This window comes from Arachis stenosperma, chromosome 4, assembly GCF_014773155.1.
Source record: "Arachis stenosperma cultivar V10309 chromosome 4, arast.V10309.gnm1.PFL2, whole genome shotgun sequence".
NCBI lineage: Eukaryota > Viridiplantae > Streptophyta > Magnoliopsida > Fabales > Fabaceae > Arachis > Arachis stenosperma.
The window spans coordinates 38,452,441-38,524,529 of NC_080380.1; the positions used below are offsets into that span (position 1 = coordinate 38,452,441).

Here is a 72,089-nt window from a genome sequence, read left to right on the forward strand (position 1 = left end):
TCATATGGATAAAACAATCCCATATCAACCGTCCCATGAAGATATCGAAAGATTTGCTTGATTCCACTGCATTGTCTTCTGGTTGGAGAGGAACTATACCTTGCTAGTAAATTCACTGCGAATGATATATCAGGTCGCGTATTATTAGTAAGATACATTAGCGCTCCAATGACACTAAGATATGGTACTTTAGGACCAAGGATATCTTCATTCTCTTCTTTAGGATGGAATTGATCCTTTTCCGCATCCAAAGATCTTACGATCATTGGGGTACTCAAGGGATGTGACTTATCCATATAAAATCTTTTCAAGATCTTCTCTGTGTATGTTGTTTAATGAATAAAGATCTCATTTTTTGTGTGCTCGAACTACAGGCCGAGACAAAATTTAGTCTTTCCAAGATCTTTCATCTTAAACTCTTCTTTTAGAGTTTTTATAATTGTTGGAATCTCTTCAGGAGTCCCAATGATATTTAAATTATCAACGTATACAGCAATTATAACGAATCCAGATGCTGATTTCTTTATGAAAACACATGGACAAATATCATCATTCCTGAATCCATTTTTGGCCAGATACTCAGTAAGACGATTATACCACATTCGTCCAGATTGTTTCAGACCATATAAAGATCTTTGCAATTTGACTGAGTATAACCCTTGCGAATATTCATTGCATGGTTTAGATATCTTTAGTCCTTCAGAAACTTTCACATAGATATCATGATCTAATGAGCCATATAAATAGGATGTTACCACATCCATTAAATGCATATGAAATTTATGATATGCAGATAAATTGACCAAATAACGCAATGTTATCGCATCCACTACAGCGGAATACATTTCTTCATAATCTATATCGAGCCTCTCTGAAAAACCTTGTACCACAAGTCGAGCTTTGTAGCGCACAACTTTGTTTTTCTCATTTTATTTTCTCACAAATACACATCGGTATCCAACAGGTTTTACATCTTCTGGTGTACGGACTACAGGTCCAAAGACTTCACATTTTGCAAGTGAGTATAATTCAACCTTCAAGACTTCTCCCTATTTTGGCCAATTATTTCTTTATCGACATTCTTCGACTGATCTTGGCTCAAGATCCTTACTTTCATGCATGATATTTAATGCCACATTATATGCAAATATTTCATTAACAATTGTCTTATTTCGGTCCCATTTCCCTCCTGTAAAGACATAATTTATCGAGATCTTGTCATTTTCACAATTTTCAGGTACCTAAACGTCTTTTGGCGTTAAAACTATATCAGAATTTGGATAACTGCAGGTGTCTTTACTATGTCTTTTTCAACAGGAATAGTATTTACCTCTTTTCTTTTTCGAGGATTTTTTGTCTTTAGAACCGACAGGCCTGCCACGCTTCTGGCGTGTATTTGCTTCGGTGGCAATTTGTCCAACTAGGACATCAATTCGAATTGGGGCATTTTCTGCTGGTATATAAGATTTAGTTATCCTCTTTGTATCTGAAAATGCATCAGGCAATTCATTTGCTATTCTTTGCAAATATATAATCTTTTGAACTTCTAGTTCACATTGCCCTGATCGCGGATCTAAATGCATCAAGGATGATGCATTCCAATTAAGTTCCTTTTCAGGAAGTTTATTCTCTCCCCCTAATGTTAGAAATTTTGATTCATCAAAATGATAATCCGCAAACGGGGCTTTAAATACATCTCCGGTTTGTATCTCAAGATACCTTACTATAAAAGGAGAATCATATCCAACATATATCCCCAATTTTCTTTGGGGTCCCATTGTGGTGCGATTAGGTGGTGCAATAGGAACATATATCGCACACCCAAATATTCTTAAATCGGGAACATTTGGCTGTTGGCCAAAAGCTAATTGTATAGGAGAGAACTGATGGTAAATCGCTGGCCTCAAACGAATAAGTGCTGCGGCATGTAAAACAGCATTCCCCCAAACCGAGGTTGGGAGATTTGTTCTCATAAGTAAGTGTCTAGCAATTAATTGGAGGCGTTTAATAAGTGATTCTGCTAACCCATTTTGTGTGTGAACATAAGCTACTGGATGTTCAACACTTATTCCATTAGCCATACAATAAGCATCAAAAGCTTAGGAAGTAAATTCACCAGCATTATCAAGACAAATTGTTTTGATTGGATTTTCTGGAAATTGTGCTTTTAATCGAATAATTTGAGGCAGTAATCTAGCAAACGCCAGATTGCGAGAAGATAATAAGCACACATGTGACCATCTCGAAGATGCATCTATTAGGACCATAAAATATCTAAAAGGTCCACATGGTGGATAAATAGGTCCACATATATCACCTTGAGTCCTTTCTAGGAATTCAGGGGACTCAAATCCAATCTTTACTGGTGATTGCCTTAAAATTAACTTCCCTTGAGAACATGCAGCACAACAAAATTCACTAGATTTAAGAATCTTCTGGTTCTTTAGTGAATGTCCATGAGAGTTTTTAATAATTCTCCTCATCATGGTTGTTTCTGGATGACCCAATCTATCATGCCAAGTTATGAATTCATTTAGGCTAGTAAACTTCTGGTTTACAATGGCCTGTGATTCAATTGCACTAATCTTGGTATAATACAATCTAGCTGAAAGTGAGGGTAACTTTTCTAATATAACCTTTTTATTTAAATCATGAGTTGTGATACATAAATACTTATGATTTCCCTCATTCATTGTTTCAATATGATATTCATTTCGTCGAATATCTTTGAAACTCAACAAGTTCCTCAAAGACTTGGTAGCTAATAGTACATTATTTATTATAAATTTTGTTCCTCCGGGAAACAAAATTATAGCTCTTCCGGAGCCTTCTATCACATTGCCTGAGTCAATAATAGTATTAACATATTCTTCTTTTGGCACAAGATGGGTAAAATATATAGTACTTTTTAAGAATAGTGTGCGAACTTGCACTATCCGCAAGGCAAATATCTTCAGAATATGTCCTTGCCATTTTTCTTCAAAAAAATGATAATAATAATAAAATGAGTAGAAGTACATGCACAGTAAAATTATTCACATGAATACTTAAAAAACACATACACATATCAAACTATTCCATCATTGATCAAATAGCCAATATTTCCTTAAGAATCCTTGAAGAAATTAGATACATTATAATAAGTGGTGAAATTTTCATCATTTGAAACAAAATTTGGTTCCTTTCCTTTGTCATCCTTTTTCAAGGATGCTTGATAAAGATTAACTATGTGTCTTGGGGTACGACAGGTACGTGACCAATGGCCCTTTCCACCACAATGGAAGCATTTATCCTCAATTGCTATACTTTGCCCATTGTTTCTTTCTTTATCCCACTTCTGGTGAGATCCTTTCTTATGAAAATAATTTCTTTTCCTTTCATAATTTTCTTGTTATCAAAATCTTGCCATTTATCTCTTCTGCGTTATAATTTGCCACATTTGCTTCAGGAAATAGGGCGGCGCTAGCTGGGCGCGCTTCATGATTATTTAAAAGCAAATCATTGTTGCGTTCAACAACAAGAAGGTAAGAAATTAACTCAGAATATTTTTAAATTCTTTTTCTCGATTGCTACTACAGGAGCACATTCGAGGTATGGAAGGTCGAAAAAGTTTTCTCTAACATATCGGACTTGAGGAGTAGGTATCATCATTTTTTTATGATTGTACCTTTCTTCAAGGTCTTTCCACAGATCTGAAGGATTTTTTAATGTGGGCGATATTCATTTTTCAATCATACGTCAATATGATGACGAAGGAAAATTATGGCTTTGGCTTTATCCTTCTGGGAGGTATTATTTTCAACCTTAATGGTATCTCCAAGATCCATTAAATCAAGATGGATTTTAGCATCTAGTATCCATGATAAATAATTGTTTCCAAATATATCAAAAGCATTATATTCAAGATGAAAGAGATTCGACATAATAAAAATTTGTTACCTGGAGTCTTCCTAAAATTTCGTTAGAGCTTCGTGCTGATAACGTGTTATAAATAACTAAATAAATAAATAAGGAAGAGGTAACATAAAATATTAATCTTATATATTAATACGTATATCTTATCCATTAATATTATATATTAATACTTATATACTAACACCCAGAGAGAGAAGAAAATAGAATTTATAATATTATAGCACATGAAAGAAGAGATAGGTAATAATGTTTTGTTATTGCTTGTGTGTATTCCCTTTGCCTCAGTACATGTATTTATAGGCACATAAAGTTTACGTTTCAAAATTCTTCATTCTAAGAATTTATTTTCTTCAACATAGGGAAAATGTGCCACACATAAATGGGCATCCATTATCCTTATCTATCCATGTCACAACACTCCCCCTTGGATGACCATTTAGGATTGTTGCCTCATTAAAACCTTACTAAAGGAAAACCCAGTGGGAAAAACCTTAGTAAAGGAAAAAGAGTACAATATCCTTTGTGATAGGAACTGCCTCATTAAAAACCTTATCAAGAAAAATCCAATGGGAAAAAAACTTACCAAGGAAAAAGAGTACAGTCTCCCCCTCTTGCCGACATCATTTAATATCCCAAAATCGGTGCATCCCAATCTCATTTACCAATCTTTCAAATGAGGATTTTGGAAGTGACTTTGTAAATAAATCTGCCAGATTATCACTTGAGCAGATCTGTTGCACATCAATTGTCCCCTTATTTTGAATATCATGAGTGAAGAAGAATTTGAGAGAAATATGCTTTGTTCTATCACCTTTGATGTATCTGCCTTTAAGTTGAGCAATACATGCTGTATTAACTTTAAACAGGACAGTTGGAGCTATCTTATAGTCAATCAGTCCACATGATGACAGAATATATTGGATCAAACTCCTGAGCCAAAAACACTTGCGACTAGCTTCATGAATCGCCAGTATTTCAGCATAATTAGAGGAGGTTGCTACTATCGTTTGTTTTGTGGACCTCCATGATATAGCTGTACCACCATATGTGAACAGGTATCCTGTTTGAGATCTCTCTTTGTGCGGATCAGACAAGTATCCAGCATCAGTATAGCCAACTAACTGTGACTTGGATTCATATGGATAAAATAATCCCATATCAATCATTCCATGAAGATATCGAAAGATTTGTTTGATTCCACTCCAATGTCTTCTGGTTGGAGAGGAACTATACCTTGCTAGTAAATTCACCGCGAATGAAATGTCAGGTCGCGTATTATTAGCAAGATACATTAGCGCTCCAATGGCACTAAGATATGGTACTTCTGGACCAAGGATATCTTCATTTTCTTCTTTAGGACGGAATTGATCCTTCTCCACATCCAATGATCTTATGATCATTGGGGTACTCAAGGGATGTGACTAATCCATATAAAATCTTTTCAAGATATTTTCTGTGTATGTTGTTTGATGAATAAAGATCCCATTTTTTAAATGCTCGATCTGCAGGCCGAGACAAAATTTAGTCTTTCCAAGATCTTTCATCTCAAATTCTTCTTTTAGAGTTTTTATAATTGTTAGAATCTCTTCAGAAGTCCCAATGATATTTAAATCATCAACGTACACAGCAATTATAATGAATCCAGATGCAGTTTTCTTTATGAAAACACATGGACAGATATCATCATTCTTGAATCTGTTTTTGGCCAGATACTCAGTAAGACGATTATACCACATTCGTCCAGATTGTTTCAGACCATATAAAGATCTTTGCAATTTGACTGAGTATAACCCTTGCGAATATTCATTGGATGGTTTAGATATCTTTAGCCCTTCAGGGACTTTCATATAGATATCCTGATCTAATGAGCCGTATAAAGAGGCTGTTACCACATCTATTAAATGCATATACAGTTTATGATATGCAGATAAACTGACCAAATAACGCAATGTTATCGCATCCACTACAGGGGAATACGTTTCTTCATAATCTATACCGGGCCTTTGTGAAAAACCTTGTGCCACAAGTCGGGCTTTATAGCGCACAACTTTATTTTTCTCATTTCGGTTTCTCACAAATACCCACCAGTATTCAACAGGTTTTACATCTTCTGGTGTACGGACTACAGGTCCAAAGACTTCACGTTTTGCAAGTGAGTCTAATTCAGCCTTCATGGCTTCTTTCCATTTTGGCGAATCATTTCTTTGTCGACATTCTTCGACTGATCTTGGCTCAAGATCCTTACTTTCATGCATGATATTTAATGCCACGTTATATGCAAATATTTCATTGACAATTGTCTTATTTCGGTCCCATTTCTCTCCTGTAAAGACATAACTTATCGAGATCTCGTCATTTTCACAATTTTCAGGTACCTGAACATCTTCTGGCGTTAAAACTATATCATAATTTTGGACAACTACAGATCTCTTTACTATGTCTTTTTCAACAGGAATAGAATTTATCTCTTTTCTCTTTCGAGGATTTTTGTCTTTGGAACCGACAGGCCTGCCACGCTTCTAGCTTGTATTTGCTTCAGTGGCAATTTGTCCAACTGGGACATCAATTCGAATTGGGGCATTTTCCGTCCTGCCACACTTCTTGCTTGAATTTGCTTCAGTGGCTACTTGTCCTACCGGGACATCAATTCGAATTGGGGCATTTTCTGCTGGTATATAAGATTTGGTTATCCTCTTTGTATCAAAAAATGCATCAAGCAATTCATTTGCTATTCTTTGCAAATGTATAATCTTTTGAACTTCTAGATCACATTACCCTGATCGAGGATCTAAATGCATCAACGATGATGCATTCCATTTAAGTTCCTTTTCAGGAAGCTTATTCTCTCCCCCTAATGTTGAAAATTTTGATTCATCAAAATGACAATCCGCAAACCGGGCTTTAAATACATCTCCAGTTTGTATTTAAAGATACCTCATTATAGAGGAAAAATCATATCCAATATACATCCCCAATTTTCTTTAGGGTCCCATTTTGGTGCGATTAGGTGGTGCAATGGGAACATATATCGCACACCCAAATATTCTTAAATGGGAAATATTTGGCTGCTGGCCAAAAGCTAATTGCATAGGAGAGAACTGATGGTAACTCGTTGGCCTCAAACGAATAAATACTGCGGCATGTAAAATAGTATGCCCCTAAACCAAGGTTAGGAGATTTGTTCTCATAAGTAAGGGTCTAGCAATTAATTGGAGGCGTTTAATAAGTGATTCTCCTAATCCATTTTGTGTGTGAACATAAGCTAATTAGATGTTCAACACTTATTCCATTAGCCATACAATAAGCATCAAAAGCTTGGGAAGTAAATTCACCACCATTATCAAGACGAATTATTTTGATTGAATTTTCTGGAAATTGTGCTTTTAATCGAATAATTTGAGCTAGTAATCTAGCAAACGCCAGGTTGCGAGAAGATAATAAGCACACATGTGACCATTTCGAAGATGCGTCTATTAGAACCATAAAATATCTAAAAGGTCCACATGGTTGATGAATAGGTCCACATATATCACCTTGAATCCTTTCTAGGAATTCAGGGGACTCAAATCTAATCTTTATTGGTGATGGCCTTAAAATTAACTTCTCTTGAGAACATGCAGCACAACAAAATTCACTAGATTTAAGAATCTTCTGGTTCTTTAGTGAATGTCCATGAGAGTTTTCAATAATTCTCCTCATCATAGTTGTTCCCGGATGACCCAATCTTGGGCCGATCCAGCCCGAAAACCCGGACCGGGCCCGGCGACTTCGGGGCTAATTTGGCCCGGCTTCGTTATGGCCCGGTCAGACCCGAGATTTCAATAGATAGCCCCAGTTATTTATTAAATCGGGTTCGGGCCAAGGTTCGGGTCATCCGGCCCCGGCCTGTTGGACCCGTGTAGGTGTTAGTTAAAAAAAATATGCATTCTGTTTGGCTTTCAGGCTTTGTATTCAATACTTCAATGTTCACTCCACACTTCATAGTCACAATGCTCAGGTGCTAGGGTACACAACCCAGTAACCCACACTCTCTCTCACTCAAACTCTTTTACTTGAGGCGCAGCGACGCAACCCCAACGGTCAGTGGAGAGCTCCTCCTTCACACTTCCATGCTATTTCTGCTTCTTAATCTTACCTCACTCTCTCCTTCTCACCACCAATCGTCTCCTACACCACCAATCGTCTTTAATTTTTCGCTGTCCCTTTTTTCACCTTCTTCCTCTTTCTGCACCACGTTAGATCAACCACCATAGCAACTCACCGTCAACCACTGCGCGTGTCAGCAACTCGCCGTCAACCTCCTCTCAGAGTTCTCACCGACGCAGTGTTCATCACAAGACACAGAACAGGTAATTTTTTTGTTAAAAATCATTGATTTTCATTTTTTTCCTATAACTACTGGCCTACTGGTGCACGAAATTATGATCATCAATGGCGCCATCAACATGGTACGCTCAATTGAAATCTCAACTCTTTATCACAACTTCGCACAACTAACCAGCAAGTGCACTGGGTCGTCCAAGTAATAAACCTTACGCGAGTAAGGATCGATCCCACGGAGATTGTTGGTATGAAGCAAGCTATGGTCACCTTGTAAATCTTAGTTAAGCAGATTCAAATGGTTATAGATGATATATGAATAAAGCATAAAGATAGAGATACTTATGTAATTCATTGGTGAGAATTTCAGATAAGCGTATGGAGATGCTTAGTCCCTTCCGTCTCTCTGCTTTCCTACTGTCTTCATCCAATCCTTCTTACTCCTTTTCATGGCAAGCTGTATGTTGGGCATCACCGTTGTCAGTGGCTACAATCCCGTCCTCTCAGTGAAAATGTTCAACGCACCCTGTCACGGCACGGCTAATCATCTGTCGGTTCTCAATCAGGTTGGAATAGAATCCATTGATTCTTTTGCGTCTGTCACTAACGCCCAGCCTTCGGGAGTTTGAAGCTTGTCACAGTCATTCAATCATTGAATCCTACTCAGAATACCACAGACAAGGTTTAGACCTTCCGGATCCTCTTGAATTCCGCCATCAATTCTAGCTTATACCACAAAGATTCCGATTAAGGGATCCAAGAGATATCCACTCAATCTAAGGTAGAACGGAGGTGGTTGTCAGGCACACGTTCATAGGTGAGAATGATGATGAGTGTCACGGATCATCACATTCATCAGGTTGAGGAACAAGTGATATCTTAGAACAAGAACAAGCTGAATTGAATAGAAGAACAATAGTAATTGCATTAATACTCGAGGTACAGCAGAGCTCCACACCTTAATCTATGGTGTGTAGAAACTCCACCGTTGAAAATACATAAGAACAAGGTCTAGGCATGGCCGAATGGCCAGCCACCCATAATCTAAGAACTAGACGTCCAAAGATGATCTAGAGATCTAAAGTGATCAAAAGATCCAAAGATCCAAAGATCCAAAGATCCAAAGATCCAAAAATGAAAATACAATAGCAAAAGGTCCTATATGTAGAGAACTAGTAGCCTAGGGTTTACAAAGATGAGTAAATGACATAAAAATCCACTTCCGGGCCCACTTGGTGTGTGCTTGGGCTGAGCATTGAAGCTTTCATGTGTAGAGACTTTTCTTGGAGTTAAACGCCAGCTTTTAGGCCAGTTTGGGCGTTTAACTCCCATTCTTGTGCCAGTTCCGGCGTTTAACGCCGGGCATTCTTGAGCTGATTTGAAACGCCAGTTTGGGCCATCAAATCTCGAGCAAAGTATGGACTATTATACATTGCTGGAAAGCCCAGGATGTCTACTTTCCAACGTCGTTAAGAGCGCGCCAATTGGGCTTCTGTAGCTCCAGAAAATCCACTTCGAGTGCAGAGAGGTCAGAATCCAACAGCATCTGCAGTCCTTTTCAGTCTCTGAATCAGATTTTTGCTCAGGTCCCTCAATTTCAACCAGAAAATACCTGAAATCACAGAAAAACACACAAACTCATAGTAAAGTCCAAAAAAGTGAATTTTAACTAAAAACTAATAAAAATATACTAAAAACTAACTAAAACATACTGAAAACATACTAAAAATAATGCCAAAAAGCGTATAAATTATCCGCTCATCACAACACCAAACTTAAATTGTTGCTTGTCCCCAAGCAACTAAAAATCAAATAAGATAAAAAGAAGAGAATATGCAATGAATTCCAAAAATATCTATGAAGATCAGTATTAATTAGATGACCGGGGCTTTTAGCTTTTTGCCTCTGAATAGTTTTGGCATCTCACTTTATCCTTTGAAATTCAGAATGATTGACTTCTATAGGAACTCAGAATCCAGATAGTGTTATTGATTCTCCTAGTTAAGTATGATGATTCTTGAACACAGCTACTTTATGAGTCTTGGCCGTGGCCCAAAGCACTCTGTCTTCCAGTATTACCACCGGATACATACATGCCACAGACACATAATTGGGTGAACCTTTTCAGATTGTGACTTAGCTTTGCTAGAGTCCCCAATTAGAGGTGTCCAAGGTTCTTAAGCACACTCTTTTTGCCTTGGATCACAACTTTATTTCTTTCTTTTTCTTTTTCTCTTTTTTTTTTTTGAATAATCACTGCTTTTTCTTGCTTCAAGAATCATTTTTATGATTTTTCAGATCCTCAGTAACGTGTCTCTTTTTTCATCATTCTTTCAAGAGTCAATCATTCATGAACAACAAATTCAAAAGATATATGCATTGTTTAAGCATACATTCAGAAAACAAAAGTATTGCCACCACATCAAAATAATTAATCTGTTATAAAATTCAAAATTCATGCAATTCTTCTCTTTTTCAATTAAGAACATTTTTCATTTAAGAAAGGTGATGGATTTATAGGACATTCATAACTTTAAGGTATAGACACTAAGACACTAATGATCATAAGACACAAACATAGATAAACATAAGCATAAATTTTCGAAAAACAGGAAAATAAAGAACAAGAAAATTAAAGAACGGGTCCACCTTAGTGATGGCGGCTTCTTCTTCCTCTTGAAGATTGATGCCAAGGCATCTTAGGCTAGTTTCACTAGCCTTTTTCTTTTATTTTTAGTTGTTTTATGCATTTTCTTGAGCATTAAGTAATCATTTGGACCAAATAGTCATGCTTGTCTTAAATCATTCAAACATGAAGATTTTGATGCAAATTCCATGAGTTTTTAGTTATATTCCTTGAATGCTATGAATGGAAGAATTCTCATGAATTTTAGCAAGACTTTGATGCAGTTGTTTGGATGATTTCAGGGAAGAAGAGGCTAGGCAAGGAAGCTACAAAATCAATAAAGGAAGCTTAAATATCACATGTGGAGTTTAAGCTTAAACTGGAGCTTAAACGCCAAAATCATGAAAGCTGAGGAAAGGGCTGAAAGTGGCATTTAACCTCCAGTTTAACCTTAAACTGGAAGTTAAACGCCAGAAATAAAATGCATCAGGGAGCCCTTCCACGTTTAAGCTCCAGTTTAACCTTAAACTGGAGCTTAAACGTGTTCGACATTCCACACTCCAGGGTTGCCTTCTTCCAATTCCACGTTTAAGCTTCAGTTTAACCTTAAACTGGAGCTTAAACGTGCTCGAGCTTGTGCCTCCAGGGAGTGCCAGCGTTTAAGCTCCAGTTTAAGCTTAAACTGGAGCTTAAACGTGTTATATGGAACAGCTTGACCATGCCTTCTTCAAACATTAATAACTTGAGCTACAAAACTCCAAATGAGGTGATTCAAAATGCATTGGAAAGAAGACATCTAGAGCTTTCCAAGCATATATGGCATGCATGGTGGATACTAAAAATTGAGGGATAAAACAGCCCCGTAATGTGCATAGAAGAGCATAGTACCAACATGCAATCAGGCCAGCTGACCTCTTCACCTTCCATGGAGTATAACTCGAGTTGTAGAACTCCAAATGATGCGCTTCCAGTTGCATTGGAAAGTAGACATCCAGAGCTTTCCAACGATGTATAGAAGTATGGGGTGGACAATGCAACTGAGCTCCCAAAATTGGCATTTTCGAGCACGTTTAAGTGACTTAAACGTTGGCTTAAACGCTGTCAAACCAACCAGCAACCTTGTCACCTTCAATCAAGCATAACTTGAGCTATAGAGATCCAATTGAGGTGCTTCTAGTTGCGTTAGAAAGCTGACATCCATAGCTTTCCAACGAGGTATAATAGTCTATATTTGGCATCAAATTGGCAAGGTTGACAAGAGAACAAAGTGACGACTCAAGAAAGGGGGGTGCAACGTTTGAGTGTAGTTTAATGGATCATTATCCTTTTTGGATCAATTATGTCACTCTACCCTTCAAGCAAGCAAGGCCCATCAACAACACCAAATCAAGGCCACAAGAATCATCTAGAATAGTTTATTTTCATTTGATTGTAATTTGCTTTTAATTTCATTTTCATTTTGTAATTTAGGGAGCCTATTTAAAGGCCTTAGTTTCTGCATTTGAAACAGACTGGATTGAAGGGGAATCCAGCCCCTGGGGGGGAACTTTTTGATCATTTTGCTACTTTTCATATTTTGTAATTGAATTCAGAGCTATGACTCACTAAACCCCTTTCATTGGGTTAGGGAGCTCTATTGTAATTCAATGAATCAATAATAGTTTTATCTTCTTCTTCAATCTTTTCTCTTGAATTTTGTTAGAAAGCTTCTCGATCTAATTCCATTGGGTAGTTGTCTTGGGAAAGAAACTACCCATAATTGGAATCCTTCGGAACCTTGGGAAAGGAATGGAGGATTCATGCTAGAGAAGCTTTCTCACAGTGAATTGGATTGGGGTTTGGATGGATATTGTGACATGTAATCCTACCAAATTGTGGTTCATGAAACTGTGTGGTATAATCAGTGATCGAGCATCATCTCTTCTTATGAACATTTAAACCAAGGGATTGGAAATTTGTTTGTTTTTAGAGAGAATTGGTGAGCCAAGGGATTGGGATCCAATCATATAAGATTGCCAAGCAAAATTCAATGAATGCATTGGTTGAGGAAGGGATAAAAGTTGTTTTGATTCGGAGATCTCAATATCTCCTAACACCCAATGAACTCCCCATTTCTGATCTACCACTTTCTCTTTACATTCTGCAATTAAATTCATGCAATCACCCCCATCCCTTTTAATTTCAGCAATTTAGCTTCTCGCTCTTTAATTCATGCAATTTTACATTCCGCAATTCTCATCTAAATCTTGATTCCGCTCAACTAGAACATACTTCTAATCCGAATTGCTCACTCAACCAATCCTTGTGGGATTCGACCTCACTCTATTGTGAGTTTTTACTTGACGATAACCGGTGCACTTGCCAGAAGGAATTTTGCCGATCGTGCAATTTCCTAAATCGTAGCATATCAAGTTTATGCACATCAAAGATCTTATGGAGTGCTTGAGCTCCTCAATTTCTCTTCCTTGATTTTGTTGCTCCTCTCTCATGATTCTTTGATCTTCTCTAATTTCATGGAGGAGAATGGAATGTTCTTGGTGCTCCACCCTTAGTTGTCCCATGTTGGAACTCAATTCTCCTAGGGAGGTGTTGATTTGCTCCCAATAGTTTTGTGGAGGAAAGTGCATCCCTTGAGGTATCTCAGGGATTTCATGATAAGTGGGATCTATTATTTGCTCCATCCTTTTCTTAGTGATGGGCTTGTCCTCATCAATAGGGATGTCTCCCTCTATGTCAATTCCAACTGAATAACAGAGGTGACAAATGAGATGAGGAAAGGCTAACCTTGCCAAGGTAGAGGACTTGTCCGCCACCTTATAAAGTTCTTGGGCTATAACCTCATGAACTTCTACTTCTTCTCCAATCATGATGCTATGAATCATGATGGCCCGGTCTATAGTAACTTCGGACCGGTTGCTAGTGGGAATGATTGAGCGTTGGATAAACTCCAACCATCCCCTAGCCACGGGTTTGAGGTCATGCCTTCTCAGTTGAACCGGCTTCCCTCTTGAATCTCTCTTCCATTGAGCGCCCTCTTCACAGATGTCTGTGAGAACTTGGTCCAACCTTTGATCAAAGTTGACCCTTCTAGTGTAAGGGTGTTCATCTCCTTGCATCATGGGCAAGTTGAATGCCAACCTTACATTTTCCGGACTAAAATCCAAGCATTTCCCCTGAACCATTGTAAGCCAATTCTTTGGGTTCGGGTTCACACTTTGATCATGGCTCTTGGTGATCCATGCATTGGCATAGAACTCTTGAACCATTAAGATTCCGACTTGTTGAATGGGGTTGGTAAGAACTTTCCAACCTCTTTTTCGAATCTCATGTCGGATCTCCGGATATTCACTCTTTTTGAGTTTGAAAGGGACCTCGGGGATCACCTTCTTCAAGGCCACAACTTCATAGAAGTGGTCTTGATGCACCCTTGAGATGAATCTCTCAATCTCCTATGACTCGGAAATGGAAGCTTTTGCCTTCCCTTTCCTCTTTCTAGAGGTTTCTCCAGCCTTGGATGCCATAAATGGTTATGAAAAAACAAAAAGCAATGCTTTTACCACACCAAACTTAAAATGTTTGCTCGTCCTCGAGCAAAAGAAGAAAGAAGATAGTAGAAGAAGAAGAAATAGAGGAGATGGAGATGGATCTATTGTTCGGCCAAAGAGGGAGAAGTAGTGTTTAGGGTGTGTGAAAATGAAGGAGTGAAGATGGGTTTATATAGGGGTGGAGAGAGGGGTAGGGTTTGGTCATGTATGGGTGGGTTTGGGAGGGAAAATGGTTTGAATTTGAATGGTGAGGTAGGTAGGGTTTTATGAAGGATGGATGTGAGTGGTGAAGAGAAAGATGGGATTTGATAGGTGAAGGGTTTTTGGGGAAGAGGTGTTGAGGTAATTGGTGAATGGGTGAAGAAGAAGAGAGAGGGTGGTGGGGTAGGTGGGGATCCTGTGGGGTCCACAGATCCTGAGGTGTCAAGAAAAAGTCATCCCTGCACCAAGTGGCGAGCAAAAATGCTCTCTATGCCAATTCTGGTGTTAAACGCCGGGCTGGTGCCCATTTCTGGCGTTTAACGCCAGCTTCTTGCTCTTTCCTGGCGTTTAACGCCAATCTGGTGCCCCTTTCTGGCGTTAAACGCCCAGAATGGTGCCAGACTGGGCGTTAAACGCCCATTTGCTGCCCTTACTGGCGTTTAAACGCCAGCAAGATCTTCCTCCAGGGTGTGCTGTTTTTCTTTCTATTTTTCATTCTGTTTTTGCTTTTTCAATTGATTTTGTGACTTTCCATGATCATCAACCTACAGAAAACATAAAATAACAAAGAAAAATGGATTAAATATAACATTGGGTTGCCTCCCAACAAGCGCTTCTTTAATGTCAGTAGCTTGACAGAGGGCTCTCATGGAGCCTCACAGATACTCAGAGCAATGTTGGAACCTCCCAACACCAAACTTAGAGTTTGAATGTGGGGGTTCAACACCAAACTTAGAATTTGGTTGTGGCCTCCCAACACCAAACTTAGAGTTTGACTGTGGAGGCTCTGTTTGACTCTGTTTTGAGAGAAGCTCTTCATGCTTCCTCTCCATGGTAACAGAGGGATATCCTTGAGCCTTAAATACAAAGGATTCTTCATTCACTTGAATGATCAATTCTCCTCTGTCCACATCAACCACAACCTTTGTTGTGGGTAGGAAGGGTCTGCCAAGGATGATAGATTCATCCATGCACTTCCCAGTCTCTAGGACTATGAAATCAGCAGGGATGTAATGGTCTTCAACCTTTACCAAAACATCCTTTACAAGCCCATAAGCTTGTTTTCTTGAATTGTCTGCCATCTCTAGTGAGATTCTTGCAGCTTGTACCTCAAAGATCCCTAACTTCTCCATTACAGAGAGAGGCATGAGGTTTACACTTGACCCTAGGTCACACAGAGCCTTCTTAAAGGTCATGGTACCTATGGTACAAGGTATTGAAAACTTCCCAGGATCTTGTCTCTTTTGAGGTAATCTCTGCCCAGACAAGTCATCCAGTTCTTTGGTGAGCAAAGGGGGTTCATCCTCCCAAGTCTCATTACCAAATAACTTGTCATTTAGCTTCATGATTGCTCTAAGGTATTTAGCAACTTGCTCTTCAGTGACATACTCATCCTCTTCAGAGGAAGAATACTCATCAGAGCTCATGAATAGCAGAAGTAAATCCATTGGAATCTCTATGGTCTCAGTGTGAGCCTCAGATTCCCATGGTTCCTCATTAGGGAACTCATTGGAGGCTAGTGGACGTCCATTGAGGTCTTCCTCAGTGGCGTTCACTGCCTCTTCCTCCTCTCCTAGTTCGGCCATGTAGGTCATGTTAATGGCCTTGCATTCTCCTTTTGGATTCTCTTCTGTATTGCTTGGAAGAGTACTAGGAGGGAGTTCAGTAATTTTCTTGCTCAGCTGACCCACTTGTGCCTCCAAATTTCTAATGGAGGACCTTGTTTCAGTCATGAAACTTTGAGTGGTTTTGATTAGATCAGAAACCATGGTTTCTAAGTCAGAGTGGTTCTGCTTAGCATTCTCTGTCTGTTGCTGAGAAGATGATGGAAATGGCTTGCCATTGCTAAACCTGTTTCTTCCACCATTATTGTTGTCGAAACCTTGTTGAGGTCTCTGTTGATCCTTCCATGAGAGATTTGGATGATTTCTCCATGAAGAATTGTAGGTGTTTCCATAGGGTTCTCCCATGTAATTCACCTCTTCTATTGAAGGGTTCTCAGGATCATAAGCTTCTTCTTTAGATGAAGCATCCTTAGTACTGTCTGGTGCAGCTTGCATTCCAAACAGACTTTGAAAAATCAAATTGACTTGCTGAGTCAATATTTTTTTTCTGAGCCAATATGGCATTCAGAGTATCAATCTCTAGAACTCCTTTCTTCTGATTCGTCCCATTGTTCACAGGATTCCTTTCAGAAGTGTACATGAATTGGTTATTTACAACCATTTCAATGAGCTCTTAAGCTTCTGTAGGCGTCTTCTTCAGATGAAGAGATCCTCCAGCAGAACTATCCAATGACATCTTGGACAGTTCAGACAGACCATCATAGAAAATACCTATGATGCTCCATTCAGAAAGCATGTCAGAAGGACACTTTTTGATCAATTGTTTGTATCTTTCCCAAGCTTCATAGAGGGATTCACCTTCCTTCTGTCTGAAGGTTTAGACTTCCACTCTAAGCTTACTCAATTTTTGAGGTGGAAAGAACTTTGTCAAGAAGGCATTGACTAGCTTTTCCCATGAGTTCAGGCTTTATTTAGGTATTGAGTCAAACCATATCCTAGCTCTGTCTCTTACAGCAAAAGGGAATAGCATAAGTCTGTAGACCTCAGGGTCAACCCCATTAGTCTTGACAGTGTCACAGATTTGCAAGAACTCAGCTAAAAACTGATGAGGATCTTCCAATGGAAGTCCATGGAACTTGCAATTCTGTTGCATTAGAGAAACTAATTGAGGCTTAAGCTCAAAGTTGTTTGCTCCAATGGCAGGGATAGAGATGCTTCTCCCATAGAAGTCGGGAGTAGGTGCAGTAAAGTCACCCAGCACCTTCCTTGCATTGTTGGCATTGTTGTTGTTTTCGGCTGCCATGGGTTCTTCTTCTTTGAAGATTTCTGTTAGGTCCTCTACAGAGAGTTGTGCCTTAGCTTCTCTTAGCTTTCGCTTCAAGGTCCTTTCAGGTTCAGGGTCAGCCTCAACAAGCATGCTTTTGTCTTTGCTCTTGCTCATATGAAAGAGAAAAGAACAAGAAAATATGGAATCCTCTATGTCACAGTATAGAGATTCCTTGAGGTGTCAGAAGAAAAGAAAAATAGAAGGAGAGGTAGAAAAATTCGAACTTATCAAAAGAGATGGAGTTCGAATTGTTCATTGAGGAGGAGTGTTAGTCCATAAATAGAAGGATGTGAGAAGAGGGGAAGAAATTTTCAAAAATTAAGTAAAAGATTTTAAAAACATTTTGAAAAAAACTAATTGATTTTCGAAAACCAAGAGTGGAACAGAAATCAAGTGATTTTTGAAAAAGATTTTGAAATTAGAAATTAAAAAGATATAATTGAAAACTATTTTGAAAAAGATGTGATTAAGAAGATATGATTTAAAAGTTATGATTTTAAAAAGATGTGATTGAGAATATATGATTTGAAAAACAATAAAAAAAAGATTTGATTTTGAAAATTAATGACTTGGCTAACAAGGAAAGATATGATTCAAACATTAAACCTTTCTCAACAGAAAAGGCAACAAACTTGAAATGTTGAATCAAATCATTAATTGTTAGCAAGTATCTTTGAAAATGGAAAGAAATTGATTTTGAAAAAGATTTGATTGAAGAGATTTTATTTGAAAAAGATTTGATTTTGAAAAGATTTTGAAAACTTGAAAAAAATTTGCATTAAAAACAAAATCTTCCCTCTTGTGCCATCCTGGCGTTAAACGCCCAGAATGGTATCCATTCTGGCGTTTAACGCCCAAAACACTACCCTTTTGGGGTTAAACGCCCAGCCAGGCACCTTGGCTAGCGTTTAAACGCCAGTTTTCCTTCTTCACTGGGCGTTTTGAACGTCCAGCTTTTTCTGTATAATTCCTCTACTGTATGTTCTGAATCTTCAATTCTCTGTATTATTGACTTGAAAAGACACAAATAAATTTTTTTTGGATTTTTAATAATGAGGAATAATCAAAGTGTAACTAAAATCAAATAACAATGCATGCAAGACACCAAACTTAGCAGTTTGTATACTACTGACACTAACAAAATGTGAATGCACATGAGAAACACAAAACACTCAAGTCAAGAGAATTTAAAGATCAGAGCAATGAAATCATCAAGAACATCTTGAAGATCACTTAAGACACATGAATGAATGCAAGAAAAACAGAAACATGCAATTGACACCAAACTTAACATGAGACACTAGACTCAACAAGAAACATAAAATATTTTTTTTGGTTTTTATGATTTTGAAATTTTTTGTGCTTTTTCGAAAATTAAGTGGAAAAGAAAATAAAGGTATCAAAATTCTTAATGAGAATTCCAGGAATCATGCAATGTTAGTCTAAAGCTTCAGTCTAAAGAAATTAGACATGGCTAGCCAAGCTTCAGCAGGACATTGCATTCAAGAGCTAAATTGATGAGGATCAATCAGCTTTGGTGATGATAAGAACATCACCTTGAAACACTAGAATTCAGTCTTAAGAACTCTGAAGAAAAATACCTAATCTAAGCAACAAGATGAACCGTCAGTTGTCCAAACTCAACAATCCCCGGCAATGGCGCCAAAAACTTGGTGCACGAAATTGTGATCATCAATGGCGCCATCAACATGGTACGCTCAATTGAAATCTCAACTCTTTATCACAACTTCGCACAACTAACCAGCAAGTGCACTGGGTCGTCCAAGTAATAAACCTTACGCGAGTAAGGGTCGATCCCACGGAGATTGTTGGTATGAAGCAAGCTATGGTCACCTTGTAAATCTTAGTCAAGCAGATTCAAATGGTTATAGATGATATATGAATAAAGCATAAAGATAGAGATACTTATGTAATTCATTGGTGAGAATTTCAGATAAGCGTATGGAGATGCTCAGTCCCTTCCGTCTCTCTGCTTTCCTACTGTCTTCATCCAATCCTTCTTACTCCTTTCCATGGCAAGCTGTATGTTGGGCATCACCGTTGTCAGTGGCTACAATCCCGTCCTCTCAGTGAAAATGTTCAACGCACCCTGTCACGGCACGGCTAATCATCTGTCGGTTCTCAATCAGGTTGGAATAGAATCCATTGATTCTTTTGCGTCTGTCACTAACGCCCAGCCTTCGGGAGTTTGAAGCTTGTCACAGTCATTCAATCATTGAATCCTACTCAGAATACCACAGACAAGGTTTAGACCTTCCGGATCCTCTTGAATTCCGCCATCAATTCTAGCTTATACCACGAAGATTCCGATTAAGGGATCCAAGAGATATCCACTCAATCTAAGGTAGAACGGAGGTGGTTGTCAGGCACACGTTCATAGGTGAGAATGATGATGAGTGTCACGGATCATCACATTCATCAGGTTGAGGAACAAGTGATATCTTAGAACAAGAACAAGCTGAATTGAATAGAAGAACAATAGTAATTGCATTAATACTCGAGGTACAGCAGAGCTCCATACCTTAATCTATGGTGTGTAGAAACTCCACCGTTGAAAATACATAAGAACAAGGTCTAGGCATGGCCGAATGGCCAGCCTCCCATAATCTAAGAACTAGACGTCCAAAGATGATCTAGAGATCTAAAGTGATCAAAAGATCCAAAGATCTAAAGATCCAAAGATCTAAAGATCCAAAGATGAAAATACAATAGCAAAAGGTCCTATATGTAGAGAACTAGTAGCCTAGGGTTTACAAAGATGAGTAAATGACATAAAAATCCACTTTCGGGCCCACTTGGTGTGTGCTTGGGCTGAGCATTGAAGCTTTCATGTGTAGAGACTTTTCTTGGAGTTAAACACCAGCTTTTATGCCAGTTTGGGCGTTTAACTCCCATTCTTGTGCCAGTTCCGGCGTTTAATGCCGGGCATTCTTGAGCTGATTTGAAACGCCGGTTTGGGCCATCAAATCTCTGGCAAAGTATGGACTATTACACATTGCTGGAAAGTCCAGGATGTCTACTTTCCAACACCGTTAAGAGCGCGCCAATTGGGCTTCTGTAGCTCCAGAAAATTCACTTCGAGTGCAGGGAGGTCAGAATCCAACAGCATCTGCAGTCCTTTTCAGTCTCTGAATCAGATTTTTGCTCAGGTCCCTCAATTTCAGCCAGAAAATACCTGAAATCACAGAAAAACACACAAACTCATAGTAAAGTCCAGAAAAGTGAATTTTAACTAAAAACTAATAAAAATATACTAAAAACTAACTAAAACATACTGAAAACATACTAAAAATAATGTCAAAAAGCGTATAAATTATCCGCTCATCACCTACTGGGTGCTAAATAGTAAATACTTCACCTATTTTGTTTGCTTTATTATTTTTTGGGAGAGAATTGATAAAATTGTTGATATTGCTTTTGCCATAATTAGCTTAATTTTGGGAAAAACTAACAAAAATGATTTTTTTTGTTTAATTTTTTGATTTGTATTTTGAATACTTCAATGATGAGTGTTACGAGTTAGATGAAAATAGGAAAAAGTTGTTGATGATTAGAAATAGCAATTAGCAAATAAGAGGAATTGGGATATATTGTAAATTTCTGTTTAGGAAGTAGGAACAATAATTTGATTTTTATAATTTACACCACCAATAATTATAATTGATTCCTTTAATTTTAAATTTGATGTTATTTAAAAATCAAATTTCCTGATTTGTGCACTTTATGTTATTGTGAGTAAATGCCAATAAACATTTCTGATTCATGCCAATATCAGAAAATATTGTAAATGCCACCCTGTTCATGAATGAAATATTCCACTAAGGATTAGGCTAGTGATATAATCAATACTAAGATAATCAAAGGGAGTTATCGGGGTCATGGTGGTGGCTACGCTTTTCTTTTATGTATTTATGCCTGAGACTAAAGGCAAGAGCTTAGAAGAAATAGAAACACTCTTTCAGGATAGTGCTAGTAATATCAATAATAATAATTGTAATAAGGACATTGAATTGGAATTGGTTAGTGTGACTGGTGATTAAAAATAAAAATAAAATTGGTGTTTGTGTGTGTAGGTAAAAAGACAAGCACACTGTAGTATACTATTACTATCACAAAATGTCAACGACATGTATGATGTATAGGATTGACATTAATCCAATTCATATGCCTAACAGCACTAACAAATTTACCATGTGTTTGTGTATTTACTAGTTTTTAGTGGTTACTCAGAATAATGTTTTAGCTTATGGACCTCAAACGACTATTTTGTAGTGTTATCCTGTATTATATTGTCCTTTTTAGAATAGAAGTTAAGTAAAAAAGGGTATACAAGCTTTCCTTTTAACTTTTATAATATGGTTAGGAGATAGGAAAATAATGAGAAAGGATAGTAAAGCGAATTAATTCCTTTGTTTGAGAGTTTGAATACAGCTAGCAAGTAAAAGGAATTCAAGGGTGATAATCCAAGTGAATGTATAGTGATAACAGGGGAAAATATAGTAAATGTATAGTGATGATCCAAGTGCTATGACTTATGAATTTTTTTTATTTGTTAAAATTTAAATGATGAGACTCAACAGTTGTTTAAGTATGTTTGGTGTTATTTAGATATATTGTATTTATGTTCAGTTATTTAAGTATGCTCAGTTTTTTTAGAGTTATTGTTAAATGAACTTTTTTTATGTTTAGATAAACACAAATGGAAGGAGGAGATCCTAGTTTTATTGCAGTCCAAATTAACGAAGACAACAAAGCTATGGACATAGAGCATGAGGTTGCTACTGCTCCTATCCCAACTCCTATCGCACCTCCCATCTCATAAAATATTAATGAGGAAAACAAGGTTGAAAATAACGAGGGACAGCAGGCTACTCGCAAGGGGAAAAAGTCTTATGTTTGGACGCATTTTAAACAGCTTCCATTTAGCGAGACTAATAGAGAGCACAAGGCCAAATGTAATCACTGTCAAAAAGTATATATATGTCACCCAACTAGACATGGCAAAAATTCTATGAATAAACACTTGAAAGTTTCTCACAAGTAGATATTTACAAAAGTAGGCAAAAATAGGACACTTCATGGCTATATGCCTAAGGTTGGTGAAGAAGGTGAAGCCAGCAAAACTTGCACCAAAGTCAATGGCTATAGCTTGGAAGATTGTAGAAAGGCAATGGCTGAGTTTATTATCCTTGATGAACACCCTTTTAAAGTGGTCGAAGGGATTGGATTTCGCAAAATGATTAATCGATTTGAGCCAAGATTCACTGTACCATCTAGGATGACAATGTCAAGAGATTGCTTTCAGCTTTATTTAGATGAGAAAAAAAAAAACTTAAAGCTTGGTTGGTAAAGTCATGTGCTCGAGTTTGTTTGACATTAGATTGTTGGACATCAAATCAAAATTTTAGCTACATGAGCCTAACTGTACATTTCGTTGATGACGAATGGAAGCTACAAAAGAGAATTCTCAACTTTTGCTTGATTGAGAACTACAAGGGCGAAACAATAGGAAGAAAAATTGAGATATGTTTGAGGGAGTGGGGAATTGAAAAAGTCTTCACAATCACATTAGACAATGCATCTTCAAATGACGGGGCTATCACTTATCTTCAAAGGAAATTAGCTGCAAGGGATGGATTGGTGTGCGGAGGAAAATATTTGCAAATGAGGTGTTGTGCTCATGTTCTCAACTTGATAGTGAATGACGGGATTAAAGAGCAACATGCCTCCGTTGAAAGCATTCGGAATGCTGTTAGGTATGTTAGATCTTCTCCGCAAAGAATTAAAAAATTTAAAGAATGCATTGAGGCTGAGTTGATAGAGTCTAAAAGTCTTGTTTGTTTGGATGTTCCAACTAGATGGAATTCCACCTATCTAATGTTGGAACATGCTGAAAATTTTGAAAAAGCTTTTGATAGACTTTATGATCAAGAAACTGATTTCTTTAGATGGTTTGGAGAGGATTGTGGGGGTAAAAAGAAAGTTTGTCCACCCACGGTACTTGATTGGTAACATGCTAGGCTATTCATTGATTTTTTGAGAATTTTCTATGAGATTACTTTGTGTTTCTCATCTTCTTTACATGTTACTTCAAATAAATGCTTTCATGAAATTGCATCTATACATTCTCAACTAATATCTTGGAGCCACAACAATTCTGAATTATTGGGAACTATGACATGCTCTATGAAGGCTAAATACGATAAATATTGGGGACCAGTTGACAAGTTTAATCCTTTGATACTTGTTGCCGTTGTTTTAGATCCTTGATACAAACTTGATTATCTTTCATGGTGTTTGGAGGATATATATGATAAGGAAGTGGCTACTAGTATGACTAGTTTTGTGAAATTTACATTGGAGACATTATACAAATTTTATTCAAAAGAAATTGTAGATGATAAAGTTCTTAATGATGTTGGCGGTCCCTCTAGAGATGTTTTGGATGATAAAGATACTGGTTAGTCTAGTGCTAAGGGTGTTGTTGCAAATAGAGTGAATTTGTGGAAAAAACAAAAGAAGGAAAAAGCTAATGCAGATAGCAAATCAGATGTTGAGAAATATTTGGCCGAAGATTCTGTAGACGTGGAAGATGAGAATTTTGATATATTGGCTTGGTGGAAATTAAATGGATCAAAATATAGAATTCTTTCTCTCATAGCTCGTGATGTCTTTGGTATTCCAGTTTCAACTGTCGCATCTGAGTCATGCTTTAGTACCGCTGGTCGTGTGGTTGATCTTTACCGTAGCTCTTTGTCACCAAAAATGGCAGAAGCTTTAATCTGCACTCAAAGTTGGTTGTATCCATCTGAGCAAATATTTAAAGAGCTTGAGTTTGATTAATTTGACAGTAGTGACAAGATTGTTAATGGTATATTTACTTTATGATATTTTTATTCCTTCTTTATTACTTAATTTAATTCAAATAATAATCTTGAGAGACTAATTTCTATGTTTTGCAGATGTTACTAAAACATCCACACAACAAGAATCAAGTTCACAACCTTGAGAGCAAGCTATGAATCAAATGAATTTTGTCCTGTAGTTGTTTTCTACTTAATATTTTGTTGTTATTAGTTAGTATGACACTATAAATTATTATCATTATGTTAATCTTGTGTTGGTTGTTAACTTTGTTTTAATTGTCTTTTGAACTTTGAATGTTTAGTGTGTAATTGACATAATTATTATTATTAGACTCTAAATTATTATTATGTGAATGTTGTGATGTTATGGAATAATTATTTTCCAAAATTTAGAGGTTTAAGAGATGTAGAATCCAACTTTTGGTAATGTCGTGATAAAATTGATCAAGACCCGGGCTTCACCTAGTATAGACCCGGCTTTAGTGTGGCCCGAAAGTAACACGATTTCATCGAATCTAGGACCGGGTAAAGGTCTCATAAATAGACCCGGTCATTATTTAGGGTCGGGTCCGGGTCAACGCGAACCCGGCTTCACCCGGCCCCATGTTCACCCCTAACCCAATTTATCATGCCAAGTTATGAATTCATTTGGGCTAGTAAACTTCTGGTTTACAATGGCATGTGATTCAATTACACTAATGTTGGTATAATACAACCCAGATGAAAGTGAGAGTAACTTTTCTAATATAACCTTTTTATTTAAATCATGAGTTGTGATACATAAGTACTCATGACTTTCCTCATTCATAGTCTCAACATGATATCCATTTCGGCGAATATCTTTAAAACTCAACAAGTTTCTTAGAGACTTGGTAGATAATAGTGTATTATTTATTATGAATTTTGTTCCTCCGGGAAACAAAATTATAGCTCTTCCGGAGCCTTCTATCACATTGCCCGAGCCAATAATAGTATTAACACATTCTTCTTTTGGTACAAGATGGGTAAAATATATAATACTTTTAAGAATAGTGTACAAACTTGCACTATCCGTAAGGCAAATATCTTCAGAATATGTCCTTGCCATTTTTCTTCAAAAACAAATGATAATAATAATAAAATGAGTAGAAGTACATGCACAGTAAAATTATTCACATGAATACTTAACAAACACACATATTAAACTATTTCATCATTGATCAAATAGCTAATATTTCCTTCAGGATCCTCAAAGAAATTAGATACATCATAATGAGTGGTGGAATTTTCATAATTTGAAACAAAATTTGTTTCCTTTCCTTTGTCATCCTTTTTCAAGGATGCTTGATAAAGATCACCTAGGTACCTTGGGGTACGACAGATACGTGACCAATAACCCTTTACACCACAACGGAAGCATTTATCCTTAATTGATTTACTTTGCCCAATATTTCTTTCTTTATCCCACTTCTGGTGAGATATGAACATAATTTCTTTTCCTTCCATAATTTTTCTTGTTATAAAAATTTTGCCATTTACCTCTTCTAGGGTTATAATTTGCCGCATTTGCTTCAGGAAATGGGGTGGCGCCAGTTGGGCGCGCTTCATGATTTCTCAAAAGTAACTCATTGTTGTGTTCAGCAACAAAAGAAGGCAAGAAATTAACTCAGAATATTTTTAAATTCTTTTTCTCGATACTGCTGCTGCAGGAGCACATTCGAGGTATGGAAGGTCGAGAAAATTCTCTCTAACATATCGGGTTTGAGGAAGTATCACCATTTTTTGATGATCGTAACTTTCTTCAAGGCCTTTCCACATATCTGCAGGATCTTGTAATGTGGGATATTCATTTTTCAATCATACGTCAAGATGACGACGAAGGAAAATTATGGCTTTGATATGGGATTATTTTATCCCTATGGATCCAAATCACAATAGTTGGCTATGCAGATGCTGGATACTTGTCTGATCCACACAAAAGGGAGATGTCAAACAGGATACCTATTCACATATGGTGGTACAACTATATCATGGAGGTCCACGAAACAGACGATTGCTGCAACATCCTCTAATCATGCTGAAATACTCGCGATACATGAAGCTAGTCGCGAGTGTTTTTGGCTCAGGTATTTGATCCAATATATTCTGTCATCATATGGACTGATTGATTATAAGATATATAGCTCCAACTGTCCTTTTTGAAGATAATACAGCATGCATTGCTCAACTTAAAGGCGGATACATCAAAGGTGATAGAACAAAGCATATTTCTCCCAAATTCTTCTTCACTCATGATCTTCAAAATCAAGGGACAATTGATGTCCAACAGATCCGCTCAAGTGACAATCTGGCAGATTTATTTACAAAGTCACTCCCAAAATCCTCCTTTGAAAGATTGGTACATGAGATTGGGATGCGCCGATTTCAAGACATTAAATGATGTCAACAAGAGGGGGAGACTGTACTCTTTTTTCCTTGGTCAGATTTTTTCCATTGGGTTTTTCTTGACAAGGTTTTTAATGAGGCAGTCCTTATCACTAAAGGATATTGTACTCTTTTTCCTTCACTAAAGTTTTTTCCCACTGGATTTTTCTTCAATAAGGTTTTAACGAGGTAATAATCCTAAATGGTCATCCAAGGGGAGTGTTGTGATAAGATCTTATGTGGATGCCCATTTCCAATGTAGCTTGATTTATCAAAGATGACTCCATTTTTTGTAGTTTGAAAAATGTCATCATGTACACCTATCAATAGAGGCTTAAGCCTCCGAACAAAAACACACAGCAACAATAAACATTCTCTTTTTTCTTTCTACACTATTAATATCTCTCTTTATATTTTTTTATTTGTTACCTCTTATTTATTTATTTATTTAGTTATCTTATAACATCAAGATCAATTTTAGTAGTTTATTATTTCTAAAATAAGAAATAAATTTTATTTTATCTCGTAAAAATAAATAAATAAGACAACAAATAAACAATTTTTTTTCCTGATAATTTTCCCGCACAACCTCATTGGGAAAAACAATCAGGACTGAATAATAATACTTTGGTATGTAGAAATTGGAGCTGGGCTCAGCAATTAGCAGCAGCTGAAGCTGAGAGTGTGTGTTTCTTTTCATCACACTTCATCAATTCCATCCATGGAGTTCGAGGTGAAGCTTGTTGCCGCCATCGACAATTGCTTCGTCTCCCTTCCCCTCCCTCTCATCCAAACTCTCCAATCCACGCGCTCCTCTCCTCTCCCTCACATACTCGCCCTCGAGCTTCGTTCTCCCACCCACCCTCCCAACCTCTGGTTCGTCGCTTGGTCCGGCGCCACTTCTTCTTCTCCCTCCGCCATCGAGGTAACTACTGCTGCCACCACCGTTCTCATTATCACTTTTTTTTTTTTCTGTTAAATTCGATTCGTGTTCTGAACAATTCGGTTGTATAGGTTTCGAAACAATTTGCGGAGTGCATTTCGTTGCCGAATCACGGTACTGTTCAGGTGAGAGCTGCTTCCAATGTGGCTCATGCTTCTCTTGTTACGATAGAGCCTCACACCGAGGATGATTGGGAGGTTTTGGAACTCAATTCCGAACAAGCTGAGGCTGCTATCCTCAACCAGGTTTTTGTGATTGCTGTTCATTCACTCCTCCAACATGGCATAGTTCAATACATGGATTAATTGAAACCTGTGAATATTAAGTCTTTTTTTTATATATATAATATATAAAAAGAAAAAGAAGCAAAGATGGTTAAATAGGCAGCTAGAATTAGTATGATTTCGCAGGATGGCATAAATCTTAAGCTAAGAGAGAGAAATGGTGATTTCGAGTTCAACATGGATCAATTAAACTCTAGAATTCAGGAAAGTTAAAGCTAAAGCTTATGGAATATAGTTAGTGTGTCTTGAAGTATCTGATACACGGTGACTATTTTGAAGTGTGAGTAAAGTAGACTGTTTATATGAAATGCCAAGTTGGAATGCTTTTATTTTTTATTTTAAAACTGAGTCCTAAATAGGAATGCTACAGTTTGAAGATAGTTCTGGATGGGAATGTGATAACTAGTGAGAATTACAGTTATAACTCCTTGTGATTGGCTCACATGGTTGACATTCTGCTCATATTTGACTTGACTTTTTCAGATTTAGGGGTCTCCTGTTGGTAGGCTAACATGTACTTGTAATGTAAATGTGTGTTGAGATTGATGGGCAGCTGCCCTAGATTGCAGATATCATTTCTCAACCTAAATTCTTTTCTGTAACAATGAAAAATTGTGTATTTTCAATGCTTTTATTGTCGTTCGTGATGATATATTTTCTATTACTTTAGAGTTTAGATTGGTTACAGGTCTCTGTTCTACCGTTTATTTGAGTTTTTTGTCCTAGTCTGTTGTGTATTACCCTAACATAATGCTGCTGATGGCTCGATGCAGGTCAGGATTGTTCATGAAGGGATGAGATTTCCTTTGTGGTTACATGGTCACACCGTCATCACATTCCATGTCACTTCTGTTTTCCCGAAGAAAGCGGTGGGTAAGATGATGCCTGTATTATATGGTTATCTTTTTGAATTTTTAAGTAGGAGGGTATTGCATGTTGGGAGTGGATGGTATTTTGTTCAGTACTTCAGGTCAGGATTGTACTCAAATTGTGAACTAGTCACGTTTGAATTCCTAACTCAATAATATTGTCAATATGTATTGTTAGACTAGAGCTAACTAACATGTGAGAAATTTATCAGTACAACTCATGCCAGGAACTGAAGTTGCCGTTGCTCCCAAAAGTCGCAATAGAATGTTGGATTCAGCAGGAGATTCACATCTAGAATCCTGTGATAAGGAACAAACTGCAAAGATGCTTCTCCGTATACAAGATCCAGGGGTATTATGTCATACCAGAACTTATGTCAAAGGTGTTGAGCTCCATATGGGGCTCACTTCTGTTGCTTTTGTTCACCCAGAAACAGCCAAGCACTTCTCTTTTAACATGCTTCAGCCAGTTTCCTTAGTACCAAGAATATCCAAGGAGAATGCCAATATTTCGAAAACCAATGTTTTGAAATCCAAAGGCGGGTCACCTGGCAATGAAGTTGAGAATGGAAATTTAACTGACAAGAAACAACATCGACAAGCTGTTGTTCATCTCTTATTTTCAGAATCTGTGGCTGCAGGGCATGTGATGTTAGCCAAGTCTCTTCGCTTCTATTTGAGAGCTGGCCTACATACATGTATGTCAAATTATACTTATATCTATCTTACGAACTCATAAACTTGAACTTGAGTATATGTGGAATGTGCATACTCATAAATTTGATTATTGAGGATATAACAAATTTTTTTCTTGCATTTTGAATTTGTATCATGCTGGTATGATGGTAATCAGGGAATAAGGTGTCTGTTATTTTAAAAGCACTGGAATTTTCCTGCACTTAGACTTGATGTGGAGATTTCATGGCTTTGGGAGCAAAGTAGTAAGTCAACATATATCAGTCCAAAGGCCAATGGCACACTCATTATTCACCATTAAAAATGAACAAAATATCCATTTCAGAGAGAGAAAGCAGAACAATGTAAAAACGTATTAGTAACAGACTATGAACCAGCTTTGCCCATAGGACAAATTGGAAGTCTTTTATCTGTTTGTATCTCTGTTTTTTTCCTCGATCTTCTTTTCTAAGTCACATTATATGTTCTTTATTAAATAGGATTAAAATCAGTTAATTATGCTGCTATAGTTTGTTTCGCCTTTATCTTTGGATAGGTGGAAATCATGCCATACGTTGTGTTGTTTAATATATATATTTCAATTTCAGCTGAAACCTTTATCTCTTTTTTCAGTTTTCGTACGATTCTGAAGTGAATATATTCTTTCTTGGTTGTACAGGGGTTTATTTGAAAGCATATGATATCATTAGGGAGAAAAGTATTCCATCCATCACTTTTTCTCCTTGTCAATTCAAACTATTAAAGCAGGATAGTTCTGCTGAGAAAGATGGTCTGGATAGCCACAATAATCACATGAATGGAAAATTACTTGCGAAATCTATGTCAGGTGACTTAGTGGACCCTATAGATTGGTCAATTAACAATGAAGTTGTTGCAGCTCTTTCTGATGAATCCAACTGCAAAGCAGAGGAAGAGAATGCAAATCAGTCTCAGAATCAACAGGGGATAAAGAGTCTTGTTCGGCTGTGGTATATTGCACAACTTGAGGCAATTACTTCTATTACGGGTGTAGAGGTTAATTCATTGGTCATGTGTAGCCAAACTTTGCTTGATTTCAAATTAAACTGTCACAACCTTGGGGATAATGGGAGAGCTCCCCTACCTTATAATTCTTCAGAGAATAGTGGCAAGACAGCTGAAGTGTTATTTATTTTGACTTTTGGTGATGAACATCTGCATCATGGGAAACCTAATGCATACAAAGTTGCTCTTGGTAAAAGCCTTAAAAGTATCAATATAGGCGATCTGCAGCTTTTTGAAGGGATGAAATTGGGTGATCCCGTGTCTATTCATTCTATCGAAGAGACAGCATCTCAAGAGCACATTAGTTCAAATGTATCTTTACTTAGCTGGATGGAGAAACCAGCTTCTGATATTATTAATCGTAGGTTTTTCTTTTCTATTTTTTGTTAAAGTGTCCATAACTTATCCACTTTATTCATTGTTTTCATCACCATTATCATTTAGCAAAACATTAAGTGATTTTTGTTATGCCATTTATATCATATTTGTTAGCAGATGTACAAACTAAAATTGTTTGAACATGAATATGATTCACGATCGAGCACTATGAAGCCATTTTATCCTTTTATCTGACCCCATTTAGTGAGGAGTGGCTTAACTATTGTTGTGGCGAACAAAATTGATGCTGCATATATTCACATTTTTTTTATTCTAGGATTTCGCAATAATTCATATGCTGGGAACTTGGCTAGAAACATTGCTGCTTATTTCTATCCCCTTCCCCCCCAACCCCACCAATGACTTGACTACCACTTGCTAGTTTGTGCTTGACAATTTAGTGGGCTCTCCATTGGTCATGCTGATGCAATTATTGCATTATCCTCATCCATTTGAGTATGAGAAATGCGTATCTTTTAGCTAATAAATTGAATGACGCCTGTTTTATATGGTGAACTTATTTGTTACTTAACTGTGATCCATTAAAAGGCCTCTTGGACTTAGTTTGAGTCTTTAAGGTGCAAGATTTTTGTCTCACCCCTTGATGCTGCTGCTCATTAATTTGAATTTAGTCAGTTAATTATCTACAATGGTTGCATCCTCATGCAATTGGATGCCATTTGGTGATAACCTTGTATTTTGGATGATTGCAGGGATGTTGGTATTGTTATCTTTGAAGTGTGGTCTGTGGTTTGGTTCATGCAACTTGCCACTCCCTGGACATGTTTTAGTACACGGACCACCAGTGAGTACAGTTTAATTTCACTGTCTTATGAAATCCAATGTTGAATGGATTTGGCTGTTATCAGATTAGAAGCTCAAATTTCTGCATGTTGGTGATCAAATATTTTGAGCCATGAACCTTTTTTAACTCTTCATTACTCGTTATACTGCCTTTTAAGGTCGTTTTTACTGGATGCTTCTCATTCCGAGCTCGGGATTTGGCTACCTTTTTAAGCTTCCATATGTCTAGTGTTGCTTTCTTATATACCTTCTGATTAAAGACATAAAACAAAATGTATCTTTCAGTGAATTATCTTTGCATTTAAAATTTGTTTTATTATTTATTTGTTTATTTAATTTATTTATTTTGCAGGGCTCTGGGAAAACTTCATTATCAAGGGCTGTAGCCAAATCCCTTGAGAATCATAAAGATATCTTAGCACACATGTATTGATATTCATTTTAATTATTCTTTTTTCATTTTTCTTTGCGTTGCTCCTGTTTGGATTTTGATTTTCAATACAATACAGAGTTTTTGTGCCCTGCTCAAAACTTTCTTTGGAGAAGGTCCCAATAATTCGCCAAGAACTTACAAACCATGTAATGGAAGCTTTAAACCATGCGCCCTCCATCGTAATCTTTGATGATCTTGATAGCATAATTTCAACTTCTGATTCCGAAGGATCTCAGCCCTCAACATCTGTTGCTGGACTCTCAGATATTTTGGTTAACATCATCGATGAATATAGGGTAAGAAATACAAGTCTTGTGATATTTTTCCTGATCAAGACATTCAAATCAAACTTTCTTATACTTATATGCATAAATAAATTCTATTTTTCTGAAAGCTGAGAATAATGGAAATACATAGTAAGAAATACACAAAAAGGTTAAATATACGAGAACTTCACTTTGATACATAATCATTTTATTTCTGTACTGCACACTGGAACAGGAGAAGAGGCAAAAATCATGTGGATTTGGACCGGTAGCCTTCATAGCTTCCATACAGTCACTGGAGAAACTGCCACAGTCTTTGAGCTCTTCAGGTATGCTTTTTGTGCGTAAAACATATATCCAGTTCCAGTATATTTTAAAACGAATCTTGACTTTGGCAATCTTTTTTTTTTTCCCCATGTGTGTGTGTTTTTTCTCATGTTCTAGTTGCTAACTTCTTATTCTACTGTCATTAGGACGCTTTGATTTCCACATACAGTTGCCAGCTCCTGCAGCTTCAGAGCGTAAAGCTATGTTGAAGCATGAAATTGAAAGGCGTCACTTGCAATGTGGTGAAGACATCCTACTGGATGTGGCTGTCAAATGTGATGGTTATGATGGCTATGATCTGGTATTCCAGTTCCTTGAACACAGTTGTGCATCAGTAGACTTTTGTTTTGTAAAATTTTCATAAGTCAATTTTGTTGATATTTATCATTATGTGCCTTCAGTTGCAGATTTCTTGTCTTACTTCATACTTATTTTGGGTTAGAGTTGTTTTCATCTTTTAGTTTATTTACATCGGACCTCTTCATTGGTGGCGGTGGAGGGGAGCCGCCTTCTCTCTTTTCTCTTTCTTTTGCATTCAGTCAAATTTTCATGCACAAATCCAATTAGTGAATATGGAATGTAAAAATCACATTTTTTGTTACGTTAAAAAATTTCAAACATGCTCTTGTTTTCACTCAGATTAGTCATTAATTCGTTATTTCCATGGTTTCACCTGCATTTCATTAGGGTTTCAGTTTCCTTTGAACTGTTCTCAACTGTTTTAATTTCATGTGAGACGTAATTATTATATAATTCACTCTTTCCAGGAAATATTAGTTGACAGAGCTGTCCATGCTGCTGTTCATCGATTTTTGCCATCAAATGCTGCCAATAATGAGCACGAGAGTCCTGCTTTACTAAGAGAGGATTTCTCCCAGGCAATGCATGGTTTTCTTCCAGTTGCAATGCGTGACATCACAAAGTCTGCATCTGATGATGGTCGTTCTGGATGGGATGATGTGGGTGGCCTCGTTGACATCCGAAATGCTATTAAGGAGGTTTGAATTGTTGAAATATTTGAATGCTCGTCTTCTTGGTTTATTTTGTATGTGCTTCTTTATGACATTCTTGTGCGTTAACATCTTTTATGTTTCTGTTAAACCATTTTCAGATGATAGAGTTGCCATCAAAGTTTCCAAAAACTTTTGCACAAGCACCATTGAGGTTGAGGTCAAACGTCCTTTTATATGGTCCTCCTGGTTGTGGCAAAACTCACATTGTGGGTGCTGCTGCGGCTGCTTCATCGCTTCGATTCATATCAGTGAAAGGACCAGAGCTGTTGAACAAGTATATTGGTGCTTCTGAACAAGCCGTAAGAGGACTATTAGACATTCTTTTAGGATATTATTGGTGTATGCCTTTGTCTACTTAGAGTTTCTTTACTCACTTATTTTGCTTCAAAAGAAAGTTTCCCTGGTTATTTGTCATAAATGTCCAAGATTAACTTTTCTTTTTTAACTCTGAGCCATCGGATCTTAAAACCGTTAGATGACCTAGGCTGATAGTTCTTAGATTCATTTCATACTTCAAATGTCTCAGTCTGAGTCTTGAACGCTGGTTTCAGGTTAGGGATATATTCTCTAAAGCAGCAGCAGCAGCTCCTTGCTTACTATTTTTTGATGAGTTTGATTCTATTGCTCCTAAGAGAGGGCATGACAATACTGGAGTAACTGATCGTGTTGTTAATCAAGTTAGTATATTTATCACTTTTTTGGCTTTATACTTTGTTGAACAAAATCTGACTGTAATATGTATTTGATTTTCAGTTTCTGACCGAGTTAGATGGTGTTGAGATTTTAACTGGTGTATTTGTATTTGCTGCTACAAGGTTAGTATTTCAAGCATGCGTTAATTTATTGCGTTAATTTATTGGAAGTAAACTTGGAAAAAGTTTGAGTTCAAATAATGTCTGCATATGAAAGACTAAAACTTCAAATTGTTAGAAAATTTTCCTTACCATGTTGGAACTGTGGCTTACTTCAAAGGTTCATAAAATATTCATTCATGGCTGGTTTCATATTAATACTTCACATTCATGGCTGGTTAGGACACATATTATACAATTAAGGGCGTGTTTGTTTCTTCTGACTATCTTTTGAGATATAAAGAAAGAACAAGAGGGAAATGGATATTAGTCATTGTTTGTACTGATATCTGTTTTATGTTGAGCAGTAGACCGGATTTACTTGATGCAGCACTGCTGAGACCTGGTAGGTTAGATCGACTTCTTTTCTGTGATTTTCCATCTTGGCATGAGAGATTGGAAATTCTGACTGTTCTTTCTAGAAAGGTATGTTTGTGTATATAGTTTTCCATGTTTTGTTCTTGTCTGCAGAGTGCTTTGAGATTTTTATTTCTTAGGTAAATGTTTTGCGATAAAATGTTCAACACCTACTTGTTTTCCATTGGAATCATAGCCTTAGATATCTAAGCAAGAGAGAACATCCAATGTTGCACTAACAATCTTCCAAATAGGCGGTTAACCCATCATAATTTTCAATTTCAATATTTTGGATTTTCACAAGGTGGTTTTTGCACCGAGTCTTTTTGTTTCTACTACTTCAAGTTTACCTTCATCCCTGTTGTGAATATATTTCTGTGGTCTTAATCAAAATAACTCTTTCTGATTGATGCAGTTACCAATGGCGCATGATATAGATTTGGCCACAGTAGCTAAAATGACTGAGGGATTCAGTGGAGCTGACCTCCAAGCTCTCCTCTCAGATGCACAGCTCGCAGCAGTCCATGAAGTTCTGGACAATTTGGGTGCCTCTGCGCCGGGTAAAGCACCAGTTATTACAGATGCTTTACTGAAGGCCACTGCCTTGAAGGCTAGACCATCTGTTTCAGAAGAAGAGAAAAGGAGACTCTACAGTATCTATGGCCAGTTCCTGGATTCAAAGAGATCTGTTGCTGCTCAGGTTTGTTTCTTTACCCCTCTTATTTTCTCCTTCTCAGTCTCTTTGTTTGTGTCAAGTCTTTATGCTCATGGTTCTGTTTAGAAATATATTTAACCAAGGGTAGCGGGCCTAGGGCCAGATGCTCTGAATAAACCTCTGCTTGCTTCATAACCTTACCAAGAGGAAATGCTACTTTCATTGAGCTAACGTAGTTTCATTCTAAGATATACTATGCATTCTTTCTGTGCTAAGAGTGAGGAGGCAGTGTTGGATTTTTAGCTGCTTTAGTATTGGGGAACTGACACCATGAGCTTTATTAAGTGAAAAAATTAGTTCTGGTTATTGACAATTTATTGGCAACTTTTGCAGACATCTTTCGTGTTTGATGCAGACATCTTTTGTGTTTGAATAAATATCAATTGTAGCCTTTCATTAGTGGAAAAAATAAATGAAAATTCTTCATTTTAAATCTTAGTACATTAGGTGTTGTAAATTTTGAAATCTCAAATATCAAATTATATTGAGTGATTGGAAATTATGATATCATGACTAACTGTTAAAGGTCGTCAAATTGTGGTATGATACTTAGTTACGTAAATGCTCTTTTAATGCGTTTATTGTATGCACTTTCTCAAATCACGTGTAAATGTGCAAAGAATAAAATCACTCCGTCATCTGAATCACAACAGAATAGAATTATGTAATCACTTATGATATGAGCAAATTCTTTATTTCCCTGAATTGGTTAATAGTAATTAAACTCATGCAACATTTTCTTTACCAAGTGTTTATTATTTTTGTACCCACAAATTTTATCAGGCACGTCACTTGACTAACCATGTTTTTATTTCGTCATTCGGTTAACATGTTGCAGTCAAGGGATGCCAAAGGCAAGAGAGCAACTCTAGCGTGACAATTTGTTCACGTAATAAAGTGCCAATTTTGCTCATACTTCAAAGAGTAGAAGCTGCTACTTGGTTATTTCTCAAGAAAGCTGCTCTGTTCATTTGTACCTAATTATAGCAATTTGTACAGGAGTTGACTGTGATTCAACTCATCGTGTGTTGTATTACATAAAGTGAATTCTCCTTCCTATGTTGCATTGTTGCCAATAAAATATCAGAAGAAAAAAGAGTTATGTACAAACTTATAGTAGGTATGAATAGTATAATCCTCGTTGCAGACTCCACCAGATATTTCAAGCTTGTGCCTAATTTTACTTTTTCTCAGTTTCCTCTTTCATGAAAACCATAAGAGGAGGGTGAATATTGAATAATCATTTGCAATTGTAATGATCCCAATTAACCTTATTACCAGGGTTTTTAACGGAGTTGCCAAAATTTGAGCTTATGTTTAGGCGTGTAGCTACCCATAGTCCTTGGATAAACCTTTTCTTACTAGTTTAGTTTCTGTGCATTTACAATGTAAAATAAGATGAACAAAAAAAATTATCCGAGAAAAATTCAGGCATCAATAAAAATAGTCTTAAAAATGGAAACGAAAACGAGAACAAAACTAATATTAGATCGACAAAAAATAATTATTTTAATGTAAAATATTAAGCTCTAAAATTGTGTAAAATATAGAAACATAAAATTTTGTGGTTTATTATAGATATAGAAACATAAAATCTTGTAGAATTGTGTCTATTAGGTAAGACATAGACAAAAATATTGTGTTCCGAAGAATATAAACACTGAACGAAAATATAATTTATTTTTTGTTATTATTATCAAATTTTTATAATTATATTTTTTATTATTTTATATTTTATTCTAAATTTTGTATGAAAAAATAAAAATAAATTAAACTTTTTTATTATTTATTCTATTTTATATTTAATTCACTATTAAATAAAATAAAAAATACATAAATTTTAAATTTAAATTTTCATATATAATTATTTTCATGTAATAATTTTATATAAAGTCAATTGAATATGAATTTTCACTGTTTTAAATTTTATCGGTTATAATGAAAAATTTATTATAAAATTATAAAAATAAAATTAACCATTAGCACAAAAGGTCACAACCGCTAAGGAGTTATAATTAAAATGACATTGTCTTTTTATACTGACTTAGGTTGTGGATTTGAGTCTTTCTATTTTTCAAGAAAAAAAAATAAAAAAATCATTAGCACAAATTTTTAAAAAAATATATATAAGAAAAACGGAAAAAACACATGAGAAGGGAAACAAAAGCAACGAGATTGTCGAGCTTTGGGTTGCAGCCTCTGCGTGGTGTGAGAACGAGACTCAGAAAAAGAAAAGAGAGAGAAAGAAAATCGAAGGCCACGAAGCTCGCATCGCTTCCCAGAAGAAGACGACGCTTCCCAGCTGTTCCGTTTTGGGTACGTAACTCTCTGCAATTCTTCTCTTTCTCCCTTTGTCTTTCTCTTCATTCTTCCGCGCGTTTCATCGATCTCTCACTTTTCCCTTATTTTATTTTATTTTATTTTATTTTTTATCACTTCAACAACATCTCTTTCTTCTTGTGTTTACATTACTGGTCGCATTAGCCTCCAAATTATGAATTTTTCTACCAATTTAAAGAAACCCTTTTCGGGAGTGCTTCAATTTTCTGCGTTGCGGGTAAGTTCTTGATGATTTTTCCTATTAGGCTTTCGCATTTGAAGGGTTAATTTGACCTAAATTTTTTAATTTTTTCTTATGTGGGTAATGCAAATGGTAATCTAGTTGTTTTTTGGGTCTTTCCGTTGCGCAATTTTTTTATTTATAAATTCTAGGGTTCGTAGCTCTTTCGAAAATCAACTAGTTGGAACACAAGGGCTCAATTAGTTCCCTTTGTAACTTTTGGAAAAAATGGGGTCTCACTGTTTTTTCCATCCAATCTCATCGTTAACTATGTGGGAGTATCAGAATTTGATTGGAGTTTGCGTTCCCAGTTTCTCATATGTTAAATGGACAGAAACCTCTTTTCATTCTTAAGCCTGAACTATTCCCTGGGTCATTGGGTGTAATTTTATCAATTATTCAGTTTGGACCTTAAAATTTTAAATCTCCTATATTTTAATCACCTGATCGAGTCTAGTTCATGCATTATTTAACCTTCATCAGTTGGTTGGATAGAAGGGGACTGAAAATTAACTTTGAGGAATCAAAAGGATTTGAGTATGGCTGAATGGGTGTAACTTTTGTTTTGTACGAAAAACTAAAAATAATAGTTTCACATAGTTCTGCCTGTTGGTGAGGATTTGGTAATGGCATGTTTACAATGCTGAGTTTATGGTTTTTTTCAAGGGCTTGTCATGCAATGGGTCCTCACCATTCACATATGTTGACTACTACTGTTTACTAAACCATTTTATTTTAGAAGAGGAGAGTACATTATGTTGACTATAGCTTTTATTTTATTATGGAAAGTTTGTAATAAATAGGAAATATTTGCCAGTATATTTGTTATTGTAGCCAAATATGTTAGAAACACTTCAATTTGTTAACAACCCATGATTTTTGTCACACCATTCAAAAGCTAATCCTATTTTGCGAATAGTTTCTGGGCATGTATTGGTCGAGCTGTGTAGCAGTGCTGTTTAATTTTTTACGAACTTATTATTTGAGTTAGTTATGTTCTTTGTTTTTATGCCTGTTTAAGTTTTGGGTTGTTTTACTCTGTCAAATACTGTCATTGATGAGGCTTTTTCAAGCTACACTACAGCTCGTGAGATGTAACTTTACAGTATCTGGGCCTTATATTTTGCATTTTTTGCCCGAGACATATTGGCTAGACTTAAATGTTGAAATGAAACTGCAACAATCATTGTTTATTTATCTTTTGTTATTCTATAATTGCGATGCACAAATCCCATTATATAACATCCAAAGGTAATGCCAAATCTTTCATTAGCAGTATGTACTGCAAACCTATTGTCTCTTTAGATAATTATCCAACCTTGGATATATTGGTTTTCCAATAAAAAAGAAAACAAAAAACAAAAAAATCATTTTCAATCACCTACAGTTTCTGTATTTCTGTATAGTACTCAATATTTCAGGTGCATGATGTTCATTTACTTTTATTTATCCTCCAGAATCATTCTGCTACATGATGCTGAAGAAGTGACACAGAAATTTATTCAGTGCACAGAACACTGATACCCATGGCAGGACTTGTCTCTGGGGAACTGTCACATCATGGAGCACCTGATGGCAACTCTTCTAAAAGTTCTAAGGACACCCAGGAAGAAACACTGGGTCGCTGGTATATGTCCAGGAAAGAAATAGAGGAGAATTCCCCGTCAAGAAAAGATGGAGTTGACTTGAAGAAAGAGACATATCTGCGCAAGTCATACTGTACATTCTTACAGGATTTAGGCATGAGACTTAAAGTGTGAGTTTTCTGCTATTAATTTTATTGTTTGTCTTTCATCTTTTCTTTCAGGCATCTCATTCGCATACTTAGTGGTATTTCTTTGGATTGCTCTGAAAAATTTTGTGCTTACCAGACCTTATTTTACTTCTTATTTCTTTCTCTGTCTTTCTTCCAACCTGCTACTTACTAATTTTAATATAGTTGTGCGTCTGAATGATACTTGAACCAACACAGTCTTGTATAAAGAAAGCACTTTGATGCAACTTTTTTATATAGTCGGTGCCCTTGGCAGATGGATGGAATTTACCTTTTAAACATATGGTTTGTTACTTTCCTTCTTGCAGGCCTCAGGTTACTATAGCTACAGCGATAATATTTTGTCATCGGTTCTTTCTTCGACAATCTCATGCAAAGAACGACAGAAGGGTAGGTTGTACTTTAAAATAGATATTATTGGCATTTTACCTCTCCAAATCTTTATTAGGTTTCATTTTAATTTGGGATAATATCTTTGTGCTCATGCAAGGTGGTGTTCTGTGTAGAAACCTTTTTTAAATTTCATGTTAACTTTTCCTTTGGATTAGAGGTGGCAGATACTTAGGGAAGTTTTTCTTCAACATGTAATTTTCAAGTGTTCAAAGAATATGCCTGATATTGGGTAGCTAGTCAATCCATTTTTAAATTAAGCTGCAATATGAACACCTATAAATTGTGTGATGTTGCTGTATAAAGCAAATTTATTTGATAAACATGGAAGTGATATTTCATAAACAATACAGAATTGAGTTTATAGACCTACAACATCTTTATCTGTTTAACATATGCAAAAGTTTTCATGATAATGCTTCTAACTTCTAAGCTGAGTGCAGTACTTATTTCTTTAATCGTGATTTGCAATTTTTGTACAATTTTCACATCAGATGAGTTTTTTTACTCTGTGAAGTCTTGAATTAGAATAATTTGAAGCTGAATTAATCTTAATTTGCAATTTTTTTCAGTTTTCTTTTGTCCAATTATACTTGAATGGAAGTTCAACTTCTTTAACTGTTCTAATTTTTTAGGTTTCAAAATATTAAACACTTCGGCACCTTCTTATGAGTGCTTGTAAGAATTATCCAATATCAGGAGTGATAGGAATTGAGCCACGTGATGGGCATTGGATAGAGTGAGTTTTTAGTTACATAAATAGAGGAATGCTAGAGGGCCAGTAGAATTTATTGGTTTTGGCCAGCAGTTTGCCAGCAATATTTAAAAATGTGGGCCAAAAATGTGTTGGTGGATTGCTAGACTAAAGGAATTAGGTTGATGGCTAAAAGTGCTGACCAAAAAACAATAAATTTTGCTGGACCTTGAGCCTTTTTCATAAATATTATGAGAGAGAATGAGAGAGGTAGAAGACAAGAAGCTATAATTGGAAAAGCACAGGATTTCTTGAGTATCTTGAATCGTTGTATTTCCATATTGATGAACATACATGCTTTCTATAGTATCCTTATCCAGTTCGATTAATGATCTTGTAGTAATGTTATATCTTTAGATTACATAACTGGAATCTCATTATTCACTTGGTATACATCTTTTTGCAGACCATTGCAACTGTCTGTATGTTCCTTGCTGGGAAGGTTGAAGAGACTCCTCGTCCATTGAAGGATGTTATTCTTGTTTCTTACGAGATCATTCACAAAAAGGATCCTGCAGCTGCACAAAGGATAAAACAGAAGGTGTTCTATTACTGCCGGTGCATTGACCAGTTCATTCCCATGCACAAAATTCTTTCACATACAGCCATTCTTTTCACTGTTTGTACCTCTCCATCAATGGAGTATAGTTCAATTTTCTATTTACTTCAAAACTAGGCCCCCCTCCAGTTTGTTTCTAGTCAATACATTCTCTATTTAGGTTATAGAAACATGGTTGATGCCATGGCCTCAATATTGAAATCCTATAAAATGTTCATCTGACTTGTAAATTGTGGAAAGTTTTCAAATGATTTTCATTTTAGTGCATTGTTTGGATATATCATTTAGAAAATGATATTCTGCCCCCCTTTTATTGTATAGTTGATCTGATTCCACCATTTCACTCTTGTAGCTGTATTGATAAAGTATCTCTTGGCATCTTTTGGACCTTATTCTTTCCCTCCAGTTTCCTGTATATTTGGTTCTATTTATTCTAACTTGTTACATATAAATTTGTTCAATAGAATTGGTAAATGATGCAGGATGTATATGAGCAGCAGAAAGAACTAATTTTACTTGGAGAGAGGGTTGTACTGGCCACTTTAGCATTTGACCTGAATGTTCAACACCCCTATAAGCCCCTTGTCGAGGCTATAAAGAAGTTCAATGTTGCAAAGAATGCCCTTGCACAAGTTGCATGGAACTTTGTTAATGATGGGTATGATTTAGTTGCTATTTGTTCTAATCCATCCTTGTTGAATCTATTTTGTTTATACAGATATATATTTGTTTACACACTGCAAAGTGGCTTTCAGGCTGAGGACATCGCTCTGCCTGCAATTTAAGCCACATCATATTGCAGCAGGTGCCATTTTCCTTGCTGCCAAGTTCCTGAAAGTGAAGCTTCCATCAGATGGGGAGAAGGTTTGGTGGCAAGAGTTTGATGTCACCCCACGTCAACTAGAGGGTTGGTGCCATCCCCTCAATCACTTGCATATTCAGATAGTTAACCCGATTGGACAGCCTTTGTTCCCATGGCTTAATGCTATGATAATTTCTGTCATTGCCATGTGTATGGATGGTTATCTTTTACCGATCATGTTAGGCATTTTCTTCAAGAGAACAAACCCAGTTTTGCTCATGGGTAGTTTGTTGTTATAGATAGAATATCCTTCTGTGTTGTAATAGCTGGATGCTTCTGCTTAGCCTTCTGAGTCTGTGTTTATGTTGTTTTGCAGAAGTTAGCAATCAAATGTTGGAACTCTATGAGCAGAATAGAATACCACCATCTCAAGGAAGTGAAGTAGAAGGAAGTGGTGGAGGGGCAACGAGATCTGCTACAAAAGCTCCTGGCTTGAATGAGGAGCAGGCCTCAAAACATACATCCTCACATCCAGCTCCGCATCACTCATCTGCAGAAAATCATGTGGTAGCACCTAGGGGAACAGAAAACCAAAGCAATGATGGGAGTGCAGAAATGGGCAGTGACATTACTGACCACAAGGCTGACCTGGAAATAAGAGAGTCCCGGAACTCTGAACAGTTTCCTCTGAAAGATAACAAGAGAGAAGTAACAAATAGATCTAAATCTGGGACCGAACGCATAGTTTCAGGAGACCAGGATAGAATTGTTGGGACAAAGGAGGCTTCAGAAGTAGGAAGGAGGGATGATCTGGGTTCGCATAAGTATAGCAGTGTCGGTCGAAATATGGAGCTTCGTGAAGGTCCTGTTGGTCACTCACCCAAAGAAGCAATGAAGATGATTGACACAGACAAAGTGAAGGCTGCACTGGAAAAAAGGAGGAAGGAGCGAGGGGAAATGACCTTAAAGAAAGATGTCATGGATGAGGATGATCTCATTGAGAGGGAGCTCGAAGATGGCGTTGAATTAGCAGTTGAGGACGAGAAAAACAAGCGCGAGAGAAGACGGAACTGGTCTAAACTGGACGAGGCAGATCACGGTGACCATGAGGAAACCGGAGATGGTAAACACACAAGCATGAAGGGACAATTACAGAAAGACATGGATGCAGACAATGCAGAAGAGGGGGAGATGTTAGATGATGCTTCATCCCTGTCTAACAATCGCAAGAGAAAGATGGGAAGTCCTCCTCCGGGTAGGCAACCGGAGATGAAAAAGCGGGGTACTTCCGGTCTCTCTGAGGATGGAAATGTGAAAGGTAGAGTTGGCTATGACTATGAGGAATGATGAGGAAAAATCCTTGCTGAGGTGAATGTTCTACTGTCCTTGATTTGGTTTCTGTGATTTGCCTTAGAAAGTTGCAAATGAATGAATTTGGAGGATGCTATGCTCTTGTATGCGTTGCACATTTCTTATTTAAGGAACGGAATGCCTCAATTTTGGTAGTGACATTGAAAGCTTACCTATTTAATATGTATTTCTACCTGAGTTCCCTTCCTTAAAAAAAAAGAAGGAAAAAAATTCAATGATTGAGATTTGAGAGCTGTAATTGGCAAAGCAAGAATTTCAAGTATCTGTTAGATCTATCTACCTCGGCTACTTAAGAAAAGTAACACGTCAGTTTCAACCCATGGAGAATTGGGTTGAGAATCCACTGAATGTTACCATTTCACTTAAATATATAAATGCAATAGATATATAAGTGAATTTAAACACTTCATTTCGTCCAAACACCAAAATGATATTGGTCTACCATTTTGTTATCTTTTGTATTTTTTGTCAATACAATTTCATTTATTAGAAATGCGGGCCTAGCCAGATACATGATACGTATATTGATTTGTACATAATACAAATTTAAAGAGCATGAAGTAAGGATACACTCCATGCAACCCTACCAGCGCTGAAGAGATGTGTTAGTTTTCATTCTCCCGTTCATGAGTCTGCCATTAAACATCTCGTCCACTTTTCTATTAACCTACCATCGACATTTCCATCACGAAACTAAAATATAAGATCTTAGATTTGAGAATATAAGCTTCACTATATTGGCGCAGTCTCCACCCTCGTTAAAATGTTTTTACTGAAAATAACAGAATGGATGGATGAATTAAGGGTCAACATGGAGAGCTGGTTCTCCCTAGAAGGATTAAAGCCAAATTTGCTTGCTGGAGGTGACTCTAATTAGACGTTAGGGTTTGCGATTTGCATCGTTATGCAAATTTGTATTTTCTTGGATTGTTTTGTAATTTTAGATTCTTCTGGGAGTCTAAGACTTTGTTGTAATATAATACTTTTAGAGGTAACTATCTAAAATGTAGGGTGGTAATATTTGTTCATAACAGCTTAGGAGGCACACATTAATATTTGTGTATAACATTTCCTTCACAATATTAAACCAAAATACTAAAAATAGGGTATGTCTAAAATAAACACAACAATTATGTATTTATTAGATGTGCCATATTTATATAGACTATTAGATTTTATTAGATGAAAATTAAAAGCTAATATAAAAGAAGAATATTGATGGACTCTAATAAATACAGAATATTTTAGTATATAAATAAATGCTTTAAATGATCATATTTTAATACATAATACTTTAAATAATAACAGAATCTTTTATTCTCAAATAATTAAATATAAAATATATAAATACAAAATATATGAGTATTTTTTATTCATTAAAATTAATTAGCATGCAAAAAATTTGTATAATATTAAAAATTATATTAAAATAATATTTTAAATTGTAACATACTAAATCTACACCTCAATTCTCATTGTTCTACCGCACCATAAGTCCATAATCATATCTCAATGTAACAAGACATAATTTAGAATCATATACACACGAATTCATTATAATAAATAAATAAATTTAATTAGGAAACTAAAAAAATATAAAATAATATTAAATTAAATTGATAAAAAAATTATTTAATTTTTCAAAGATAATACATGAAATTATAATTGTTTGGAATTTAGTTTAGAACTTGAAAAATCGAAATTTTGAATATTATAAAAAATTTTTGCATAATAATCAATTTTTGTATCTAAAAAAGTAATTTAAAAAAATAATAAAACTTAAAATAACATTAAATTAAATTGTTGCTAAAAGCTAATTAATTATCAAAGTTTATTATAGTCCAATATATTAGTTTTTTTTTCAACTTATAAGACTTCAATTAGGTAAAAAGACTAAAGTCCGTTATACTCAAATGACATAATCTTTTCATCCTCATCTATAGGTTTCAAATTCGAGTCTACTTCTAGCTTTGGAAAAAAATATAAAATAATTAAAATTTTATTTTATATTACTTGATAAATAATCAAATTATTATATTCAAAATTTATTAATTAACCGCTTTTGTTAAAGATATTATTATATAATATAATTTTTCATCAAAATATTTAAAAAATATAATTTATTTAAAATATTATATATAATACATAAAAATATTAATTTTTTTATTTTTTTCATTTTTTTAGAAAAACAAAATAAATAATATAATTCTAAATACATGCCTATCACATTATATATTTACTTATATTAGCAAAATCTAAACTAATCAAACTTACGTAATTAAAAATATAAAACATATAAATACAAAAAATATGAATATTTTTTATTCATTAAAATTAATTATTATGCAAATTTTTTTATAATATTAAAAAATTATATTAAAATAATATTTTAAACTGCAACATAAAAATATAAAATAATTAAATTTTATTTTATATTACTTGGTAAATAATTAGATTATTATATTCAATATTTATTAACTAACTAATTTTGTTAAAAATATTATTATATAATATAGTTTTTTATCAAATATTTATCAAAATATAGTTTATTTAAAACATTATATGTAATACATGGGAATAGTTTTTTTAAAATTTTTTATAGAAAAATTGAATAAATAATATGTGTCAACTACATATATATATCACATGTGTATATGTAATAGTGACTGACATATGATTGGTATATATTTTTTTATTCTTTTATTCTATAGACTCTCCCCACCTCATGACTCTCTAGTTATTTTTATTCTTTTATTCTTTTAATATTTTTAATTGCACAAATTTGATTAGTTTAGGTCTTACTAATATAAGTAAATATATAATGTGATAGGCATGTATATTTAGAATAATATTATTTATTCTGTTTTTCTAAAAAAATTAAAAAATAAAAAAGTTAATATTTTCATGTATTATATATAATATTTTAAATAAATTATATTTTTAAAATATTTTGATAAAAAATTATATTATATAATAATATTTTTAATAAAAATAGTTAGTTAATAAATTTTGAATATAATAATCTAATTATTTGTCAAGTAATATAAAATAAAATTTTAATTATTTTATATTTTTATATTACAGTTTAAAATATTATTTTAATATAATTTTTTAATATTATAAAATTTCTTGTATAATAATTAATATCAGTGAATAAAGAATATTCATATTTTTTGTATTTATATGTTTTATATTTAATTATTTAAGAATAAAAGATTTTGTTTTCATTTAAAGTATTGTTATTTAAAGCATTTATTTATATATTAGGATATTCTATATTTATTAGAGTTCATCAATGCTCTTCTTTTATATTAGTCTTTGATTTTCATTTAATAAAATCTAATTGTCTATATAAATATGGCATCTCCAATAAATACATAATTATTGTGCTCATTTTAGACATATCCCTAAAAGTAAAAATATATAAATAACAAGAGAACTAACCTATAGAAATTAGACAAAGTATTTGATGAAACTCATGTAAAAGCGCCATTCAATAGAACTGGCTAAAATATTTATAAATTTATCCCAATTTATTATTTTATATTTACACATTTTTAACAAAATTTTTTATATTTTTAAAACAAATCTTCAATTACCGCCACCATGTTCATATACGCCATTCCCTAGACTTCAATATTTATTCACCGGAATCAACACTCGGCATGGACAACTTGGCTCTTGCTGGTCATATAGTTGTGTTTATAACCTGACCCAACACTAAGGTGCAGGTTCAAATAAGATAAAAAGCCCCAATCTATAGATTGGCCTCCCCACGTAATCGACCTCCATAGAAGAGGTCGGATTCGATACATACTTTACCTCAAGGAAGTCGGGATCCAAGATTAGCTGGCAGATAACCCTTATTCAAATAAGTAACTGCCCCTAAAATCTCTCAACCCACTTCCAGGAGTCATATCTCAACTTTCCTAAGATAAATGGACGGTTATCCTCCTTAAAAGGTGGAACTACTCTAACGGTGGTTATTGGTTCACCACTATAAATACACTGACACCCCTCAGGTACCTCTAAGTTCCAATACTCTCAAAACCTACTTAGCTCCTTACTGACTTAGGCATCAAAGTATCTTTGTAGGTACCACCCCCCATTCCTTCACGCACACAAGTCGGACGGTGGCTCCCTAATGCGAACATAGTCGGAGACCTCCTCCTTCAGGCGATTGGGCCAACCTAACAAGTCTAGCCCATTAATCTCTGGTTACCCAACGTAACATTGGTGCCGTTGTCGGGGTCTCGGGGACCCGAGAGATCAACCAGTAATGGCAGACGAATTCAATGAGGATGGAAATACAGCATCTGATTCTGAGCAAGAGAATCAGGACGCTGGTAATAATGACAGAGCGATAGTCACCCACCAAGGAGCGACCAACCAGAACAGAGAAGGCCCCTCAGGGGTAAAAGACCCAAAGGAGAACTCCTCTGAGGAACAAGGATCTGGAAAGGAAAGGCAACCCCACGCAACTGACTTCATAGGATTGGTCCATGGCCACCAGGGATGACTAGAACAATTGTAACAAGAACTGGAGCGACAGCGAGAGGCAGAGAAAAACTTGAGGAACGAGATTGAGCGACAAAAAGAGCTAGAGGAAAAGCTCTTAAGGCTAGAGTCTGCTCTTAAAAGTCGAAGTTCTCGTAGCGACCGAGAAGATTCTCCCTTAGAAGGAGAGGATCCGTTCAGCGAGGACATCATGAGGGCAAAAGTTCCAAGGAACTTCAAAAGCCCTGATATGGACCTCTATGACGGAACCACTGATCCAAAGCATCATTTAAGCAATTTCAAAAGTCGGATGTACTTAGTCGACGCTTCTGATGCTATTTGCTGCAAAGCTTTTCCGACAATTCTCACCAAAGCAGCGATGAAGTGGTTTGACAGCCTTCCCCCAAGGTCGGTCACTAGTTTCGACGACCTCTCACGGAAGTTTCTCATGCGATTCTCTATCCAAAAGGATAAGGTAAAGCTCGCACCGAGCCTCCTGGTGTAAAATAAGAGGCCGGCGAACCTTTGAGAGATTACATGGAAAGGTTCAACAAAGCGTGCTTGGAGATTCAAGATTTGCCCACGGAGGCAATGATTATGGGCCTAGTAAATGGACTTCGAGAAGGTCCATTCTCCCAGTCCATCTCGAAAAGGCACCCGACCTCCCTGAGTAATGTACAGGAGAGAGCTGAGAAGTACATCAACATGGAGGAAAATGCCAGGCTGCGAGAGCCACATTGGCGACCTGGGCACTCTCACTCGTCAAAAGAGAAAGAGAGAGAGAGAGCCCAAGAAAAAAGAGAAAGTCGGTCTTGAAAGGCCTAGGAAATACCACTCTCATACTCATCTACGAGTTTCCCTAGTTGATGTCTACAAAGAAATTTGTCATACTGAAAGACTACTAACCCCTAGGCCCATCAAAAATAAAAAGGGGGGAGGGGGAGTCGTGGCGACTACTGTGAGTACCATAAGTTATATGGTCACTCAACAAATGATTGTTACGACCTTAAAAATGTGATAGAAAAGCTGGCCAGAGAAAGTCGGCTGGACAGATATCTCATTGAAAGGTCGGATCATCACGGCAAGAGAAATGAGATGACGAGGACCGAAAAGATCCACCACCACAAACCCCGGAAAGACATGTACACATGATCTCAGGGGGATTTGGTAGAGGGGGCCTCACAAAGTCATCTCGCAAGAGGCACTTGAAAGAAGTCTACCAGGTCGGAAGCGAGGCTTCTGACCTCCCAACTATCTCTTTTACTAAAGAAGATGGGCAAGACATCATTCCTGGACATGATGATCTAGTTGTGATAACCATGATCCTTGCAAATGCCCACCTTTACAGAACCCTGGCGGATCAGGGAAGCTCGGCCGACATCCTGTTCAAACCAGCATTTGACAAGCTGGGATTGGATGAAAAGGAGTTAAGACCTTATCCTGATACCCTGTATGGGCTGGAGGACACACCAATAAAGCCACTAGGATTCATTATCCTACACACAACTTTTGGAAAGAGGGCAAAATCCAAAACTCTGAGCATCGACTTCATAGTCGTCGATGTGGGATCAGCCTATAACGCTCTAATAGGCAGGACAACCCTAAATCGGCTCAGAACAGTGGTGTTTACCCCCCACCTTTGCATGAAATTTCCAATGTCAGAGGGAATAGAAACCATCAGGGGAGATCAGAAACTGGCGAGGAAGTGCTACAATGAAAGCCTGAACCTGAGAGGAAAAGGCAAGGAGGTACACACAATTGAGCTCAGAAGAGTCAGAGCTAAGGAGGAGCTGCGACCACAACCGGGGGGAAAGACTGAAAAGGTACAGGTAGGAAAAGAGAAAGGAAAAAATACCAACATAGGAGCCAACCTGAAAGAACATTTGAAGCAGAAACTTATAAGGCTCTTACAAGAGAATTCCGACCTCTTCGCCTGGAAAGCCTCCGACATGCTAGGGATAGATCCCGAGCTCATGTCACATAAACTGTCAATATACCCCGGTTCGCGACCCGTTCAGCAAAGAAGGCGGAAGCTTGGAGCTGAACGAGTCCAAGTGGTGGAAGAAGAAGTGCAATCCCTCCTAGAAGCCGGTTTCATCAAAGAGGTCAAATATCCGGCATGGCTGGCAAACCTGGTGCTCGTCAAAAAGTAAAATGGCAAGTGGAGGATGTGCGTCGACTACACTGACCTGAATAAGACGTGTCCCAAAGACCCATATCCCCCTACCAAACATTGATACCTTGGTAGATTCTAGCTCGGGGTATCAATACTTGTCGTTCATGGTTGCATACTCAAGATATAACCAACTCCCGATGTACAAGCCGGATCAGGAAAAACGTCATTCATCACGCCTAGAGCAAACTATTGCTATGTGGTCATGCCATTTGGGCTGAAAAATGCGAAGGGCACATATCAAAGGCTGATGGCTGATGCACAAGGTGTTTACTTCTCACCTTGGCAATTTAATGAAAGTCTATATAGACGACATGCTAGTAAAAACCAAGGATGAGACCGACCTCTTGACAGACCTCTCACAAGTCTTCAGCACCATAAGGATGCATGGGATGAGGTTAAATCCCGCAAAATGTACCTTCGCGGTGGAGGTAGAAAAATTCCTAGGATTTATGCTTACACAAAGGGGGATTGAAGCAAACCCTGACAAGTGCAAAACAGTCATAGAAATGAAAATCCCGACTTGCTTAAGAGAGGTCCAGCAATTAAATGGCCGGCTTGCTGCCCTCTCCAGGTTCTTGGTGGGACTAGCATTAAGATCCCTACCACTCTTCTCTCTACTAAGAAATGGATACCAGTTCGAATCGACTCCTGAGTGCGAAGAAGCATTTCAGGAGTTCAAAAGGTTTTTAAGCCAATCTCTCATTCTGACCCGACCTGCAGTTGGGGAAGAACTCGTCCTGTATTTGTCCGTAGTAGACAAAGCTGTAGCATAAGCTCTAATACAGGAAGACAAGATCGGGCAACATCTCATATATTTCACCAGCAAAGTTCTACAAGGCCTTGGGTTAAGGTATCAAAAACTAGAGAAGTTTGCGTATGCCTTAATAGTAGCATCTCGAAGACTATGACCTTACTTTCAAGCCCACACAATAAGAGTTCGAGCGAACCAGCCCATGAAGCAAATCCTTCAGAAGACGGATATTGCGGGTAGAATGGTTCAATGGGTAATAGAGCTGTTCGAGTTCGATTTAAAGTACAAAACTCGGACGACAATCAAAGCCCAATGCCTCACAGACTTCATGGTAGAATATGCAGGGGATCAAGAGGAAGCGTCCACTACATGGGAGCTATATGTAGATGAATCCTCAAACAAAATCAGAAGCGGTGCAGGCATAATATTACTCAACCAAGAGGGAACTCAAATAGAAATTTTCCTCAAATTTGAATTTTCAGCTTCTAACAATCAGGCAGAATATGAAGCCTTGATTGCAGGGTTAAAGCTGGCAGAGGAAGTCAGCACAACGAGAGTTGTTGTGCTCAATGACTCCCAGGTAGTGACCTCACAAATCAATGGAGAGTACCAGGCCAAAGATTCCAACATGAAGAGATACTTAGACAAAACCTTGGAGCATCTTAGGCACTTTGCAGAAACCGAGGTCAAGCATATAACTCGGGATCTCAACAGCAGAGCAGAAGCCCTTTCCAAGCTAGCAAGTACTAAACTTGGGGAGAACAATAGAAGCTTAATCTCAAAAACTCTCTAAGAGCCCTCTGTCACAAAAGCAGAGGCTAAGCAAGATGTTCTTGAAGTTTCCGGATTGGACCTCGGGTGGATGAACCAACTAATCGAATATATAAAATTCGACATCCCACCCAAGGAGGAAAAATAGGCCAAGAAAATCCGAAAGAAAGTACAAAACTACATTGTGCTGAAAAATATCCTCTATAAAAGGGGGATATCAACACCATTATTGAAGTGTGTCCCAACTTCAAAGACAACGGAAGTGCTTGAGGAGGTCCACAATGGTATCTTTAGGAATCATCTCGAAGCAAAGTCCCTGGCTAGGAAAGTCATCTGAGTCGGGTTCTACTGGCCGACCTTGCAGAAAGATACCACTGAGTTCGTGAAGAAGTGTCAGCCATGCCAAATGCATGCAAACTTCCATGTCGCTCCCCCCGAGGAGCTCATCAGCATAACTTCTCTATAGCCTTTCGCAAAATAGGAATTGGACCTATTAGAACCCTTTCCCTAAGCGCTGGACAAGTAAAATATCTAATAGTAGGAGTAGACTACTTCACGAAGTGGATTGAAGCAGAACCATTAGCCACCATCACCGCCCAAAGAAGTCAGAAATTCCTCTATAAGAATATTATCACAAGGTATGAGGTACCCCACTCCATCACCACTGATAATGGCACTCAGTTCACCGACTCTACCTTCAGAAACCTGGTAGCCAGTATGAAGATCAAGCATTAGTTTACCTCGGTAGAACACCCACAAGCAAATGGACAAGTCGAGGAAGCCAACAAAGTTATACTGGCACTGTTGAAGAGAAGGTTGCAGGATGCAAAGGGAGCATGGGCTGAGGAGCTCCCTCAAGTACTATGGGCTTATCGCACCACACCTTAGTTTGCCACAGGAGAAACACCTTTTCGACTTGCTTATGGTGTAGAAGCCATGATACCCGTTGAAATCAATGAGCAAATTCCAAGGGTAAGCTTCTACGACGAGGTTGGAAACATACAGGGGCACAAAGAAGAACTCGAACTACTCCCCGAAATCCGAGAACAAGCCCAGATAAGAGAAGCAGCGCTGAAGCAAAGGATGACAAACAGATACAACAAAAAGGTCATTCGAAGAAGCTTCACCCCAGACGACTTGGTCTTGATAAAAAACTACATTGGAGTTAACAAGTCTGGGGATGGAAAGTTTGCTGCCAATTGGAAAGGGCCATACAAAATTAATGATGTCCTAGGAAAAGGCTACTACAAGGTGACCGATTTGAACGACACCGAATTACCTAGGTCGTGGCATGCGTGTAATATGAAAAAGTACTATAGTTAAAAGCGAACTTCATTCCCTGATATACTCTTTTTCCCGACTTCATGGTTTTTTCCCAAAAAGAAGGGTTTTCCTGAAGGGGGTTTTAACGAGGCATCAAAGTGGAGGCTAAGAGGCAACAAATTTTCAACCTCTTAATAGCAAAAAGTACTTTCGTGAATAAATAAAGATCTTTTTTCTACATCTCTTTATAAATTTCTTTTAAGTTATTATCATTTATCTACGAAATGCACCGACTTAAACTCGGCAAAACGTAAAAACCCCATGCCCGACCTATGTGGTCGGCAGGATAAAACAACGAGGTACAAGTCGGTGTAAAGAAGCTATAAAAGCGGATAATGTAAACTCGGACACGTAACGACTAACAAGTCGAAAGCATTGAGAAGCATCGAAATGCATCGCGAAAATAACCTAAGTTATGAACAATCCAAATAAGAAAATTTGAAGTCATAAGGAATGTCAAAAAGAGATAAAAGAAAACCATCAAAAGTAAAAGGCAGAAGCTGTGTCAAGCTTTTGAAAATCCAAGAACAACTTAAGCAAAACACAACCTGCCCAGATAAGAAGTTTTTCCAAAAACAAAAGATCAGAAAGGGTTCTTTTTTCAGGAAAAGCCTGACAAAGGAAGAAGCATGCACATGTCAATTAAACTTAAAACCCCTTATCCAAAAAATGGGGAAAACAAAGCACTTTTGTTTACGTCCATAAAAGGCCAGAAAATGTCAGGAACAAACCACCACTAACAAAATATAGAATTGTTTAAAAATAAGGGGCCCACAGGCTGGGCCCCCAAATAGCCAAATATCAATTAAAAGGAAGATCACCACCACCAGAAGGAAGGTCAGTAGAGAGAGAAGTCGGAATAGCAACAGGAAAGGACGAATCAGATTGTTCAGGACCTTGAGAGGGAACCTCCGAAGGACTCGGAAGGTCTCCATCTTGTCGCTTCTCATGAGAAGGGGACTCCACTATCCTCTACCCCCTAGTCTTCAAGTCGAAGTCCGTCTTAGGTCAGGGAGGAGAGACAATGGCCCCATCTACCACAATCTTGTCATGGTCAAGAAGAGAAAGGTCCAAGTTAGGAGCAATAACTCTGACCTGCTCCTTAAAGATCCTCCAAGCCTCCTCCGAATCTTCAGCCACCGAATCCTCCAAGTCCTGAAAAGCTTTCCGACATCCTGCCAGCTCCTTCTTCAAGTCAAGATTCTCCCTATAGAGCCTGACATAATTCTGCTTCGCCTTCTCCTTAAGGCCCTCCACCATGGCACACTGGCCCATTAACTTCTTCTCCCTCTCCTAGAGTCGAGTCCTCTCCTCCTTTAACTCGACGACCTCCTCCTTCAGCCTTTTCTCCTCCTCCTAATAAAGGAAGATCCTCCCCTCTAGCTCCTCAACCTTTTGGGTAGAACCCAAAGAGCTAAGAGGAGTCTTCTCCGAAATATCAAAAAGTTTTGTGCATACTCCAGCCGCCTGAACACTCCCCTAAACTAAGAAATTAAGATGGTTTTGAACGAAAACATCATCCATATTAATTTGGGTATAAGGATATATGTGATTCTGAATGAACTTGGGGCCATCAAAATTTGCTTTCCCAGAAAAAGAAGAGCCAGACTCTAATGTCTGGCGCTTCTTCTTCTTGGGTTCAGGGGAAGATTAGGGCGGAGCAGGAGGAAGAGAAGAAGCAGAAGAAGAGGATACCATAATGGGATGAGAGGATGTCCCCATGTTGTAAGGAAGAGGAGGAGGAAGAGCGCCAGCAGCCCTGGCAGCGTCAACTCAGGCCCAAGACCTCTTCTTGGCGTCATGTACTTTCTGGTAGGAAGAGCTGGAACTTTTTTTCACCATCTCTGAAAAAGAAAGCAAAAAGTTAAATTACAAAGTTGGAATGCTGCAAGTCGAAAATCATCAAAACCAATGATAAAGCTACCTAATTAGGTCCGCACAAAACTCGAAGATCCCTGAAGAAATCTTTTTGTATCCAAGTAGGGGGCCCTCCCCCAAACTTCTCGGAAGAACCCCACAACAGCCTCCTCAACCTCATCCAGGTCATCCAGACCATACTTATCGACATGGGAGGCCTCCAACCAATAAAGAAGAAAGCGGGGAGAAGAATTTTCATGCAGGAAAAAGGGATGATGGCCCTCTACGGCTTGAATTTTGAAGAAAAAGTTTTTAAAATCATGAAAAGATTCATCAAAAATGGAGAAAACTTTCTGACCTTGAATGACTCAGAAAGTGATCCACTGTTGCTTATTATTTTTCCACTGAAGGGCTTGGTCATGTGAAAAAGATAACAAAAAATTCTCAAAGAAGTCAGAAAGGCCAACTCTCAACTCACGAGCTGATAAATTTTCAGAAAGCCCCAAGAATTGGGGTGAAGCTGGATAGGAGCAACTCGACAGTGGTTCAGAACATCTATCTCAAATCTGAAAAAGGTAGAAAAATTCCCAAACAAGTGAAAAGACTCTCATACATAAAAAAGAAATGAGGGTCAGCATTAGCAGCCCTCCCAAAGCAAACCCGATCTTCAGGACCCGGGGCAATCAACTCATACTTTGGCACGTCATCATCAGAGCCATAGATCCTGTGGGTACGAAGATCGTTGATATAGTCTGTATCTACTAATGGGCTCTCCCCAAGAACATTGATGTCCACCCATAGCGAAAGGGACTCAATGGAAGACATCTTTTACAGTAGGTAAAAAGACAATGAAACCTACAAAAAAAAAATGGAAAGGATCAATAACGGGCTCCCTAAAAGGTCGGAGCAGTCTACCCAATAACACAAAGTCACTAGACCTACAGGCAGACTCACATGAACTCTTCCAAAATGCAAAATAAAGCATACAAAAACCTCCTATAAAATGTAGTACTAATATAAAAGGAAAAAAGGAGAAGGAAGAACTAACCTTTATTTACAAAGAAGCAGAAGAAAATCAATCGCAGCAACAACCAAAGCACTCGAGGGAGGAAGGGTAAAAGGTCTCTTGACGAAGAGAATTATTTGGTGATCTAGGTTTTCTCTAAGTAGAAGAATTCATTCGTTGTAAGTATAGCCTAGATCAACAAGTAATTTTCCATCAAATTTTAATCTCAGAAGATGTCACAATCAAAACACAATAACCGAGAGTATTTAGACTTCCGGGTCGTTCTCCCTAGGAATTGTAATTAAGTGTCATTATTGGCTATGAGGGAACAAAGGGGATTGGATGATGGCAAGGAAATGTAAATAGCAATAAATGTAAATATGCAAGAAAGTAACTTGATATGCAAGTAATTAAAATGAACATGCAAGTAAAAGCAATGCAATTAGAAATTAAATACTAAAAGAGCTCTTGGTGAGGATTGGATAATTAGGGCTTGCTATCCAAGTTATGAACCACAAACATGGTGATTGTGTGTGGATTAATCCCAATTAGTCAACCCTACATCGAGAATAAGTCAAAAGGGCATAATTAACCTCAATCCACAAGTCCCAGCCAACTCACTAATTAACTTAGTGAAAGACTAGCGTTAGTGGAAACCAAGTTAATTAACAACCCTCACACAATGTGGAATGGACATCCACCACTCAAGTTCACCCAAACCACACAATTTTCCAGCCAAGAGTGAGAAAAACTATGTAAAAATCCAACCAAGCATTTTATCAAACACTTGGTGGGTATGAAAAGAAAGCATAGTAAATGACAAGAAATAGTAAATACTACAACTACCAAGCAAGTAAAATAAAGATTGCAACTCAATAAAGCAATAAAAGAGGCATGAAACATAAAATTGCATTAAATATAAATTAAAGTAACAAGAGTGCAAATACATAAAAATGGCAAGAATGGAGAAAATGACAAGATAAAGTAATGAAATTAAGACAAGAAAACAAGGAAAGGTAGAAGAAATTAGACTAAAACAAGAATTAAAAAGGCGAGTTACAAAGAAAATAAACTAAAAATCCTAATTTCTAGAGAGAAGGGGGAGCTTCTCTCTCTAAAAAACAACCTACATAATGCTAAACTAACCCTAATTTCTCCCTCCTTTCACATGGAGTGAGGCCCTCTTAGATATAGGAAGAATCAGTTTCAGAAAGTCCAAAAACTGGGCTCTGGAGGCCAGCGATTTCCATTAAATGAGTTACACGCTGAGACCTGTGCGTACGCACAGGTGTGTGCACACGCACAAATGCTGATTTTCCTCTTGTGCGTACGCACACATGATTTTGTAGCTCTTGTGCGTACGCATAGTAGGTTGTGCGCACGCACACTTCAATGTGTGCTTCTCCTTTGTTTTCTTCATGTTTTCTCCTTTTGTACATGCTTCCTTCCACTTTTGCCTTGCCAAACTTGCCTCTAGGACCTAAAATCACTCAACAAACATGTCATGGCATCGAATGGCATAAAAGTGGGATTAAAATCACTAATTTAAGCTCAAAATAGCATGTTTTCAGAATTAGCCACAATTTAGAGAGAAAACACAAATGCATGCTATTTACATGAATAAATGTGGGTTATGTGATGAAATCCACTCAAATCAAACCAAAATATATTGTCAAAGATGGATTCATCAATTCCCCTACACTTAAACAATAGCATGTCCTCATGCTAATCACAATCAAAGGAGAAGGATAAAGGGGGAAGGCAATTTATTCAATACAATTAACCACATGCGTGAAACTACACTAAATGCTATCTATCTATATGTACAATATGATTTCCTATGGAGTTTGGCAAGAACAAACAATGGATTCCAATCAATCCAAAACAAACCTTAAGGCCAAGGAAAAGAGTCAATACCCTATGATCAAGGTCCAAAGAATTGAATTGATGTTTTTTTCAAAACTAACCAACAGGCAACTTGCAAGAAGATACAATATAAGGCACAAGAACATAGAATTGAGCGATCGAACCCCTCACCGGATGTGTATTCACTCAATTCACTCAGTGTTTAGGGCTTAATCACTCAATTCTCTTTTAATCATGTTTCTCAAAGATTTGCAAGTCATCTAACAATCAATAATTATTCAGTGCATGCATACAAATATCAAGAGGACTTATCCATGGGTTGTAATGGGGCTAGGGTCAAGGAAAGATTGTATTTGGTCAAGTGAGCTTGAAATTTGAATCTTTGATTAACCTAAGCTTCCCACCTAACATATGACAACCTATACAATTTCGAAGCTAATCTAACTACCTATTCTTCACTTTTTCACACACTCATGCATTCTCTTTTTGATCACAACACATATGCATTGATTCTTATTGAACCTCACTTTGGGTCATTTTGTCCCCTTTTTATTGGTTCTTTCTTTTTCTCTTTTTTTTTTTCTTCAATTGAACTAAAATATATACAAGAACATCAATGCATATGGTTTAACATTCGGTGCATGAGTATGTACCCAATTCCCAATATTTTGACAAAAAATATAAAAACACCCTTTTTATCCCAACTAATATTCCCAAACTTCCCAAACTTGAATGATAAACACACTCACTAGCCTAAGGTAATCAAAGATCCAAACAAGGGACATTTATTGTTTTCCGCTTTAAGGCTTGTAATATGCTAAAATTAAGAACAAATGAGTTTTACATAGGCTCAAAGTTGGCTAACAATGGAAGATAAAAAGGTAGGCTATTTGGGTAATTGAGCGTTTTGAAATAATGGCCTCAATCATATACATGCATTCATACACATAATAATGGACATATAGATTCATGCAAATCAAAGATTACAATCATAATAGGAGTTTATCAGACCAGAATAAACTTTATGGTTGAAGATGTGCAACCATACAATTAAAGCTCAAATCTCACAAGATTTGTTGTTCTAGCTCTTTTTCTATGTTCTATGAAAAAGGATACTTCAAGCAAGTTGAAAGAAAGCAATTTCAATTCAATTAATGGCATGCCCAAAAAGGGATTTCATAAAAACTTCTTGTTGTTTTTACCAAACTTATTCAATCTAACATGCACATGCAAGTATTTACTACCATAATACTATGAGCATTAAAGAAATATATACAAACAAACCAAGAAAAGTGCAACTAAGAACAAAAATTGCAAAAATTGAAGAAAAAGAACAAAAAGAATATTGCAAAGTGTCTAAGAAAAGGATTTTACCCCCTCGAAGTTGGCGATCTTCCCCTACACTTAAATTGTGCACGGTCCTCCGTACATGCACATGATCCGGAGGATGAAGGACTATGAGGCTCCACCTTTAGCTAGTGGGCTCCGGGGGCTCTGGTTGCTTTGTAAACAAATAAACAACAATTGAAAAAAAGTAAGATGTGTGTGGTATGATAAAAGGCAATGTATGTATTCGAAATACGCGCACAATTTGGAATGCAAACATTGGTGGGGTAAAAACAACAACCACCTATTCAAAAAAGATAGCATGCGTACCTCAATTTAGTACCCTAGGTTGCAAGTGAAGCATAAGCAAAACTTAAGGCACAAGCAACCCTAGGTAACACAAAAGTGAATTGAGTATTTGATATTTGTTATTGAAATTGTGCAAGTGAAAGCGCAAAATTGGTAGAAGATAGAACAATTAACAATAACCCATTTAATAATGAACCAAAAACACCTCATTCGTCACGAAATATAAAGAAAAGGAAACATGGTAAGATACTTATTACAAAAAGTGACAAGCTTGAAAAAAATCAAGTTGCGTCACTCAAACAAATGCAAGGTATTAACAAGGAACAGGTACCAGTCATGTAATGAATTTAATATGAAAATCATGATGAACAAGTAATCTCTACTCAATTCACTTAATCCAATGCACTTATATGATTTGTCCTAGTGGTACAGTCAAAACATTAGTATTCAAACCCACTAGATACTAGTAAATTAAAGCAAAGTATAAGTGCATTGGTGTACCATTTTCAAGCAACAAGCAACCCAGTCAATCATCAAACAAACACTTGCAACTTATTCACTTAACAAGTAATAAGTAAACTAAATCTAATATAATTACTAAAGTGAGAATGAGATGCAAACAAAATGGACAATAACAAGTAGAAAATAGGGTGAAAGGAGAAGAACAGAGAGAAAGAGAGAAGAAGAGAAGAAGTAGAGAGAAGAGAAGAAGAGAAAAGAAGCATAATAGTGAGAAAACAGAGGCGTGCGTATGCACAGATACGTGTGTGTACGCACACTATGAGGAAAAAGAAAGGTGTGCGCTCGCACACTTTATGCGAGCGCTCCTGGCAAAAGAGGATTTAAGAAGTGTGCGTGCGCACAAAGGTGTGCGCACGCACAGAAGACTCTTTTTTTTACAAAGGATCATGTGTGTGCGCGCACAGAAGCAAAAGGGGGTATGGGTTCATGCGCATAGGCTGTGCCAACTGATGAGCGGATAATTTATACGCTTTTTGGCATTGTTTTTAGGTAGTTTTTAGTAAGTTCAAGCTACTTTTAGGGATGTTTTTATTAGTTTTTATGTTAAATTCATATTTCTGGACTTTACTATGAGTTTGTGTGTTTTTCTGTGATTTCAGGTTATTTCTGGCTGAAATTGAGGGATTTGAGCAAAACTCTGAAAAAGGCTGACAAAAGGACTGCTGATGCTGTTGGATTCTGACCTCCCTGCACTCGAAATGGATTTTATCGAGCTACAGAACTCCAATTGGCGCGCTCTCAACGGCGTTGGAAAGTAGACATCCAGGGCTTTCCAGCAATATATAATAGTCCATACTTTATTCGGAATTTGACGATGTAACTTGGCGTTGAACGCCAAGTACATGCTGCTGTCTGGAGTTAAACGCCAGAAAAACGTCATGATCCGGAGTTGAACGCCCAAAACACGTCATGACTCGGAGTTCAACTCCAAGAGAAGCCTCAGCTCGTGGATTGATCAAGCTCAGCCCAAACATACACCAAGTGGGCCCCGGAAGTGGATTTATGCATCAATTACTTACTCATGTAAACCCTAGGAGCTAGTTTATTATAATAGAACATTTAACTATTGTATTAGATGTCTTTTGACCACGTTACATCTTTGGTCTCAGTTTTGTTTTTCTTCATCTTAAGAGGCTATTGATCACGTTTTAGGGGGCTGGCCATTCGGCCATGCCTGGACCTTTTACTTATGTATTTTCAACGATGGAGTTTCTGCACACCATAGATTAAGGGTGTGGAGCTCTGCTGTACCTCAAGTATTAATGCAGTTCTATTTTCTTTTATTCAAATCTCTCTTATTCTTATTCCAAGATATTCATTCGTACCCAAGAATATGATGAATGTGATGAGTAAATAACCCTCATTATCATTCTCACTTATGAACGCACGTGATTGACAACCACTTCCGTTCTACATGCAACAACGCTTGAATGTGTATCTCTTAGATTCCCCAACAGAATCTTCGTGGTATAAGCTAGATAGATGGCGGCATTTATAAGGATCCGGAAAGTCTCACCTTGTCTGTGGTATTCCGAGTAGGATCCTGGGAATCCGGAAAGTCTAACCTTGTCTGTGGTATTCCGAGTAGGATTCCGGTAATGAATGACTGTGACGTGCTTCAGACTTGCAAGTGCTGGGCGTTAGTGACAAACGCAAAAGAATCAAGGGATTCTATTCCAGTAGGAGCAGGAACCAACCAGTGATTAGCCGTGCTGTGACAGAGTGCGTGAGCGTAGTTTTCACTGCGTGGATGGGATGTAGCCATCAACCATGGGTGATGCCTCCAGACGATTAGCCATGCGAGTGACAGCCGCAGAGGACCATTTTCCCGAGAGGATTGAAAGTAGCCACCGCTGATGGTGAACCCCTATACACAGCTTGCCATGGAAAGGATTAAGAAGGATTGAGTTGAAGCAGGAGAATAGCAGGTGTCCTTGAGCATACAGTATCTCCATTCGCTTATCTGAAATTCTCACCAATGAATCTGCATAAGTATTCTATCCCTTTTATTATTTCTTCTTTTTATATAATTTTTGAAACCCATAACTATTTAATCTGCCTAACTGAGATTTACAAGGTGACCATAGCTTGCTTCATACCAACAATCTCTGTGGGATCGACCCTTACTCACGTAAGGTTTATTACTTGGACGACCCAGTACACTTGCTGGTTAGTTGAACGGAGTTGTGAATTCAACCAGTGCCATAATAATGATTTCTCTCACAATAGTTTTTGTGTACATACTAAAGAGCCAATATTGTTGATCACAATTTCGTCCACCAAGTTTTTGGCGCCGTTGCCGGGGATTGTTCGAGTATGGACAACTGACGGTTCATCTTGTTGCTCAGATTAGGTAATTTTCTTTTCAAAAAATCTTTTTCAAAATTTTTCTTTTATTTTTCGTTTTTCTAAACTTTATTTTCGAAAAAAAATTAATAAAAATCCAAAAAAATTAGAAAATCATAAAAAAATCAAAAATATTTTGTGTTTCTTGTTTGAGTCTTGAGTCAATCTTTAAGTTTGGTGTCAATTGCATGCTTTTAAAAATTTTTCTTGCATTTTTCGAAAATCCCATGCATTCATAGTGTTCTTCATGATCTTCAAGTTGTTCTTGATAAGTCCTCTTGTTTGATCTTGATGTTTTCTTGTTTTGTGTTGTTTATTGTTTTTCATATGCATTTTTTGTTTGTTAGAGTCCATGCATTAAAAATTTCTAAGTTTGGTGTCTTGCATGTTTTCTTTGCATCAAAAAATTTTTCAAAATTATGTTCTTGATGTTCATCATGATCTTCAAAGTGTTCTTGGTGTTTTTGTTGCTATGTTCTCCATAGCATTCTTGCATGCATTCATGGTTTTGATCTAAAAATTTCATGCATTGAGTATTTTTGTTGTTTTTCTCTCTCATAATTAAAAATTCAAAAATCAAAAAAATATGTTTTCCTTATTTCCCTCCAAAATTTCGAAATTTTGGGATTGACTTGGTCAAAAAATTTTCAAAATTAGTTGTTTCTTACAAGTCAAGTCAAAATTTCAATTTTAAAAATCTTATCTTCTCAAAATCTTTTTCAAAAATCATATCTTTTTCATTTTTTTTCTATTTTTCGAAAATTTTAAAAATTAATTTTCAAAAAGCTTTTTTTTCTTTCTTATCTTTTATATTTAGTTTTCGAAAATTCACTAATAATTAATGTAATTGGTTCAAAAATTTGAAGTTTGTTACTTTCTTGTTAAGAAAGGTTCAATCTTTGAGTTCTAGAATCTTATCTTGTAGTTTCTTATTAGTGAAGTAAATAATTTTAAAATTTTTGAATTAATTCTTTTTATCTTTTAATTTATCTTTTTAAAAAATTTTATCTTTTTCAAAATTTGATTTCAAAATATCTTATCTAACTTGCTATCTTCTTATCTTTTTCAATTTTGATTTCAAATCTTTTTCAATCAACTAACTAACTTTTTGTTTGTTTCTTATCTTTTTCAAAACCACCTAACTACTTCTCCCTCTTCTATTTTCGAAAATATCTCTCTCTTTTTCAAAAATTCTTTTTAATTAATTAATTGTTTTATGTTTTAATTTTAATTACAATTCATCTCTAATTTTCGAAAATCACTAACCCTTTTTTAAAATTATTTTCGAATTTCTCTTCTCTTCTCTTCTTCTATTTAATTATTTATTTACTAACACTTCTCTTCACCTCTCTTCATCCAAAAATCCGAATCCATCCTTCTTCTTTCTTATACCCCTTTCTTTTTCTACTAACATAAAGGAATCTCTATACTGTGACATAGAGGATTCCTCTTTCTTTTCTTGTGTTCTTCTCTTTCATATGAGCAGGAACAGGGATAAAGGCACTCTTGTTGAAATTGATCCAGAACCTGATAGGACTCTGAAGAGAAAATTAAGAGAAGCTAAATTACAACAACCCAGAAGCAACCTTTTAGAAATTTTCGAACAAGAGAAGGAGATGGCAGCCGAAAATAATAATAATAATGCAAGGAGAATGCTTGGTGACTTCACAAAGCCAACGTCCAAGTTTGATGGAAGAAGCATCTCCATTCCTGCCATTGGAGCCAATAACTTTGAGCTGAAACCTCAGCTAGTTGCCTTAATGCAACAAAACTGCAAGTTTTATGGACTTCCATCTGAAGATTCCTATCAGTTTTTAACTGAGTTCTTGCAGATCTGTGAGACTGTAAAGACGAATGGAGTTGATCCTGAAGTCTACAGACTCATGCTTTTCCCTTTTGCTGTAAGAGACAGAGCTAGAATATGGTTGGATTTCACAACCCAAGGATAGCCTGGACTCATGGATAAGCTGGTCACTGCCTTCTGGATAAATTCTTTCCTCCTCAAAAGCTGAGCAAGCTGAGAGTGGATGTTCAAACCTTCAAACAAAAAGATGGTGAATCCCTCTATGAAGCTTGGGAAAGATACAAGCAGCTGACCAAAAGATGTCCATCTGACATGTTTTCAGAATGGACCATATTGGATATATTCTATTATGGTCTCTCTAAATTTTTGAAAATGTCATTGGATCATTCTGCAGGTGGATCTATTCACCTGAAGAAAACGCCTGAAGAGGCTCAAGAACTCATTGACATGGTTGCAAACAACCAGTTCATGTACACTTCTGAGAGGAATTCCGTGAACAATGGGATACCTCAAAAGAAAGGAGTTCTTGAAATTGATACTCTGAATGCCATATTGGCTCAGAACAAAGTGTTGACTCAACAGGTCAACATGATCTCTCAAAATCTGAATGGATTGCAACATGCATCTAACAGTACTAGAGAGGCAGCTTCTGAAGAAGCTTATGATCCTGAGCACCCTGCCATGGCAGAGGTTAATTACATGGGTGAACCTTATGGAAACACCTATAACTCATCATGGAGAAATCATCCAAATTTCTCATGGAAGGATCAACAAAAACTTCAACAAGGTTTTAACAATGGTGGACGCAATAGGAAGCCATATCCATCATCTTCTCAGCAACAGACAGAGAACTCTGAACAAAACAATTCTAATTTAGCCAATATAGTCTCTGATCTGTCAAAGGCCACTTTCAGTTTCATGAATGAAACCAGATCTTCCATCAGAAATCTGGAGGCACAAGTAGGCCAGCTGAGTAAGAAAGTTATTGAAACTCCTCCCACTATTCTCCCAAGCAACACAGAAGAGAATCCAAAAGGAGAGTGCAAGGCCATTGATTTAATCAAAGTGGCCGAATGCATTAGGGAGGAGGAGGACGAAAATCCTAGTGAGGAAAACCTCCTGGGACGCCCCTCAAGCAAGAAGGAGTTTCCTATTAAGGATCCTGAGGAATCTGAGGCTCATCTAGAGACCATAGAGATTCCATTTAATCTTCTTCTGCCATTCATGAGCTCTGAAGACTATTCTTTCTCTGAAGAGGATGAAGATGTGACTGGAGAGCAAGTTGCTCAATATTTAGGAGCCATCATGAAGCTGAATGCCAAGCTGTTTGGTAATGAGACTTGGGAAAGTGAACCTCCCTTGCTCATTAGTGAACTAGATACTTGGATTCAGAGAACTCTACCTCAAAAGAAGCAAGATCCTGGCAAGTTCTCAATACCTTGTACCATTGGCACCATGAGCTTTGAAAAAGCTCTATGTGACCTGGGGTCAGGGATAATCTTATGCCACTCTGTAATGGAGAAGCTGGGGATCATTGAGGTACAACCTGCCTTGTTCTCATTACAATTGGCAGACAAGTCCATGAGACAAGCTTATGGAATAGTAGAGGACATGCTAGTAAAGGTTGAAGGCCTTTACATCCCTACTGATTTCATAATCCTAGACACTAGGAAGGAAGATGATGAATGCATCATCCTAGGAAGACCTTTCCTAGCCACAGCAGGAGCTGTGATAGATGTCAACAGAGGTGAGTTAGTCCTTCAATTGAATGAGGACTACCTTGTGTTTAAGGCACATGGCCATCCCTCTGTGACAAAAGAGAGTAAGCATGAGGAGCTTCTCTCAGTTCAGTCAAGAAAAGCCCACACAGTCAAACTCTAAGTTTGGTGTTGTGAGGCCACAATCAAACTCTAAGTTTGGTGTTCAAACCCCATATCCAAACTCTAAGTTTGGTGTTGGAACCACACAAACATTGACCTGATCACCTTGTGGCTCCATGAGAGCCACTGTCAAGCTATTGACATTAAAGAAGCGCTTGTTGGGAGGCAACCCAATTTTAATTATCTAATTTTATTTTATTTTGTTTCATTGTTATTTTTGTGTTTTATTAGGTACATGATCATGAGGAGCCACGAAAAAAATCAAAAAAATTAAAAACAGAAGAAAAAAATTGTTCACCCTGGAGGTAGCGCAGACTGGCGTTCAACGCCAGTAAGATGCATCTGGCTGGCGTTCAACGCCAGAACAGAGCACCATTCTGGCGCTGAACGCCAGAAACAAGCAACAACCTGGCGTTAAACGCCAGGAATGTGCACAGAGAGGACAAACTGGCGCTGAATGCCAGGAACAAGCATGAAACTGGCGTTCAACGCCAGAAACATGCATTACATGGGCGTTGAACGCCCAGAACGTGCACCAATGGGCGTTTAAACGCTAGAATGATACATGAAGGCATTTCACATGCCTATATGGTGAAGGAATGGTATTTCTTTTCACCTCAGGATCTGTGGACCCCACAGGACCCCCACCTACCATATTCCCACCTTACCTTTTAATCCTAATCACACTCTCCTAATCCTAATCTCATTCTTCCTACTCCCCATGTCACACTTCCCAACACCCATCACCAATCACCTCAATTCCTCTTCCCAATTCCCCCATTCACCATTCACATCAACCCACTCTTCCCCATAAACCCCACCTACCTTCATAAAATTCAAATTCAATTTCCCACCCATTCCCACCCATTTTGGCCGAACACCCACCCTCCCCTTTCCCTATAAATACCCTTCCCTTCTACTTCATTTTCACACACCACAACCCCTCCTTCTCCCACATAGCCGAACCTACCTCTCTCCCTCTCTACCATATTTTCTTCTTCTTCTTCTTCTCTTCTTTCTTTTATTGCTCGAGGGCGAGCAATACTTTAAGTTTGGTGTGGTAAAAGCATAAGCTTTTTTTTTTGTTTTTCCATTACCAATGGCATCTAAGGCCGGAGTATCCTCTAGAAAAGGAAAAGGGAAGGCAAAAGCTTCCACCTCCGAGTCATGGGAAATGGAAAGATTCATCTCCAAGAGCCATCAAGACCACTTCTATGATGTTGTGGCAAAGAAGAAAGTGATCCCTGAGGTCCCTTTCAAGCTCAAGAAAAATGAGTATCCGGAGATCCGACATGAAGTTCAAAGAAGAGGTTGGGAAGTCCTAGCCAACCCCATGCAACAAGTTGGAATCTTAATAGTTCAAGAGTTCTATGCCAATGCATGGATCACTAGGAACCATGACCAAGGTATGAACCCAAGTCCAAAGAATTATCTCACAATGGTTAGGGGGAAATACTTGGATTTTAGTCCGGAGAATGTGAGGTTGGCGTTTCACTTGCCCATGATGCAAGGTGATGAACACCCCTACACTAGAAGGGTCAACTTTGATCAAAGGTTGGACCAAGTCCTTATGGACATTTGTGTGGAAGGCGCCCAATGGAGAATAGACTCCAAAGGCAAGCCAGTCCAATTAAGAAGACTGGACCTCAAGCCTGTGGCTAGAGGATGGTTTGAGTTCATCCAAAGATCCATCATCCCTACAAGCAACCGATCTGAAGTTACTGTGGATCGGGCCATCATGATTCACAGCATCATGATTGGAGAGGAAGTAGAAGTTCATGAGGTCATCTCCAATGAACTCTACAAAATAGCCGACAAGCCTTCACCCATGGCACGGCTAGCCTTCCCTCACCTTATTTGCCATCTATGTTACTCAGCTGGAGTTATCATAGAAGGAGATGTCTCCATTGAAGAAGATAAGCCCATCACCAAGAAAAGGATGGAGCAAGCTAGAGAAGCTCATCACGGCCCTCAAGAAGTGCATGAGGAAGCTCATCATCAACAAATTCCTGAGATGCCTCAGGGAATGCACTTTCCTCCCAACAACTATTGGGAGCAACTCAATACCTCCTTAGAAGATTTGAGCCACAATGTGGGACAATTAAGGGTGGAACATCATGAGCACTCCATCATTCTCCAAGAAATAAGAGAAGATCAAAGAGCAATGAGGGAGGAGCAACAAAGGCAAGGAAGGGACATAGAAGAGCTGAAGAACATCATTGGTCCTTCAAGAAGAAGACGCCACTAGAGGTGGATTCATTCCTTGTTCTTTATTTCTTTCTGTTTTCGGTTTTTAACATTGTGTTTATCTATGTTTTGTGTCTTTATTTCATGATCATTAGTATGTAACCATGCCTTAAAGCTATGAATAAAATCCATTAATCCTTCACTTCTCTTAAAAGAAAAATGTTTTAATTCAAAAGAACAAGAAGTACATAAATTTCGAAAATAGCTCTTGAATTTAGTTTAATTATATTGATGTGGTGACAATACTTTTGTTTTCTGAATGAATGCTTGAACAGTGCATATGTCTTTTGATCTTGTGTTTATGAATGTTAAAATTGTTGGCTCTTGAAAAAATGATGAACAAAGAGAAATGTTATTGATGATCTGAAAAATCATGAATTTGATTCTTGAAGCAAGAAAAAGCAGTGAAAAAAAAAATGGCTAAAAAGAGTATATAGAAAAAGAAGGAGCAGTAGAAAAAGCCAATAGCCCTTAAAACCCAAAAGGCAAGGGTAAAAAGGAGCCAAGGCTTTGAGCATCAATGGATAGGAGGGCCCAAGGAAATAAAATCCAGGCCTAAGCGGCTAAATCAAGCTGTCCCTAACCATGTGCTTGTGTCATGAAGGTCCAAGTAAAGAGCTTGAGACTAAGTGGTTAAAGTCGTGATTCAAGGCAAAAGAGTGTGCTTAAGAGCTCTGGACACCACTAACTGGGGACTTTAGCAAAGCTAAGTCACAATCTGAAAAGGTTCACCCAGTTATGTGTCTGTGGCATTTATGTATCCGGTGGTAATACTGGAAAACAAAATGCTTAGGGCCACGGCCAAGACTCATAAGTAGCTGTGTTCAAGAATTAACATGCTTAACTAGGAAAGTCAATAACACTATCCGAAATTCTAAGTTCCTAGAGAAGCCAATCATTCTAAACTTCAAAGGAAAAAGTGAGATGCCAAAACTGTTCAGAAGCAAAAAGCAACAAGTCCCGCTCATTTAATTATAATTAATATTCATTGATATTTCTGAATTTATAGTATATTCTCTTCTTTTTATCCTATTTGATTTTCAGTTGCTTGGGGACAAGCAACAATTTAAGTTTGGTGTTGTGATGAGCGGATAATTTATACGCTTTTTGGCATTGTTTTTAGGTAGTTTTTAGTAAGTTCAAGCTACTTTTAGGGATGTTTTTATTAGTTTTTATGTTAAATTCACATTTCTGGACTTTACTATGAGTTTGTGTGTTTTTCTGTGATTTCAGGTAATTTCTGGCTGAAATTGAGGGATTTGAGCAAAACTCTGAAAAAGGCTGACAAAAGGACTGCTGATGCTGTTGGATTCTGACCTCCCTGCACTCGAAATGGATTTTATGGAGCTACAGAACTCCAATTGGTGCGCTCTCAACGGCGTTGGAAAGTAGACATCCAGGGCTTTCCAGCAATATATAATAGTCCATACTTTATTCGGAATTTGACGACGTAACTTGGCGTTGAACGCCAAGTACATGCTGCTGTCTGGAGTTAAACGCCAGAAAAACGTCATGATCCGGAGTTGAACGCCCAAAACACGTCATGACTCGGAGTTCAACTCCAAGAGAAGCCTCAGCTCGTGGATTGATCAAGCTCAGCCCAAACATACACCAAGTGGGCCCCGGAAGTGGATTTATGCATCAATTACTTACTCATGTAAACCCTAGGAGCTAGTTTATTATAAATAGAACATTTAACTATTGTATTAGATGTCTTTTGACCACGTTACATCTTTGGTCTCAGTTTTGTTTTATTCTTCATCTTAAGAGGCTATTGATCACGTTTTAGGGGGCTGGCCATTCGGCCATGCCTGGACCTTTTACTTATGTATTTTCAACGATGGAGTTTCTGCACACCATAGATTAAGGGTGTGGAGCTCTGCTGTACCTCAAGTATTAATGCAGTTCTATTTTCTTTTATTCAAATCTCTCTTATTCTTATTCCAAGATATTCATTCGTACCCAAGAATATGATGAATGTGATGAGTAAATAACCCTCATTATCATTCTCACTTATGAACGCACGTGATTGACAACCACTTCCGTTCTACATGCAACAACGCTTGAATGTGTATCTCTTAGATTCCCCAACAGAATCTTCGTGGTATAAGATAGATAGATGGCGGCATTTATAAGGATCCGGAAAGTCTCACCTTGTCTGTGGTATTCCGAGTAGGATCCTGGGAATCCGGAAAGTCTAACCTTGTCTGTGGTATTCCGAGTAGGATTCCGGTAATGAATGACTGTGACGTGCTTCAGACTTGCAAGTGCTGGGCGTTAGTGACAAACGCAAAAGAATCAAGGGATTCTATTCCAGTAGGAGCAGGAACCAACCAGTGATTAGCCGTGCTGTGACAGAGTGCGTGAGCGTAGTTTTCACTGCGAGGATGGGATGTAGCCATCAACCATGGGTGATGCCTCCAGACGATTAGCCATGCGAGTGACAGCCGCAGATGACCATTTTCCCGAGAGGATTGAAAGTAGCTTATGTGTGGAAAACGATCCAACACAAAACTCACCGGCAAGTGTACCGGGTCGCATAAAGTAATAATAACTCACATGAGTGAGGTCGATCCCACAGGGATTGAAGGATTGAGCAATTTTAGTTTAGTGGGTGATTTAGTCAAGCGAATCAAGTTTTAGTTGAGTGATTTGTGTTTAACAAGAATTAAATGACAGTAAATGTAAAGGGGGAAGGGAAAAGTGCAGTAAATTGAAGAACAGAATTGTAAAGTTGCAGAATCTTAAAGAGCAAGAAAGTAAATGACTGAAACTTAAAGTGCAAGAAACTTAAATTGCAGTAACTTAAATGGCAAGAAAGATAAATGGCTTGAATATAAAAGGGAATTGAGGAATGGGATTGCAAGATCTAAACAAAGAAGAAGTAAATTGCAGCAATTGATTGAGCAGAATTTAAATCAGAAACAATTAGCATTCAAACAGAGATAAAATAAAATGCAGCAAAGGTTCACAGAAGAACCAAGAGTGAATTATGATCTCAGGATCCCAAGGGCTTAGGTAGCAAAGCCTAAAACCCAATTTCCTTCCCAGATCTGAATTATCTAAGCAATTGACAGAAAATTAAAGAAGAAGCAATAGAAGAACATAATTGGAATTTAATTATGCAGAAAACAAAGTGCAAAGAGCTTGAATGGGAATTGGGACAGAATTTCCCCAATTTCACACACCCAATACTCAGAAAAATAGAAGAGTAGAATTGCCCAAGTGAGAATGAGGAAGGAGATCAATCAATTCTCCCTTGATCCTCTTAGTGCTCGGACAAATCTCTCAAGAAAGCTCAAAGAAATTGAAATTCAAAAGCCAAGCAAAAATTCAAAGCTCAAAGTAAAAGTAGCTAAAAAGGTCCTAATTACATCAAACTAACTCCTATTTATACACTTTCTATTCTTGGATAATGGGATTTGGATGGGCTTTTGAATTGGTGAAGAA

At 37.1% G+C, this 72,089-nt stretch overlaps 2 protein-coding genes and 1 non-coding gene across 4 annotated transcripts; all 3 read left to right on the top strand.

Annotated features, from left to right (window-relative positions):
- The first annotated feature begins 16,962 nt into the window (after positions 1-16,962).
- LOC130977697 (small nucleolar RNA R71) lies at positions 16,963-17,070 on the top strand. Its single transcript, XR_009085379.1, has one exon. It is a non-coding gene; the product is annotated as a small nucleolar RNA R71 (small nucleolar RNA).
- Positions 17,071-27,451: 10,381 nt separating this feature from the next.
- LOC130976072 (peroxisomal ATPase PEX1) lies at positions 27,452-37,150 on the top strand. 2 transcript variants are annotated; one of them, XM_057900821.1, is made up of 17 exons: positions 27,452-27,714; positions 27,804-27,977; positions 28,790-28,889; positions 29,098-29,583; positions 30,240-30,965; positions 31,696-31,787; positions 32,139-32,212; positions 32,296-32,515; positions 32,721-32,814; positions 32,959-33,113; positions 33,580-33,810; positions 33,924-34,124; positions 34,377-34,502; positions 34,579-34,640; positions 34,985-35,102; positions 35,449-35,733; positions 36,587-37,150. In XM_057900821.1, exons 1-17 carry the CDS (start codon positions 27,511-27,513, stop codon positions 36,623-36,625), a joined length of 3,387 nt encoding a protein of 1,128 aa, XP_057756804.1. In that variant the 5' UTR covers positions 27,452-27,510; the 3' UTR covers positions 36,626-37,150. The 2 variants fall into 2 exon arrangements, with proteins under 2 accessions (XP_057756804.1, XP_057756805.1); XM_057900822.1 differs by lacking the exon at positions 27,452-27,714 and having other exon boundaries at positions 27,843-27,977; positions 28,790-28,885; positions 36,587-37,149.
- A 743-nt stretch (positions 37,151-37,893) lies between these two features.
- Positions 37,894-44,211, top strand: LOC130976073 (cyclin-T1-3-like). Its single transcript, XM_057900823.1, has 7 exons — positions 37,894-38,064; positions 39,766-40,064; positions 40,391-40,472; positions 41,633-41,767; positions 42,268-42,443; positions 42,541-42,692; positions 42,964-44,211. The coding sequence occupies exons 2-7, from the start codon at positions 39,835-39,837 to the stop codon at positions 43,932-43,934; spliced, it is 1,746 nt and encodes a 581-aa protein (XP_057756806.1). The 5' UTR covers positions 37,894-38,064; positions 39,766-39,834; the 3' UTR covers positions 43,935-44,211.
- Positions 44,212-72,089: the final 27,878 nt, after the last annotated feature.

Coding starts and splice junctions, on each gene's coding strand:
- LOC130976072 (XM_057900821.1), top strand. CDS start 27,511: ATGGAGTTCGAGGTGAAGCTTGTTGCCGCCATCGACAATTGCTTCGTC. Junction 33,114..33,579: donor GTTATGATGGCTATGATCTG/GTATTCCAGTTC, acceptor CACTCTTTCCAG/GAAATATTAGTTGACAGAGC. Junction 35,103..35,448: donor TGACTGTTCTTTCTAGAAAG/GTATGTTTGTGT, acceptor TGATTGATGCAG/TTACCAATGGCGCATGATAT.
- LOC130976073 (XM_057900823.1), top strand. CDS start 39,835: ATGGCAGGACTTGTCTCTGGGGAACTGTCACATCATGGAGCACCTGAT. Junction 40,065..40,390: donor TTAGGCATGAGACTTAAAGT/GTGAGTTTTCTG, acceptor TCCTTCTTGCAG/GCCTCAGGTTACTATAGCTA. Junction 40,473..41,632: donor ATGCAAAGAACGACAGAAGG/GTAGGTTGTACT, acceptor ATCTTTTTGCAG/ACCATTGCAACTGTCTGTAT.